Source organism: Triturus cristatus, chromosome 4_2, assembly GCF_964204655.1.
Source record: "Triturus cristatus chromosome 4_2, aTriCri1.1, whole genome shotgun sequence".
Classification (NCBI taxonomy): domain Eukaryota; kingdom Metazoa; phylum Chordata; class Amphibia; order Caudata; family Salamandridae; genus Triturus; species Triturus cristatus.
In genome coordinates this window covers 954,502,953-954,575,041 of record NC_140586.1, presented here as the reverse complement: position 1 = coordinate 954,575,041, position 72,089 = coordinate 954,502,953, and the positions used below count along the sequence as shown (strand labels likewise).

General features: G+C 47.7%; 1 long non-coding RNA gene across 1 annotated transcript; it reads left to right on the top strand.

Moving 5' to 3' along the window:
• Positions 1-28,087: 28,087 nt before the first annotated feature.
• On the top strand, positions 28,088-66,809 carry LOC146839084 (uncharacterized). Its single transcript, XR_014960777.1, has 2 exons — positions 28,088-28,205; positions 66,278-66,809. It is a non-coding gene; the product is annotated as an uncharacterized LOC146839084 (long non-coding RNA).
• The last annotated feature ends 5,280 nt before the right edge of the window (positions 66,810-72,089 follow it).

Here is a 72,089-nt window from a genome sequence, read left to right as displayed (position 1 = left end):
CTTCTCATAAAATGGTGTTAAACACAAGTGATATCGGGCCTATTTGAACAGCCAGTGAATGTAATGTTTTATGTTTTGTTTTTTGCACACTGACATCCCTGAGTGCACGCACAAATAGCTAAAAAGACTGTACATTTGAAGGAACCTTTTGCACAAAATGTATGTTATTGTGGTAGGCGGGTGGTTTGGTAGGGCAAATGATCTTAACAGTAGGGGAGATGTGGACACGACTATGGCTTAGCAATCCTTGCTGCTGACTCGCCGAGCTGTAATCCACCCGTGTAACCTTTTCATTAGAAGATTCACACACACTGAGCTTTGGAGATTCAGGAGTGATCCACCGACTGCCAGTGGCTAAGATTTTCTGGATTAAAATTGACAAAAACTAATGTCATATATTACACCCTTAGATAACAGAAGCGTTTCCGACGTCATTAATTAAATGCTGTTTGGGGCTTAGTATGTCAGTTAGGGATGGACTGAACTGGGACGCCAATGGCACAGAACTGGATGGTGCCTCGAGCCCCAACTGTGCCACATATCACTTTGAAAAATGCATTTTTGTGCATTTTTCAATGCATGCGCAAATTACCATCAACTTGAAGTTGAAGGTAATCCGCGTTTTCAAAATGCACAGTCCGCATTTAGGCTACGTGCATCGGCATTAGGGAATGACAAATTGCAAAATCCCTAAATGCATTCGCAATATAGAGAATCGTAAAAAATTGCAATGACCTAATTTGCAAATGCAAAGCCTTTCATGCTGCAGAAAAGTCCTTTTTGCCCTCACGAGGGCAAACATGCTTGATGCATGTGGCCCTTGGTCTTCTAAAGCTATAAAATGGAGGCTCGACCTGTGTGAGTTCCGACTGGCCCATCGAGAGTGTTTTAAGGAGCATCAAAGGTAATTATCCACAACATGATGTTCAGAAAAGCAGTAAAGTGCATGTGTTCATATGTGCTTGAAGTGCTAGTCCCAAAACGTGCGCACAGAAAATAACAAGAGACAAAAAAGGGGTTCCAAGTCCCCACATAGCAAGAAAGCTTTGGGGATTTGTGGCTAGGTTAACAATAAAACACTTTGAAATATAAGCTCTTTGTAAGGAAGAAAGAAAGGAAAGGAGATAGAGGCATTCAAGCAGCATGCACGGCGCTGCTCGATCCAGAGGCAATACTCCATGGGAGTTAACTTGCAAGAAAAGGTGGGGCATGTACCAACCATTAACCAATTGTAGGCTATGATCTTGGAATTACACAGACATAAACCAATCCGAACCGGTGGGATGAATCAGACCCCACAAATTACATACAACAGATCACCTGACAGCTGCGCTGTCTAGGCTCGACCTAAAAACAGAAGGAGGGATGGCAATAACTCACAGTCGAGACAAAATAGAAATCTTCACAAGAAGCACCGCCTCCTAGGGAGACAAGCATTTGCAATACAATAGGTCAATCGTTTGCAAGAGTTTGAGCCATTGGCATTGTAAATGACAATACTTTTTATTTATGTGTTGGTAAATTAAAGGCATTGTCGTACATAATGCCAGTAGCTTAAACTCTCGCAAGTGCAAGACCTATTGCATTGCAAATGCTTGTTTTTAGTATTGGAGTCCACCAGTGCCGGTATCAGTGGGTTATTGATTATCAGAATGGAGGGAGCGTAAAGGCATGGGAGCCATGCCTGACGTCTTAGGCCGGCCCATACCCATCGCACACAGTCAGTTGTGGTAACTTCTGTGCTTCTGTACGGGTGATACAGTGCAGTGGATAGCGGGGTGCGATGTACCAGGTCTCCCTCCACCGCTATGTGCGGTTGAAATTTGATGGGATATGTCCAGTAGTGGGCATATAGAGCCTGCGCACATTGTGCATATATTAATAATAGTAATAAAGTCATTTCTAAAGCACCTGGCTACACCGACTGGTGTGTCCCTGCACTGTGGAAACAGTTCTAAACGGGAGTCAAACCGAGAGGCACAGCTTATAACTGGTAAAGCCAGGTTTTTAGGCCTCTGCGGAAGATGTTCCCAGATTTTTCTGCATGCAGCAAAGGTGGCAGAGTGTTCCAATTTTTGGCTGCCGGATAGCCAAATGAATGTGCACCCATCCTTGCCCTTTTTATTTTCGGTACTTTGAGCAGATGTGTTCCTGTCGATCTCAACTGCCGAGTAGGCTTGTAGGGGGTCAGGAGATCATACAGGTAGCTAGGACCTTTCCCCTGTACACTCCGGTGACAGAAACATAAAGCTTTAAAGAGAATACTTTCACTGATTGGCAGCCAGTACAGGGAGTCCAGGGCTTTTGTCTCTGAAGTCCGTCTAGGTAGATTGAGAACTTGGCATACCGCTGCATTCTGAATGCGTTGCAACCATTGCAGGCTTCCTTTTGATGCTCCCAAATATAGGACATTCCCATAGTCCAGCTGCGAGGTCACCAGAGTGTGGACTAGAGTTTTGCTTGCAGAGGCGGGAAGATTGTCCAAGGTTTTCCTTAGCATTTTATGGCTGTCAAAACATATAATGGCATATCTGGGGCGTTTAATCCACCCTGCTGTAGGGGCAGGTTGAGGACTTCTCAAGCTATTATGGGCTGTTTCGCAGACCTCGCAAGTTGTTACTAATAGTGATCTTAGGCGCTTTAGGAATTTGGAGGATAGAGTCAGGATGACAAATTGATACAGGAATTTTGGCAGAACCACCATCTTGGCTATTGCCAACAGTCCCGAGAGGGAGAGCGGTAGACGGTTTCATATTGGGTGATTGCCCTACCGTAGTTTGCTGTCCAGAGGTCTCCGCTGACGCGGCTAAGCCATACCCCCAGATATTTGACTGGTTCCGTCACCCATGTTAGTGAGTATTCCGATTCAATTTGTGGGGTGTTTTCCGTGAGGGAGAAGATAATGGACTTAGTCCAGTTAATTTTGACGCCCCACAATTCCCCGATGTGTATGACCGCCCAGATAACCACATCAAGGTTGATATGGGGTTCTAGAACGTAAAGGGCGATGTCATCTGCATACACTGAGACCAGCACTCTGCGGAGTCTGAAGTTAAGCCCTCTGTGTGCGTGGTGTTGTCGTAGTCGGGCTGCTAGTGGTTCCATTGCCATGGCAAACAGAATTGGAGAATGAGGACATCACTGTCGAATACCTCTTGGAATGGGGAATGGGGCTGATGTCATTCCGTTAAGGTGTGAGGGTGCCATCGGGGACTGATATAGCAAAGTTGTAAGGCGGATGAATTGGGGGTAAAATCCTAATCGCCTGAGGAGACCAAACAGGGAAGGCCATTCCAGTGAATCAAACGCCTTTGTGGCGCCTAGGAGGGCAGCGCCTGCCACTAATGTGGGCTCCACACATTGCATGACTGTGAACTGTGTTCTGAGATTATGTGCTGTCGAACGGTCTGGGACAAAGTTTGATTGGTCGGGGAGAATTGTGTCTGGTAAAACGGGCCATATTCGATTGGAAATCAGTTTAGCTAGGATTTTGTTATCAATGTTAATCACTGAGAAGGGGTGATAAGAGTCACATACATGTGGTGATCTCCTGGGTTTCGGTATGGAAATGATCACTGCTTCTCTTAAGGAGGGTGGCAGCATTTGGGCCTCTAATGATGCTTGGTACATAACTACCATATGGGGGACTAGCAGGGTGGCGTATTCTTTATAACAAGAGGCAGTTAGGCCGTCTAGACCAGGGGCTTTGTCGTTCTGGAGACTGCGGTTGACTTGCAGGACTTCCTCTTCAGTGAAGGGTGAGTCCAAGTACTGTCACCTCACATCGTCAAGCCACAGCAGTTCAATGGTATCAAAGTATTCTATTAGCATTTCCTCGGGTATCTCTTCCGTAGTATGGTAGAGATTAGAGTAGAAGGAGGTCATCATGTCGAGTATGGCCTGTGGGGAAGTCTGGTTTGTTGATTGCTCATCCTGGAGTTCCGTAATATAGTGTTGTGCTCTAGGCCTGCGCTGCATATCCCCCAGGGTTTTGCGAGCACCTTCGCCTTCCCCTTACTGTCTCGCTTGGGATTCACGGGTTGAATAGTGAAGTTAGCGGTTTGCTTCTTCCTCGTATTCGGTGAGTTTCTCTCGTATTGATGCTAGTGTAGCAGGGGATCTCATGTCACAGAGTAGCATTTCGAGTTCCCGCAGATCTTTATCCATCAAGTCTGGAATGGATTGCTTTTAGCACCCCAGTCTGCTTTGTGATACAAGCCCCTCTTACTACAGCCTTGAAGGCCCCCCTTAGTACCTGGGGGGAGCTGACTGAGCCCTCATTGACTGCTAAATATTCTGTGATGGCCTGGTGTATTTCAGCCTAGAATACCTGATCACGCAGTGCGCCGTTGCGGGTGGCGCCATGTTAAGGCGCAGGTGGTGGTCAAGGGAAGGGTGAGCTCTAGAAGCACTGGAACATGGTCAGACAGTGTCCGATGGTGGTGTGTCACGGCTGTTACTGTTGACCATGTAGTCACGTCTCTGGTGGTCAGCCAGTAGTCTATGCGCAGCCGGGCTTTGTGTGCCAATGTCACGCATGTACCCTCCCCATGGGTCCCGTTCTTATATCTACATACATCATTTATGTTGAAATCTTGCATTAAAGCTTTGAGTTAAACCACTGCTTTAGGGTGGGGCCGCTGAGCAGCTCCCGATCTGTCTAGTTCAGATCTAGGACTACATTAAAATCTATCCCGCAGGTTATAGCTCCGTGGCCCATTTTCACTATTTGGTGCCACAGCTCAGTGTAAAAGTCTGGGTTATCTATGTTAGGGCCATATACGCAAACCAGTATGAGAGATTGCTGTTGGAGTTGTCCTGCCGCTATAACATACCGCCCCTCAGTATCTTTTTTAATCTGACTGAGCATCCATGAGATACCTTTCCTTATAAGTATTGCAGTGCCCCTGGCATAGTTGGAATTCAGGGAGTGGTGTACCTCTGCACACCAGCGCACCTCTAGGCGAGTGGAGGTGAGTGGGGTCAGGTGTATTTCCTGAAGGAAGCGGATATCTGTGTGGTGTCTATTGAGGTATGTGTGGACAAGGCGAGCTTTCCTGGGGTTGTTGAGCCATCTAACATTCCACGTTAGGAGCCTAAGTCCTCTGGGTGCCATTGGTATGTTATGTGTATCTGGGTGCTGGTATGTAGGATCATCTTCTTGGTGTGTCGTCTACTCGGTTGGGGTAGTTGTGAGCTCAGTCTGGTGTCTACTGTGTTACAGTAGGGCAGAAGTATGGGATCTGTCCTATAGACTTTCTGTTTTAGTGTCTTACCTATGTGTATTTGACAGGGGCCTCCTCTACAACTTAGACAAAATCTAACACTCTCAAAACAGTAGAATAATGATGAAACCCCCTCCCTCCCTCTCTCCCTCCCCCTCCAATCCCTGAACTTGGTTGAGTAATCCATCCCCACCCCCTCCCCGGTCTGACTAGAAGAGCGTGGGACTCATTCCTGGGGGTGAAGAAGAGCCTCGTGTACACACCAGCCTCCCTCCAGCTTCGTGGGTGAAACAGTGGCTCATGCCTTGTGGAGGGCTCCATCGGCGGTAGATCACATAAACTAGGCTAAGGAACCCTGAAGTGGGCTCTGCACATGTCTTTCCCTCCAGTTACAGTGCCGCTTTGTACTGTGGTGATTGTTTGAAGTGGATCAGAGAGGTTTGAGTTTAAAGTTCAGTCATTTTCGTCCAGATTCCCATGATCTTGATCCCTTGGAGAGTGTCTGGACAACTTTGCAATCAGCAAATCAGCAAATTTGAGTGCTGCTTTGGCGTCAGTGAACTGATGAGCTTTGCCATCATGTGTTATGCGTTGTTTGGCTGGGTAGAGAGGAGCAGGATTTATCTCAGCTTTTTGGAGTAATTTTTTAGCTGGTAAAAATTCCTTACGGGCAGTCTGAACTATAATCGTGAAGTCCGGGTAAAAGGAGATCTTATTTCCTTGGTATTGTAGGTTGCCGCGTTCACTTGAAAGTCCACTTTGTTTGGTCATTCTCTACATCAGAGACTCTAGTTTCAAGGTGCTCTAGTCTATTATTGTATTTATCTACCTGTTCCTTCATTCTGTTGAGGTGACTGGCCATGAGGTCTAGTTTGGCGTGTATGTTGCATAGACTGGACTTAACTTCCGCCAAGATTTCTTTGATGTCAACATCTTGGGCATCTTCCTCCTGAGGGTTGTCTTGGATGGTCGCGGGTTGTGGTGTGTCCACTTGGTCTGTCTTCTTTTCCCTTTCGAAAGGGAGTTTGGTCTGTCTAGTGCCAGATTTGCCCATGTTGTTGAAGATTCTAGTTATTGCTTTCACTTTCCAGCCGCAGTAGGTATCACCTCTTCTGTATGAAGATCAGCAGGGGGCTCCCACGGACACTCACAGTGCACGTTTCGCAGGTTGAGTTTTGTGTGCTAGCGCCGTTGTTCTGAATGATCTCTGTCTCATCCGGGGGCTGTCCCGGAGTCCCACAGGGCCTGCGCTCCCAGGGAGGGGGGCCACAGAAAAGTGTATTCTCTCTGCCCTGGGCTCTTGGTGCAATGGTGAGTCAGCTTTTCCTCAAGTGCAGCCCCATCAGGGTGAGCTGCCGGACTGCCGTTCCCTCCAAGAGATGTCGTGTCGTAGAAGGAGTTATAAGGGGCCTTGCCCGTCCCGCCTTGGCTTCTGCTTCGGCCAGTCTCTGTTTGTTGCGAGACCCAACCTCGTCAGGCCTGTTGCTCATCCTCAGCTTCAAAGCCCCCTCTTGTGCACTTTCTGTGTTGGGCCGGCTTATATGTTAGTATAGCATGTCGTCTCTCCCCGGCATCAGTGGGTTCTCAGTAGAATGAGGTGGGAAGCCGCAGCATCTATCTGCAACACTGAGGGGCATATTCTCAAGGAGCTATCGCAGAGTTAATGGCACTTTATTGCAGGCAAAGTAGTGATACATTTATCTCCCCATTCACAAGCCGGTGTTAACAGCCCACAGCACCAGTTCAACCGCGATAGCAGCCGCAAAAAACATCGCCACAGATGACTCCCGCAACTATCGCTAATGAGATGCAGAGTAGGTATTCCCGTGCCAAAAGCAGCGACAACAGCACTCCACAACATTCACAATGACCAGACAGAACTGCAATAAGAACACAACACAGGCGATAGCACCAGGAAAATAACACCTGCTCTGACCTGGTGCAAAGTCGGACCACAGCCTGCACCACAAAAGAGAGCACATCCCACAGCCACATCAGAAGGGCAACAGATGCCATGGAGCCACTGGTCATGCGGCCCGGACACCCAAGAGGGCCACAACACCCACCGCCACCACCCCAGGACCCCAACCCCTACCCAGAACACCCCCGCTCCCCGAACACCACAGAGGCAGCGCAGACAAAGACAGCAGACCCTCAGGAAACCCACCAGCCTCACAGACCCAACACCTGACAATGTCATTGCCCACTATAGGCCCAAAAGGACACTACGCATCTTGACCAACAAGGCCAAACAGGCCGACTGAACCAGCACAGCAGACAAACAACATCCCACCCCACACAAAGCTGCTGGCTGTGCTGCACCTGTTGGCCCCGGGTACCCCCCAACAAACACCTGCCAGAGTTGGAGGAGTCACACAGCCAGCCACATCCAAGTCCCTCACACCTGTCCTGGACATCACTACAGCCTGGTACCCCAGTCCCTATATGTCCAACACAATGCGCAGTATTCGATGGACACCAAGCAGGGACCATATGCCATAGATGGATGCACACACGTCTTGGGGGCAATCCACAGCACACATGTCATACCTGTACCCCCTGCCGACACAGCACACAATCACTGCAACAGAAAGCACACGTCTCACATCAATGTGCAGGCAACAACTGAACACCATGGAACCTCCACCAATGTCGCCTCCAAATACCCATCCAGAGTGTATGATTCCTCAATCCTCCGACAGTCCATCAGCAAACAGCATTCCCAGGATGGCACCAAGGGAAATGCACAGCCCCTTGGCAATTTCCAAATGAACACCCCACTCACCTTAACGCCACAACCATGCAACTCACAACCCTGGCACTGCACACGTCACAAATTCACAACCAACATGCAAAACAACATGCCCACCCACCAGACACAACAGAACAACTCACAATGGTAACCTGGGCAAGCCGTGCACATGAGCCATCCGTGTCTCAAACACGCCCCTTGTCCCCATGGACCGACATCATCCAGTAGCAGGACAGCTACGCCTTACACATGGCCGTATCTGTATTAATTGACACAACCCCTGTCTGCTGGATCAGAAAGCCATTCACTGTGCTGTAATTATGAATAAATTAGGAAAAAGCTATCGCACAATGAAAAGACCGGAACATCCACTTGCCACTGCTCTCAAAATAAGTGTGGCAAGATGTTTTTACTAATTGGCTTTTTTCAAAAAATTGCGGCCGAACTACAAGTCCCATAATCCCCTGAAGCACTGACTTGTGATTCGCCATCGTCCAAGAACTACAAAATGGCGATGGCAGTAGCGCTCAAACACCGGTCCTCGTGCACGGTGTAGCTGGGACCCAAGGGCGCTTTGAAAGAAGAAGAATAAAAAGGTATTTCGTCCTCGCAGGAGACTGGGAGCGCGCGTGCGATTTTCCGACTTAACAGTCCGGAATGCAATTGCCCACTGAATATGTTTCTGTTTCTGATGCAGTGTTCGGCCGAATAAATACCGAGTCGCTGCTCTCGATTCCACCGAGACAGAACTAGCCGTTTTCCGCCCAGGCTGAGTGAGGAACCACGGACGTTGATATGAGAGATCTCTGAAAACTACCTGTAAGTTTGTCCCACGAATCTGCCGTTACATCAGCCATTAGATTAGACGTAGGCTGCTCTTCTGCCTTTTTTCTACTCTAAAACACTGTTTTCTCTATTCTGTCGCCTATAGATGCGTTCTATCGAAGGCTAACCATCATCCGTTTTAACTTGTGGATGTGCCACTGCAAAGTGTAGGTAAAATTCCGTTTTGAAAATTAGCAACCTTCTTTTAAATAAACTCCCACTGGAAGGGCTAATGGTCTAATTCAGTTCTGTATATGTTTCTGTTCCCCAGAATATTTTGGTCCTGATGAGAATCCCCGGTGAAGGGATTCGAAACGCGTAGACCTCTCTCTGACTCGTCTTCGCCTTCAACATAACAAAAAACTCTTTAAAATAGGTTTTCCGAATAGTACAAGTGTTATTCATTGATATCTTGCTTTTTGTATATAAATGTAAATTTCTAATTGAATGTTGTCTATTGTCTGATCGCTTGAGGTATGCTAGCTGTGTGGACATGTTTACGTGTTTATGTAATGTAAATAATTGAAATGTATTTTTGTATGTGTTTCCTTTGATTTTGTGTGTATATTACTGAATCATTTAAAATACAACCGTGCAAAATAATAAAAAATTGCTTAAAATATTTTTGATTAAAATCAACCATAAAATGGACAAAATGGATTTGTTTAAGTCAGTTCATTTGTTTAAATTTGTCTGAAAGTGTAGTGCAGCATTGGCACCTTCCTTTGTTCTATTCATGAGCCATCAATGGCATGGCACCTCAACCACACACTAGCCGAATGTGGAGAGAGGTGGCAACCAGGCATGTGTGAAGGAGACAGGAGAACCATGATTGGGAAAGTACACAATGCCAAGTGTGGCGGAGATGTGCCGGACAAACCATAGTATGCAGAACACACCCATATCCATGGCGACATACACCTCTGGTGTATGTAGTGTGGTGTACAGTGGACGCAACCATGTCATCCCGGCTAGTGGGGGAGTACGCGGAAATGTTGCCTTTTATGTCCCCCCCGTAAGCGTGCGCAGAGTGGGATGACCCGGCGTACACCAGGCCAGCGTAGGGGTGTGAATAAAAAGCACGTAGCCCTGGGTGTGGTCCTCTTCCGGAAACCCCAATGTCTCTGCCAGGGTGGAGCCGCTCAACACTCCACGAGGCCGATGCCGTCCACATGAGCGGAGTTGCCTGCGATCTTGTGCAGCTGCCGTACCCCGGCCCGCTGGACCCCGAACCCATCAGGACCGCCCTTGCGCAGCCAGGCCACACTGATTACCTCCCGACACCGGAGTGTGTTACGTAGGGCCCACCACGTGCAGGTGCAAGCTCCAAGCCCGAGGGCAGCAACCCTGGCAGCCACTCAGACCATCGCTGGCCCCCCGATGCTGGCCCACATTACTCCATCCTCATTCACATACTACACCGGCGTCATCTTCGTCCCAGTAGGTACCATATGTGAAACTGTGACCTGAGGCCTGAATGGCAGTGACCCCAAAGCTGGGTCAGCGGCCATAGCACCAGACCCCCCGATTAGTGAGGCATAGTTCCATATGGGCATCATGCGACACGTGGTGCCACTAACCCTGTTCAATGCCAGCCGGCGACACGTGGTGCTACTAACCCTGTTCAACGCAGCCCGGTGACACGTGGATGAGGGTCCAGGACTACCCTGCAGACCAGTAGGTCCCACATCCAGCACCTAGCTGCGAATCACGAATGGCAGAGTCCACACCAGTGGTCACACGGAGAGGAGTAAGAGGAAGATGCGGCTCAGTCTGGACGAAAGCCGGGTCACAGTCAGGGAGGTGACCGAACACTATCAACAACTGACCTGGTGCAATCAACCCTGTTCATCGCAAGTCCGTGTCCCGTGGTGCCGCTGAACCATAAACTATGCCGGCCTTTGGGGCCATCCAACCTATGCTGTAGACACTTAGTGAATGGCCCGTGTTGACCACTGCCACAGGCCTACACTGCTGTCCATTAGGTGACACATGTGGAACTGTGTCTTGGGTAAGATGTGGAGGACTCCACACCATTGGACACGCTGCATCGCAGGAGCCATCCCCTAACAGCACTGGTGCCACTAACTCTGTGCGCAATGAGTCATGGGCACCATCTGGTTGGACCTTGGTGGCGTCAGAGCCCATGGCCTGGTGGTTTTTTGCATCTTCTTCTGGCTGGACTGGACTTGGTGTCCGACATGTGTCTGTTCCATTCATCTCCACCATGGTGACTGTATCAGCGTGGGCCTGCCCTCTGCATCCAGCCCTGGGGGTACACCTTTCACTGTCCATCGATACACTCCGCGCCAAGGCCCCTTGTCATCCCGTGAACCTGCTCTGCACCTGTGACCCTGCCCCAGTGCACCACAAATCAGCGACCCGTGGCAGCAGGCCCATGCAGGATGCAGTGCATCCGTGGCTACTAACTCTGTGCAGCACAAATCATGGGGCCTTTATGGTTGAATGGTTGTGTCCTTTATGATGTACACTGTTGTTGTTTTTTGACTGCACCAGGCAGCTCTTGCCGGCTGGTGTGCACACACCCCACACACATCCAACACAGGTGTCACTAGGTAAGTGTGCCTGATAATAAATGTGGCTGTACGCACGTGCCCGTAGCCATTTTCTCCATCTGAGCAAGTGTGCCCGTGTGTTCATTGTGTCAGCATGATGGGCACGGGCCATGCAACTTCACAGTGTGCTGTCTTCTGCAGATGTTGCCATGTCACCTCAGCACTGGCAGTGACCCTTGACATGTAGCCCCACACCTGCCCCCCTGCATGCACAGGCTGCATGTGCTGGTTCGGCGGGGGGGCAGGGCGTGGTCCGGACATGTGCCGGTACATGAAGTATGGTAAGTGTGTCTTTGCTTTGGGGTATTGTCGCCACTAGGGCCAAACTACACGATAATGCAATGTGGCATATACTAGGAGGGCGGGACCGCAGGGTTCGGGGACATGTAGGAGCGCGAGGATGCTTGGGTTCTTGGCACATGCATGCCAGGTGTCATGTGTATCAGTCATGCGGATGCATTAGTCTGTTGCCTGGCCTCATTCGCAGCGTAATCCCAGCCAGCCATGGGCTGAACACCTGTGCCCGCCCTGTTCGGATCATTGGCCTACACCCAAGTGGTCGCACACCTTCGAAGGCAAGCGTTATTGTTGGTATGGTGCTGGACATGCGCGGACAGACATTAAAATGGTGTCCCGTAGGAGTGCACGTGATGCAACCGTGCGGCGCACACAAGTGTGGGTGCCCGTGGCAGGGAGGAGCAGCTGTGTGGCAACGTGACACACAGTGAGTCCGCTCATGTGCATCGTGCTGGGCATGTCATCCATGAATCCCACGGTCGCAGACGTCCCACCACACCCACGACCGGCCTCTGTACATCTCCTGTATGCATGCAGCTGGTGAAGTTACTGTAGGGTTGAAAGGACCTTTGTCTGTACTATCAGGCGGTAGCACATCTGCAGCTCTGAGCAGGAACTTGCATGTGCCCAGCACCCCCTGACACATACGATAGTATTTGTTTGCGACTCACACACTACGCACTGCCCGACGTGAGACCAACGTGTACACATCTCACACGCAGTAGTCCTTGCTCGTAGTTGGCGTGCGTGAAATGACCTTCACACGTACTCCCACCCCATCCAAGGCCTGCACCCGTTGCACACAGACACTGTTCATTGCACCGAGCTGTGCCATTTCATCCACAGGACTGTCACAGGGCAAGCCAGTGCCGCTTCAAGCAGAGCCATTGACGCAATGGCAGACCATCCCGGACACATGCTCGACTCAAGTCACATGGAGCTGTACCGTGCACGTCTGCCGCATGTACTGGGGGCACTGCCATTGGCAGTGCTACGGATCAGTTACCTGCTGAGCTTCCGCCTTGCGCATGTCACCTGCGTGCAGCCTGTGCTGCATTGTCGCTCGTGCATATTCGAGTGGCCCATGGATGTCTGCCTCTCCAACGTAACGGTAGCTGACCTGGATTACTAAGTGTGTATGCGCCCCCTGTTGGCCCACGACCAGGAGTGTCACCAGGATGACCGCTTATGGCATGCATGGATGTTTGGCATGCAGGCTGAAAACTGGACCTGGGAGATTGCACCAGTCATAGTGTGCAGTGAGCACATTGAGCTACTACCCGATTGGGCTTTGGAGCACATTGGTTCCAGTGGTTGGACTCAGCACATCTGTCCGGGTTAGCTGATGGATTACATCGGCGATATGTCAGATGTGCTGGATGACGATCGCTCATTGGAGATGTTGGCCTACGCAGCTGCAGTTGCGTTCATGGACGAGTGACAAGGTACCTGCAGCCACAACTGGATGAGAGCCATTGCACGTGTCCCTACACATTGTTGCATGTTGTGGGTATGGTCACATGTCCCAAGAGGACAGTTGACATGGCTGCATTGGCCAGGACTCATGTTTCAGGCGCGGACAACCATTGCGGGTTGGCACTGACTTGTGTTGGTGAGGGACTCCCCCCGAGGTGGACATAGGCGCTTTCCTACGTTCCTCATTCAGACATGCTGCTGCTGTTGTCTGCATATCGTGGCACTTCTCTTGGCCATACTGACTCACACTTGTTGATAAAGTTTCCGCACTTTCACTTGTCTCCAACTGTGCCACGGACTCTCTGGCTCCCTGCCATACGTGCATTGCTACCCCATTAGGACTGTGTGTTTGTACTTGGGCATTATCATCTCCCTGTTTCGTGCTTTGCCAGTTGCGTATGGCCGTTTACCGGCCACAGGCCGGTGCACTTGTGTCCTGTGTTTGTTTGTGCACAAGTTGGTGTTTGTACCACATTGTGTTCGATGTTGGGGTGCTCTGCTTCTTATGTGTGTGTGCTGCATTGTGTGTGAGATGTTCCTTCCGCTCTGATTTGGCTCACCCTTCTCCCTTTCAGGCGGTGTTGTCTTCACTTCTGTACTTGTTCAGTGGTGTGATACTGCCGTGTTGTGTGACTTGTGCTTCTGGTTGGTGTTGTTACTCTTGGGCATGGTTTGTCTGCAGTTGTGCTGTGCTTAGGTTTGCATGTGTGCCATTGTGCACATCTCCCCCCTTCCCCCAGTCCCTGCTGGTTCCTCTCCCTGTTGCTGTTGTGTCTGTTGTTTGGTGCAGTTTCTGGTCCCCGAGTCCTGCCACCGTCTCCAGACTGATGTGCTGGATACCATTTCCTCCATGTCATCCAGGTCCTGTTGTGGCACTGGACTCCCTCCTCCAGTGTGCATTTCTGACTTCTTGTTATTGGCATGTTTCTGCTTGTTTGTGCCTTTCGCATCATTTCTGCAGTTCTGGTTTTCGGCCATTGTCCTCCTCCGCTCATAGGCTGCATTCATCTTGTCCAAGATGGCCTGCCATGTACAATGTTTTGCTGCCAATGGGTTTGGTGGGGTTGTCTGCTGGCTCAGGTTGCCTCCATTGTGTTTGGCTGTTGTTTTCTGTTTGGTCTGTCTTACTTGTGCAGGCTTTTCTTGTGCTTATTCCCGCCTGTCGTGTGTTTCGCGGTCCTGGCGGTGCTTATCCCTGCTTTCCTCATCGCGAATGGGCTCATCGCACGTTTTCTGGCATTGTAGTTTGTGTTTTTATCTCCGTCTGGGTGGTTGTATCGCTGACATTGTCCACGTTTCGGCAGACTATCGCATGCTACCACCGTGTTGTGAATTCCATGTTAACACGGGGTTATTTTCCCTCGATGGGTTGCGATGTGTAAAGTTGCGTTACCAATTTTAGGTTATGTTTATCACACGTTCTTGTGAATATACCTCCGAATTTTAGTCCTTGGTGTAATGCATTCTCGGCACAGCTCTTAGCATGGTTCGTTTCTGCTCAGAATTGTCCCAGACTGCCGCAAATCCGGTACATTGGAGAGAAGGGGTCCCAAGCGGGATGTCCGCGCAACCCCTGGCCCCCACCGCAGCGATATGTTGGGCGCACCTCACCTAGCCCCTCAGTGGATCGTCGTTTATTGAGTGCTCTCGGTTCATCGCCCACCGTGGGTGTTTGCCGTGCTGTATCACTGTGTGGCCAGTGTTTGTCATTGTGGGTCGATGTCCACGCCAATATTTCTAGTCTCCCTTTTTGCCTGGTGCTGTGCTGGTTTTTGACTAGTCTGACTGGGATCCTGCTAATCAGGACCCCAGTCTATCTGTTTTTTCCTTAAAACTGTTATGATATGTACTAGGTACACTCCAGATTGGATACTGGGGTACCCTTGTCAGTCCCTTGTATATAGTACACCAGGGCATGGGTACCCCAGAGGCCTCTTATGGGCTGAAGCATGTATTATGCCACCCATGAGAGGCCATACAAAATGGAACCACAGGTCTGCCATTGCAGCCTGTGTAAGATTTTACGAAAGATATAGGTTTACTATATCTATATCAGTCACCCCTATAGCAGGCCTTGACAATACTGAAAGCAGGGTGCTGGGTTTTACATGAGAGGGTGCCCCTGCATGAGCAGAGCACCCATGCAGCGTACGGAGACCCTTCTCCCTGGCTGTTGGTGACACAACCAGACATATACGTAGAGGTGCATTATATGCTCGCGTAAAATGCTATCTCAAAAACGGCTGCAACAAAACATGTTGTGTTTGGTATCAAACACCTTGGAATCATACCTCCTCACCAGTAACCGGTGTGGGAGGTATGATTCCACCCTTCTGAAGCGAGCTTCGTGGGGTCCCTGGTCTTCCCGGTACCAGCCTTCTCGACCCAGACAGCACACAATGGGTGCTGCCGACCAGAGGCACATTTCTGCCCTCCTGCTGCTGAGCCAAGCTCGAGCAGAGGAAGGCAGAATAATAGGTATTCTGTCACAGGGAGGTGTGACCCCCTCCCAGACAGGATTTGGTATTGGGGCTTAGTGGGTTCACTTCCAGTGTCTGAAAGACTGCACGAGGGGCACACTTGGTGTCCCTTTGCATAGTCCAGCTCAAACCAGTTCTGGGAGCCGATGTCTCCCACTTTGGCTCGAAACTGGAAAAAGGACAGAGGAGTATCCTCCCCACTGTTCAGACCCTCCCCAGGGAGGATCCCCTGAATCTGTCCAACCCTCTCCTGTGGGTACAAAGGGGCTTACCTGGCTGTAGGGCCCTAGATTCGACGTGGACATGATTCTGAACCAGAAACCACTGAACTGCGACCGTCGGGACACTTGGACTTCGCTGGACTTTGTTTGGGCCCGACTTCATCTACCACTCAGTCTGCTGCATTGTCTGTGCCTGTGCACCATACAGGATCTGTGCAGGACCTGTGGAGCATCAAGGACAACTGAAGACATATCCCTTGGAGGGAAGGAGTCACTCCCCTGCATCCACAAGCACCACATCCCAAAGTACCAGTCTGCTTTTCCTTAGCTGCTATGGACTCCAAAGATCTCAGGAACACAGGAGGTAGGTCCCTACATCTCTCAAGGCCCAAACTGCCCTCTCACCAAGTTTTAGGTCAGAATCCCTTGTGGGGGCTGCGAAACCTGAACCCCTGTGCACTGCATACTTTTGCAAGTGCATATGCTTGTTGGCTGTTGCCAGACAATTGCATTGGGCTACTGATAGCCTCAATCTCTTGGCATATTTCTTACTAAGATCGATGTCCTCCTCACACTGAGTGCTCCATGGACTGTCATCTTGCAAATCCACCTGAGGTTCTCTCGCGACTCCTGTGCCTCTGGCCTGTGAGTCCACTTGAGGGTCAACTTTGTTTTCCATTGGCTTCCCTAGTTGCTCCAGGCTTGCCCTGGCTCCCCTTCCTGTGGTGATTCTCTTGAACTTTGCTGGTCCAAACCGTTACTCTTCTTGACCTTCTGCGTTGGTTGCCATTGCTAAGGCTTGTTGGTACCCACGCAGGACACCGACCCCCAAGCATTTGACATCCTTTATGGGACAGCTTGCATTCGGCTCCTGGTTGTCTTCAACACCTATGGGTCCCTGTAGCTGCAGAGTCAAAAACACCTTCAACGCACCTGAAGCACCCGACAACGGTGGGCATTCGTCTACCGAGCCCCTGGTCACTCCCAGTGACCCAGTGTAGGAGAGTAGGATCTGCACGTATGTTGCCCCGCTTTTTTTCTGATGTTAACTCTGGTTTCTGGCTATAGTCTGGCTGGGTCCCTGCTAATCAGGGCCCCAGCCTCTCTGTTCTCTCTAAACAACTTGGAGTGCATATTAGATGCACTAGTGATTGGATACTGTGGTACCTTATGAGCCCCTAGTATATGGCACCTTATGTACCAAGGGCATAGGTACTTCACAGGCCTACCAGGGCCTGAAGCATGTATTATGCCACCCCTGAGAAGCAGACTAAATCTGACACCACAGGCCTGCTACTGCAGCCTGGGTGAGGTAGTGTTAGCACTCCTCACTGAGATATAGGTTTCCCATATCTCACCTTACACACACATATAAACCAATTAGTCACCCCTAAGGCAGGCCCTATCAATCCTGAGGGCAGGGTGCTTGGTTTACATGTGAGGGAGTGGCTCTGCCTGAGCAGGGCCCCTCTGCAGTTCTCAGACTCCATTCTCTGGGGCTGTTTGTGAATGCGGTCAAACCATATACTCTTAAGTGCATTATAACCTCGGGTAAATGCTAACTCTGGGATGACTGCATCAAAACATGTCGTGTTCAGTGTCAAATGCTTTGGAATCATAACCCCACACCAGTAACAGGTGTGGGAGTATGATCCCACCCTTCTAGAGGGGAAGACATGTACCCACTGTGGAAACACGGTAGAATCCTGAAAGAGCCCTGGCATCACAAAATGCCCTACCAACCTAACAATGGAAGGTCAGGGCCTAAGTTATGGTGAGGAATAAGCAGCAGAAATCTTAAGGACACCTTCTATTCTTATGGCCGACAGTGATGGCGCGACAGGGAGCTATACAGAGGACTGGCAATCCCTATCAGCCATGAAGAGGGAATGGGTCAAAATCACCTTACATGGTGCCCTAATGACTGAGTACCTCAGGGCTAACATCTCACCTAATGGCCTCGTAGTAAAAAAAATTTCCAGAATTTTTTGGGAAGATGGACAATTCAAGGTCGAATGGTCACAGATATCTTGGAAATGTACTAGGGACCTATTGATATCGATCATCAATACCGCCAAGAGACTGGCTGATGAATTACTGACAAGAATCCAAATAGCCGAAAGCAGGCTCAAGAGCGTTGCATCAGGCCCTAGCTTTAAGACCAAATTGACAGAGCTCAATAACGAAATTGCGGAGCATACAGAATACCTCATGAAGCAGAAAGTTACTAAGCTTCAGAAGGACATAAAAACGTTTTGACAAAGAAAAGGTGTATCCTTATCTGAAAGCTGATTTTGTACCATCTGGAACAGGTTACTTATCAGACACGAGTTCAAACTCCACCAGAAGAGGGTCATCAAGTAACAGTGAATCTAGTGGGGACAATTGGCGACCCAACCAATCGAGGAGAGGAGGGAGACAGGGATATAACACCTACCCCCCTCCACCCCAATACCAGGGACCTGTCTTCTGGCAATATCCTCTTTTCTCACAGTGCCCGCCCCAATTTGCACCCCCAGGCATGAGCCAGCCTTTTTTAGGCAGAGGTTGGGGCAGAGGGCGCGGGCGAAGAAGAGGAAATCAGCAAGAAAAACGGGTCCAGTGGGAGGATCCACAACAGCGGGTATCCGAAACCCGGAGTCACACGAACAACAAAAAAAGACCTTAGTTGTCAATTTGTCACCGAGAATCCTCAATAAAACAGAGGAAGAGATACTAGAGAAAGGCCTGGGATTCGTTCCCACACCCTTTGTGGACCACTTCAAACAAACACGTGAACTACACCAGTTCTTTCGGAAAATTCGCCTCAAAGCTTTCTTTGATGGCAAGGATTACCAACGGGATGACGACTCAGGGTTGCATAACCCTTCAACCTTTACTCCCAACAATGGGATGATACCCAATGAAGTCATCACCTATGAACAAGCTGTACTAAAAGAGGTCAACACCCTTACTACCCCAAGACCCTTCTACAACATGTCCAAGGAAGAGATGGTTGCCATTGAATCATTAGCTAATGACTCTACTATCACAGTCAAACAGGCTGATAAAGGGGGAGCAACAGTAATAATGGCTACTACCGACTATGACACCGAGTGCCTCAGGTAATTGAACAACAGGAAGTATTACACTCCTATCGCCAGAAATCCCACAAAACGCCTGACCAATACCATCACAGGCATTGTTGAATCAGCCGAAAATCAGGGATGGCTAAGCAAAAAGGAGGCCTTGTTCCTTAATAAAAAAGATCCGCGAAACCCCCTATTGTTACATTCTTCCTAAAAGAAGTGACCCCAGTACCAGGGAGACCCATTGTCTCGGGTATAGGCTCAGTTTTGGAACCTTTATCACAGTTTTGCGATCATTTCCTACAACCGTTGTTAAAACTTGTACCTTCATACTTACAGCACACCACGGATGTATTACGCTTACTTCAGGAATTCCCACAGGCTCATTGTAGGAGAGTGGCATCGACTGCATAGTTGCCCCCAACTTTTTGCTGATGTTTTGACTGTTTTATGACTCTAGCCAGGCTGTGGCCCTGCTATCCAGGACCCCAGCCTATCTGCTTCCTCTCTAAACCAATGTGAGTACCCTAGGTACATACCAATTGGATACTGAGGACACCCTATCAGCCCCTTGTAGATGGTACCCTAGGTACCCAGGGCATGGGTCCCTCAGAGGTCTACCAGGGGCTGCAGCACCTATTGTGCCACCCCTGGGACAGCCATACAAACTGACACCACCAGACCACTACTGTAGTCTGGGTAAGGTGGTGCTTGCACCCCTTACAGGGATATAGGTACCCTGTATCCCACTGAATTATAACACATATATCCTCATAGGTCACCCCTAAAGCAGGCCTTGCTAATCCTACAAGGCAGGGTGCTGAGATATGTGTGAGGGGGAGCCCCTACCTGAGTAGGGCCCCTCTGCAACTCTCGTAAAAACTACTGCGAGGTTGTTTGTAGTGCAGCCATACCATATACTCTTAACCCCATTATAAGTAATCGCGATAGCATGATAACTTGAGAGTGGCTGCACAGAACCATGTTGTGTTTGGTGTCAAACATGTTGGAATCATACCCCCAATCCAGCCATGGGAGTGAGGGCATGATTCCCCCCTGCTAGAGGGGTGATATGGTAAATGCGGCAGATTTTAGACACCAATTTAAAAGAGCACACGTAATACAAAATGGATGCTACCCGCCACCCACACGACTCTGGCTGCCTGTTGCTGGGCAGAACTCCAGCCACGGCAGCTGGACAATATGGATCTTGTTGCAGGGAGGTGTCCCCACCTCCCCAGACAGACTATGTGGATTGGAACTGGGTGGGTGCACCATAGGATGCCTTTCAGACTTGCACGTAGGCTTCTCCAGTGCCTACTTCTGCATACACCGCCTGGAACCGGTTCAGGGGCATCCTGTCCCCTGCCCTGGTGGGAAACACACAAAGGGGAGAGGGTGTAGCCACCCTTTCCCACCTGAACTCTCATTGGTGGGCTCTGATGTAGACACTCCCCTATACCTCTGGCTAAAGGTGGGTGCAGGGTCCCCAGAGCCTCAGATTAATCTTGGACTTCACAGACTTGAACCTTCGACTTGCTGCCACACAGCTGAATGAAGAAATCTCCCTTGGGGTAAAGGAGTTACCCCCCTGCTTGGCAGGCACCTGAAACACTGCAAGTGACCCAGTCGGAACTCCGCTGCTCCTACGGACATCGAAGACTCCTACTCACACTGAGGTGGGTTTCCAAGCATCCCAGAGGTCAGTGAGTGTGCACAGCAAAGCTGAGCACCGTGGACCCCGTGGGTGCCGAGATCCCCAATACCCCAGGATACCAGCCACCTCTTGCACAGCACACGAACCCGACAAGTGGGGAAGTTGTGCTTTGGCCCATTATTGAGCCAACCTCTCAGCATCATCTGTGCCAAAGAACGACGCCCTAGCCTGCTCTGGCGACCCGTGGGCGCATCTTTACACACACCAAATTGCTGCCTCCCACGGTCCCTTGTCTCTCGACTGGTGGGCCCTGGCAGAGGTCAATCTTCACTTTCAAGAGTTCCCCTGGCTGCTCCAGGCCTGCTCTTCAGTCTCCTTGCTGGAGACCTCGCTCAGACCTCGTGGGTCTGCACCAGTAGCTGCTTCTTGATTCCTGCGGTTGCCAAGGCTTAGTGGATCCAATCCGGACACTAACACCGCAGCGACCCTCATCCTTTGTGGGACAGTCACCCTCCAGAAGCTGGCCTTCCTTGATGCCTCCTGGAGCCCGTGGCTGCTGATCCAAGCTACCCATCTTCCACCTGGAAGCACCCGACATTGAAGGGCTCTTTCTCCTGAGCTCCCTGGTCACTGTGCCGTGACCCATACTCTGTCCCCTCTGCTTTCAGGCCCTTCCCTTCAAGATCTATATCTTCAATCTGCACGACATCGACGACGCTTCTTGCTAGCAGCAGTTCTTCACGTTTTCCCATTGAAAACCAGACATCAGCCCAACATCGAAAACGACCTATACACCCGGCTTCCCTGGGGCAGGTAACAGGGGTACCTCGGTACACTCGTGGGTGTGGGCCCTCCAAGAGCTTAACTTTAAACTCGTGAACTTGAACTCCTGCTAGAAGTGTTTAGATTCTTGTAAATTCCAACCGCGACATTCTCCATAGGGTTTAATAGAGATCCCGACAGTATACCACTGCAAGCGTCTCCCGTGGGTCCCCTTCCTCATTACCTTGGGTGGTTTCGTAAGGAGGCCAGCAACCCTAGGTGCCCTAGGCACTGTCTGTAGAATTGTCATGGTTCTTAAACCACTTTTTTAATATATGGTTTGGTCCCCCCCCGGGGCCCTGTGATTCCAGTGCTATTTATTGTAACTATCAATGCTTGTTTGAATTGTATCTTTACCTCCAGCCTCATAAAGAGACTAGTGGGATTGTTCTTAGAATAAATACATATATTTTATATATATACCTGTGTGGACTACTCTTTCATTTCGTCATTCAAGAGGTTATCTATGGTAAAACAATAAGCTTAACACTTCTTCAAGACTTAGCCTGAAGGCTGCTCTCCACAGCTACCACTAGGATAGCTTTCTTTAAAGGTTGTCTTTTAACCTATCACCTTAAGAGTGAAATTGGACTGGTGCAAGGTGTCCCCTATAACTAGAGGACAGCATATGCCAGGCCAACTTCTCACACTCATGACATTGACTTCCTCATCACCCCTGATGTAGAAGCCCTTTACACTAACATCCCACAGAGGACAACTCTTGAGGTGATCGAGGAAGACCTAAATTGAGCCACCTGGGAGTCATTGACACCTCCGAGCTTTATCATGGAATGTGCAACACTGGCATTGACCGAGAATTTTTTCGAATTCAAGGGTCAACTTTACCATCAGACCCAAGGTACTTCCATGTGGAGTACCTTCGCTCCTAGTGTGGCCTGCCTCTATATGGCAGCCTTCGAGAGACAATATATCCACCACGATTCCAACCCATACCGCGATAACATCATGGAATGGAAGCGGTTTATTGATGATATTCTCATCTTTTGGAAAGGGAACTCAGAAACCCACAGGGATTTCTTGAAGTGGATTAATAATCTTAATCCATATCTGAATTTTACCATCACTGTCTCACCCACACACACATCCTTTCTTGACCTCACTATTAAAATCGAAGGAGGTCATTTAACTACCACAATGTACAGAAAAAGCACTGACCGCAATAGCCTCCTCCATTTTAACAGCCACCATCCTAAGTCACTTAAAGAAAACCTACCCTTTGGACAATTCCTTAGGATAAGAAGGAACTGTAGCACGGTCAATGACTACAAATCCGAATCTGAGACTCTTGCTATGAATTTGACCGCAAGAAACTACCCACCTAAAAGCGTTGCACTTGCAAAGAAGCGAGCACGCAATAATAACAGAGAGGGCCTTTTGGAACCCAGAAACCAGAGTATGTCTGAGACTGAGACGCTTACTTGCGTCACAACATTCACACCTATGTCAAACAGACTCAACAAAGTGCTAAAGAAACACTGGGGTATATTGAACACTGGGTCCTTACACCTAGAACAACCACGTTTTGCGTTTAAATGCTCTAAAAACTTAAAAGACATGCTAATCCACACAAGACCTAAACCTAAAGATACCATGAGACAGAGTACACTATGGCAGTTACCAGCAGTCACTGGACACTACCCTTGTGGTTCCTGTACGGCTTCAGTACATAAAACCATCACACTGAACCAGACATTTATCTGGGAAATGAGAAGTCACACAAATTGCAACACAGCCAACTGTATTTATTTACTTACATGCTCTTGTGATCTCTACTATGTGGGCATGACTACGCGCCCCATTAAATTGCGTATTTCGCGACATCGCAGCAGCTTTTGCTGCCGCAAAAACAGTACTAAAATGTGCGCAAATTTTCTAGAAAAAACACACTCTCCGGACTCTCTGAAATGGGTGATCCTGGAGACTACACAGAATCCTTCCAAAACCAGCCTGTTTACGAAAGAACAGAGATGGATACACCGTCTATCCACATATGATATGTTATGTTATGTTATGTTATGTTATGTTATGTTAACCGGATTTGTGGAGCGCGCAGCTGCCCCAGCAAAGGGGCGTCCCGGCGTTATAATAGACAAGAGACCGGTCAACAATACCAGGGAACACGACCATAAACAGCTCTAGAATTGCAAAGGAAAAAGGAAGGTTTTAATAGCCTTCCTAAAAACTAAAAGTTCATCAATGGCACGAATATGGACAGGGAGAGAATTCCATAGCCTAGCAGCAAGCACTCTAAAAGAGCGACCACCGGCCCTAGCCCTCTTAAAGCGCGGGACTGTGACCAAGTGTTGCCCTGAAGATCTTAGAGACCGCGAAGGTGCATACGGCAAGACAAAATGCTCCAGGATCTGTGGAGAAGAGTGCTTCAAAATTTTGAATAAAAGACAAAGAGATTTAAACTGAATCCTCTGAGCAACAGGGAGCCAATGGAGTTTATGAATACTTTTTTTTGCCGAGCAAAATCTCGGCAAGCCAACCAGAACCCTGGCGGCAGCGTTTTGAACGCGTTGAAGTCTAGAGAGTTCGGCCACATTAACTCCCAGCAAAAGAGAACTCGCGTAATCCAGCCTAGACAAAATTGTGGCCTGTACAATAAGCTGTCTGGTTGGAGCATCAAAAAATTTGAAAGTAGGTCTGAGTCTACGAAGAGTCCCAAAGCACATGGCAGCAGTTTTCTTAGTATGAGAAGTAAAACTAAGTTTTGAGTCCAACCAGACCCCTAGGTTTTTGACCTCGGAGGCTGGAAGAGGAGTTGGACCAAGTTCAGACGGCCACCAATGCGCACCCCAGAGATGACTCTGCCTGCCCACAATGAGAACCTCGGTTTCTTTGGCATTCAATTGTAGGCAGTTGTCTGTCATCCAACGGGCCACTGAGCTAATTCCCTCACGAAACTTAGCTGCCTCAAGGTCAGAAGCCCCACTTATTGCAACCGCCAGCTGCGTGTCGTCGGCGTAGGACACCATAGTCAGGTTCCAGCGCTTGGCGACAGCAGCCAGCGGCTGCACATAGAGATTGAAAAGTGTGGGGCTAAGAGCCGACCCCTGCGGAACACCGTGAGCAATAGGATAGGGTTTAGATTGAAAAGGAGGAGTAACAACCCTGAAGGTACGACCAGATAGAAACGATCGAAACCATTCCAGTGCCATGTTATCGACACCAGCCTCAACCAATCGCTTTAGTAGAATAGCATGGGAGACGGTGTCGAACGCGGCACTGAGATCCAAAAGCACCAGTGCCGCTGTTTGACCGGAGTCAACCAGAGTTCGTAGGTGTTCGACCATAGAAAGCAGCGCAGTCTCAGTGCTATGGCCAGGTCGAAAGCCATTCTGTGAGGGATCTAAAATATTAGCAGAATGGAGATGATTGGATAAGATAGCATTGACGTGGGCCTCGGTCAGTTTTTTCACCCACGGAAGAAGGGATATGGGACGATAGTTCTCTAATTTTAATGGGTCCAGGGCAGGTTTTTTTAAAATAGGCATCACCTGGGCTTGTTTCCAGCTGGCAGGGACAAAGCCTGACGTCAAAGATAGATTGACCAGGTCACAAAGGGGAGGGAGACAAAATAGCGCAGATTCTCTAAATTGGGCAGGACGAAGAGGATCTATTGGCGAGCCTGATTTAACTCTCGCCGAAATTCTATTAAAATCCTCCATCGAAAGCTCTGGGAGAGAGCACAAAGACATAGTAGTCTTTGGGGCAAATTCCAACTTTTCTAGAGGTACAGGTGAGCCCGGAAAAGAACGGTAGACAGCCGCCACCTTTTCCACAAAAAAGGTGGCCAAATCTTCACAATGTGAGACAGAGCAGATCTCAGCGACTGGGGCTCTACTGGCTGTAAGATCCTTAAGCACCTTAATTATTAGTTTGGTAGGGTTGGTGCTGATGTTAAATTCGCGAGAGTAATAGGCGGCCCGAGCTTGGCATACCGCTCTATGATATTTCCTAGTCTTAGCAAGATACAACTTTTTCCCCGCAGGCAGATATGACTTACGCCATGCTCTTTCAGCTTGTTTACATGATTTTCTTAAGAGCCGCAGCGAGTCATCATACCATGGGCTAGGTTCAGCACGACGACGTTTACTCTCTTCAATTGGGATCAAACAGTCTAAGGCTCCAGTCAGCCAGCTGCAGAAAAGATCATAGCCCGACTCTACATCAGAAAAAGGGCCCAGAGGGTGTAGACCAAGAAGCCGATGAAAGTCGGCAAGCTTCAATTTTTTCCATGGGCGTCTGAAAAGCACAGGTGTAGTTGCTCTATGAGGAGAGTCCTCAATTGTAAGATGCAGCTCTATGAGATAGTGATCAGTCCAGGCCATAGGCCTGGGAGATAACACTTTAATCGAGGTTAGGTTGGAAAAAATAGGGTCCAAAATATGCCCACCAACATGAGTGCAATGATCAACCAGCTGAAATAGCTGGAGAGCCTCTAAATCGGCAATGGTGTTACTGACCGCAGGAGAGAGGGGGATATCAAAATGGAGATTTAAGTCGCCAATGATGCTAAAATTGGCAGCCTCTAAAGCTAATGCACTCACAACTTCAGGAAGAGCTGACCTAAAGGCAGCATCCGAGCCCGGAGGTCGATAGATAAGTAAACCAGAGAAACTAAAATGAGGACTGACAGAAACACTGAAATGAGCACTTTCGCAGCCTGCTATATCCAAGGCTTTCCATATACATGAATATCGGGATTTTACGGCGGCCGCAATGCCGCCACCTCTCGAGTTACGATTATGAGTAAACATCGCATACTCAGAGGGGAGAGCCAAATTGATCGCTGCCAAAGCTTCCTCATGCAACCATGTTTCTGACATGAAGAGAATATCAGGAGCTTCCTCCACAAGTAGATGAAAGACATCTAACTGATGTTTCACCAGCGACCTCACATTAAGGTGGCACACCTTGAAATCATAAGGAAACTGAATGTTTACCAGCTGCGGAACACAACTATCAAGACATCCTAAGGAAGCTGGCCTATAAGCGGAAATGGAGGTGGGGGGTGAAAGTTTAAAAGCGCACTCAGGGCACTGAAAAGGGCCGGATAGAGGGTGAATCAATGGATGAGTACAGGGCAAAAGGACACGAAGATCGAACAGCTTAGTCCTAGAATACATTCGTAGTTACAATAACCACAGCGGCACGAAGGTCAATGAGCTACAATGCCCTACCTAAGCCCTGACTCAGCGCGGACGGGCGCAGACGGGCAGGACTCTGGCACGACTCCGGCACAGAGAAGGCGCCCCCGTTGCGCGTCACCGCTGTGCGCTTGAAGGACTGGCTTAAATAGGGTGGGCGCGAGTGAGCAGATTGCTATACCGCTCAAGATGGCGGCCAGAAAGCGTCACCACCACTGCCCAATCCAATATGGCGGCCGATTCTCCCCAAGTACCTAACCCCCAGGACAGGACCCGCTAAAACAGCGGTGCGGTAACAATTATAGTGCAAGTAAAGGGGCAGATCCCCAAAGATAAAAGCAAGGGAAAAACGAAATAAAATGAAAAAGAAATACAAAACGAGGCAATTTAAAACAGTAATTAGGCAGAGCGGACCTTCAGTAAAGCGCTAGCACGCGAGTTCTAAACGCGCTAGTATGCACGAGTCCTTGTCTAGGCTTGCCCCCTTGAGAAACCGCCTTAAATAGGGTGGGCGCGAGTGAGCAGATTGCTATACCACTCAAGATGGCGGCCAGAAAGCGTCACCACCACTGCCCAATCAAATATGGAGGCCGATTCTCCCCAACTACCTAACCCCCAGGACAGGACCCGCTAAAACAGCGGTGCGGTAACAATTATAGTGCAAGTAAAGGGGCAGATCCCCAAAGATAAAAGCAAGGGAAAAACAAAATAAAATGAAAAAGATATACAAAACGAGGCAATTTAAAACAGTAATTAGGCAGAGCGCACCTTCAGTAAAGCGCTAGCACGGGAGTTCTAAACGCGCTAGTATGCACGAGTCCTTGTCTAGGACAAGTTTTGATAGAGGCCGTAATGATGATATTCCCTGGAGCAGTATCCAGATCTAGAAAAAATGAGAATCCTTATGGTAACCTTAAATAAATCACAGAGCCTCTTTTGACATTAATGGAAGGTATACGAGCACCACTCCGTCTGGGTCTTGCCCTTGTGATTTCAATCAACACCGTACCGTTACCTATAACCTTACACCTGACTCATGGATATCTGACTCCAAATCTCTTCTTTAACTAACTTTCAACAAAAAGTCCCTATCTTTATACTCCATCTCTGGTCTTTTGACTTTCGTGGTATTTCTATTGTGATTAGCCTCTACTTGATGACTACTGCCATAATACCATCCTGACTTAACAGATCACATTCACGTATTACTAAGATCTTTCACCAGTGTAGTAACATTATTGTTGTCTAAAACCCGGGGTGGTACCGCAACATATTACGTTTTTCACTTAGAAAAGCTGTTATGACCATTAACCAGCACCGACCTATACACCATTTTTCCTCCAACCTTCTTTACATTTACACTGGACTACTTTGACTTAGAACCACGATGAGACCCATTATATCGAAATTAACTAGTGGTTCACTAGCAGAGATACCACTCTAAGATGGCCGCCATATTAACCACACTATTATTGAGGTCTTAGTTTAAATGAAAACCCCCTTCTCCACCCACATCCGTAGGCACGTGATAAGCGCCGTCAATTTAAACCCGAGCATGGTTCATAACACTCACCTCCCGGGACCCGGTGGACAGGGCAGGTCGTCATTCCTGCATTACGCGCCATAACTGTAAGTAAAACACAATGCTGCGCTACTGCCACAGCTTTGTTTATTAATTTGACACTGTGTAGAGTTCTTCCGTAACCGCTTGTTCCTGCGATGATCGGGGCAGGTATCGGCTCTGACCCCGGCAACACTTCAACACATTTATAAAGAAACTAAGGGTGACGGATGACCAGCTGATATAGCAAACGTTTACGAGCAGCGTCCGCACAGAACAGAGCAACCTTTTGCTCTTTCTTGATTTCCTTTTCAAACATATGCCACGTTTTAACGCTTACTACCGCACAAATAATCTCAAACACCTATAAACATCACTCCTCTGGAAATAATTGGCAAGCAATTGCATCGTCACCTTACGCTAGCAGTCAGGTTATCATAATCTGACCAGAACATGTTCCCCAAATATGTGTACTTCGGGAAAGCAGCCACAACAGCCTCTACCTTGATTTCCCATATATGTTACACACCCCTTACAGAGAGCAAAGCCAACTCTATTTTATGGCTCGAACTAGTCCTACGCCCCATACTATCCCATTGTGTGAACCTTCCCACAACATTGTTCTAGTCCTCGGCCGACACACCAACGAGCAACTGAGGGCTATACAGGGCATTTAACAGGACTATCTGCACGTAGAACAACAAACAAAGAGAAATCATGTATTTGACATTTTAGTACAGCTACCATTATACCTTAGATGGGAATCATCTCTCTGTCTAGTCCTACAATTATAGGAACCATGCGCTGTGCTTATCCCACCGGGTACTGTTGAAGCCTGGTGTTTTACTGAAAAGGGTGAGTACCTTATTCAATTTCTGTTGCATCGCGGTTTTCCATAGGGGCTGAGAGTCACACTAGCTCACTGTGGAGACCCACCATCTACTTCCTAAATAGAAATGTTTTAATCCCTCAACGTAATTACGCTCACTTCACGTGTGTTTTAGATTAGAAATCAGAGTCACAGATTGTGTTTATGCTTAGATTGTACCACTTCAACCTGAACGACATGTATATATTTTGTTTCCCAAACAACAGGTAAAGCAAGGTACTTTAAACAATATGACACCACTACCGTGAGTAGAAAACCTACCACCTCTCTTTTTAGGTGTAGATAGTTATTACTTTTCTAGGTCCTGAAGAATCGCGAGGATATTATTCCAATAGGAGACCAAGTGACCATGGGCTCCTGTGAAGTGAACCCTCACGAGGCGTCTTCGCGATTCCTTGCCCGTTGGCTTGTGGGTCCCCTGAAGACTTTTCTACAGAACCAAAGGGCTCCCCTGGTCTGCCCTGACTTACCCTTGCTGGGTGAGCCCTCAGACCTTGTTGGTCTGCACCGCTGACTATCTTCACTTTCCACAAGACTTGCTGTTGCCAAGGTTTGTTGGCTCCAATCCGGTTGCCGACACCTCAGTAAGCTGCAGAAATTGCGGGACACTCTGAATCCAGCTCCTGGTTGTCGTTGACGCCTCCTGGACCTCGTGGCTGAAGAGTCAAGACACCTGTGATCACCTGAAATCACCCGACGACTGTGGGCATCCATCTTCCTGGACCCGGGTCACTGGCAAGTGACTTTGAACACTGTCTCCTCTGCTTTTAGGTCTTCTTTCTTCAGAATCCACCCTTGGATTCCACCCGACACTTCCCCTGTCTTCACAAGCAGCAAGTCTTCTTTGGCTCCCATTGAAAATGACGCCGCGACCCGACACCAAAAGACAACTATGCACCCGGCTTACCTGGGTGAGGTAACTCGTGCACTCCGGTGCTCCTGTGTGTGTTGGCTCTAGAACTACTTACCCTGTAAGTGACTTGCTTGTAGACTCTCTCGAAGTACCCTAAAACTTTAAAATTCCAACCGCGACTTGCTCCATTGAAGTCTATTGGGATCCACGGCTGTGTTCTCACACTGCATGCGTCTGCTGTGGGTCCTTTACTTACCTGCCTTGGGTGGATTAGTGAGGCCCCAGCGCTTCTGAAGGCTCTAGGCCTTCTCCCTTCTCAAGTCGTCTTCTTATACCTCTTTTTTAGTATATTGTCTTGTGCGCCCCTAGGGCCCCAGCCATATAAGTGCTTAATTTGTTGAGAAACATTGATTTGTGCATATGTTCCTGACTTCTAATCTCATAAAGAGATTAGTAGAGTGTGTCTAGAAATAAATACATATATATTTTATATATATACCTGTGTGGTGTCCTTTCATTTGGTAATTCAAGAGATTATAAGGTAAAACAAGCTGCTTTACATTCCTCTGAGACTTAGCCTGAAGGCTGCTCTCCACAGCTATCACTAGGATAGCTTTCTTTAAAAGGTTGTCTTAAACCTATCTACCATAAGAGTCAAATTGGACTGGTGCAAGGTGGCCACTTTAACTAGTGACCAGCATATGCCAGGCCAACTTCTCACATTGGTGGGCAGCGTGTGGGATTACAGCTTGTCATTGTTTTACCAGAAAATCTCTATTTGAATTACTAACTGAAAACCACTAAAGGAACTCAAGGTACATATAAAGTCAAGCTTAGTATCAACAAGTTCTACTGAACTTAGAGCTGTGAGTGAAGGGATAGCACACCCTTGCTACAGCTCAAGCTAGGATCAGTAGGCCACAAACTAGTGTAGGTAGTACATCACTGCAAAACACTAGAATGTCCTCAAGGGCTGGAGCCAGTGGGTCCACCCAACCTCAGTATAAGGACATGACTTTCTTTGACTTGAAAGCCATGTGTGCTGCAAGGCACCTGAGGATAGGACAGAGTCCTTCCAGACTACACCTGATAGATCTGTTGACCACAGATGATCTTAGATTAGCTCTAGGAGCAAAGGGGTCTGAATCAGGGGGTGGGTCAGCTATAGTCTCTGGGTCAGATGATCTGTGTTGAAGGGCCAGACCCACAAGGGTCTGAAAAGGACAGAGGAATTCTCCTTAAGAGAACTGACAGAGTGGAGGAGAGGCCTAGGTCTCTTTCTAGGGAATCTGACCACTCCTATCACTCTGGCAGAGAATCTGTCCAGCAGAGGAACTTATACCTTCCTAGAAGGGAGACCTCCTCTGACAGAATGTACAAACTGCTGCAGTATGAGGAAGCAAGAGTTGCCCTCAAGGCCAAGCAGTTGGCATTAGACAAAGAAGCCTCTGAGCTCCAGAGAGCTTCTAGAAGAGAGGGTTTAGAAACCCCTGGTGGCAACAACAGTGTCCCTAGAGTCAGAGATTACATAGCACACCATAGGAACCTGTCCAAGGTTGTTCCTCCATACCAGAGTGGGGATGATATCCACAAGTGGGTAACTGCTATGGAGAGGGCCTGTAGAGTACAACAGGCCCCCCAGAAACAGTGGGCAGCAATCTTGTGGCTCTCCTTTTCTGATAAAGGAAGAGACTAGCTCCTCAATGTTAGAGAAGAGGATGCTGATGATTATGAAGTCCTGAGGAGAGCATTAATAGATGGGTTTGGCTTAACCACTGAGCAGTACAGGTTCAAGTTCAGAGACACCCAGAAAGCACAGACTCAGGACTGGACAGACTTTGTAGATTATGCAACCAAGGCTCTGGAGGGCTGGCTGGCTGGTTGGTAGTAGAGTTACTGATTTTAAGGGATTGTGTAATCTTATGATGAGAGAACAGATCCTTAATAATTGCCAAAACCAGTTGTTGCATCAATACTTGGTGGACTTTGATCTGACCTCTCCCCAAGAATTGGGAAAGAAGGCAGACAAATGGATCAGAACCAGGGTGAGGCAGAAAACCCAGAACCAAGGGGGTGACACTAAGAAACAGGATCCTAAAGGCTCTGAGAAAGGTGGGGATAAGTCAAAAGACCAGAAGTCTTCACCTTTCTGGACATCAGGCACCAGGCATACACCGCGAGGACCGCTAGACCACCAGGGATACCCACGGGACGCTGACGCTGTTTGTTCCCCCTCGCCGCCACTCACCAACGCTGGCCGCAGTGGGGGGGAACTACAGCTCCCGGCAGCCTTAGTATCGCCCAGGACCTCCTTCCGGCCAGTTCCGCGCCTGGAGGCGCTACAAAAACAGAGGCTCCCCCCGCGTCGCGGGACGCGCGCGGGCGGCGCCGGGCTGAGCCCGGGCAGAGGGCGGGCCGTCTGTGGCCGTCAGGGGCAGGAAGTGGCAGGGCTGGGCCACCCCTCTTGTGTCTTCAGGCCGTAAAGGTAATCACCCTAAACATGGGCAAACGTACGACTAAGACCATATCCGCAGACACTGTTGTCCCTATTGAGCTGCCTACATCGATCGACACATTGTTGGCCAATGCCCTTACTATGGTCACCAACGAGATTGCCGACACCGAACGTAGACTGTCCTTCGGATTTCCTACCATCACCTCGCCATGTTCCCAATCTCCAAATGGTTTATCTAATCTGGGTCTCCCCCCTCTCCCCTACAGTAACGGTTATCAAACCAACAGCTCAAGTTGATACCCTAACCCCTATAATTGACATAACTAATTTGGCGACTACTCCTGCAACTGATCATTTAGTGGAGCCTGAACTAGATAAAATGCCACGCTCCAACAAAGTAACAAGGGAGAAATGTAAGAGAGGCCCAGTGAAATGTATTATAAATAAAAGGAAACAACTAAGTCGTTGCAGAAACCAACCTACTCCACAGAGCATGTGGAATAAAGATAAAGAGAAAGATTGCGAAATAGTTACATCAGGCGCCATAGAGGATTTATCATCTTCGCCGTTACCATCGGATGAAGGAACCGAAAGACCTACTGCTTTTATCTGTAGTTCAGAGGTTCAAGTCCTGGACAAAGGCAACCGTGGGGCCTCTACGCCACACAATGAGAGCACCCAGACTGAGTTTCTCGATCGAAGTATCCAACCCAAACTCAATGGCAATTTGATAGAAACTATCGTTGACACTATTTTTAAACAAGTTGAAATTCAAATAGCTAAACAATTTAATACTGTTTTTAAGAGACTGGATAAAATTGAAAACCTTGTAAAAAAAGAGGAAACTAAAAGGAAAGGCATTATTAGTTTAGATGCCGTTCGGGGTGAGAAAATTATGAATAAATTAGAATCACTATGTAATAGCCTGAGGGTGGGGGATCTGGCCGCTGCAGTGGACCCTGGACATAGTAACACCAAAGGTCCAATTGTTGCTAAAATTGTTTCATCTAACAGCTCCTTGGCCAATACGCCGCCTGTACAGACCACAGACCCAAATTATGATCCTTCTGGAGGGGCCGGAACAGTAACGACTAGAACCATAAGTTCGGATGCAAAGGCCATTATTACCCCGCTAGCTACCTCAACAGACAGGGTAGGCAATATTTTGGATAACGCATGCATTAGTGGAGGTGCACCAGTAAGAAACAGAACCACTAACAACTTAGGGCCGTCACTCCACTTACCTCCAGAAGCCTGCCCATATGTTTTAGTGTTAGCAGGTGTGCCAGCCCTCAAAGAAGGCCAAAGCGAGTCATGGGTACAATTACATAATAAATGTATCGACTGGCTGACTAAACACAAAGGGGCAAGATGGGATATCTCAAATGAGATTATATCAACTCGTCGGGTAAGTTGGGTGGGCCCTCAATATAAAAACATTAGTGGGGATTGCATAGTGATCAATTTTAGACATCCTAACTCGGTAAGATTCTTCATGGATACACATAACAACCATGCCAGTTTATCCACTGCAATAACCCTCCACCCACTGGGCTATTTTTATAGGCCCCCCCATAGGCTATTCCAAACGGTCCCTAATACCATTCCTTTATCCAATAGATTTTCTGCCCTATCCGATCTAGGAAGCTTAGATTGACCACCATTAATATTTCCCATTACACCGGATAAGGACATTAGCATAGTGCCTCTGGAAACGGCAAATCCTACATGTATCTATAAACCCTGTCCAGATAGATTAGTACCATCACATGTAGTATGCCCAGATCCCCCCATTGCCCCTCCTTCTTCCACCACTATACCATCGAATGATTCCTTAAGTATCATCAGTTGGAATATTGCTGGGCTTCCAGGCAAGATGAAAATCAAAGAATGGGTTACCTGGATAAGTAATTTTGATGTGGTAATGTTGCAAGAAACTTGGTGCACACGCGCTCAATTACTGGAGGGTTTCTTCTGTCATAATCTCATTGTACCATCTCCTGCTTTGGGACGACCAAGCGGCGGTCTATCTATCTGGGCAAAAATCTCTAAGGACGTGAAAATTGAACCTTTAAATGTGGTCAGTAAACATCTGATAGCCGCGAAATATGTTGCAAGGTTAAAGATCTGTTTTATAAATTTTTATAATAATGATTTCGTTAACCATCCTAATCCCACTTTTTTAGAACTGTTTAATTTTATTGATGAAGTTACGAATGGAGAAAAGTTTGGCCAATTCGATGGCATTTGTGTTGGCGGAGATTTTAATGCCCACATTTATTCTATATCTCCGCCCTGTAGATGAGGTTCTGAATTACTGGACCTATTACATAGTAGGGATCTAGACGATGTTATGGGCTATAGTGGAACCTCCGAGGGAAAGGTACCGGCTTCTACTTATATTGGCCGTGGTAGCTCAACCACGATTGATTATATGTTTACCTCCTCCCTCCTTAGTGAAGTCCTACTTAAATCCGAGGTTGTTAGCAGTTCATATAGTGATCATTTGCCAATAGTAATCCATCTTAAATCTACTAAAAAACCTGCAGGTCCATATGAGGTTGGAGCCCAAAACATTACTGCATCCACAGATAGGCTTAGGATTGTTTGGAGAGGGATTGACAATCAAGAGATCCTAACTAATGTGATCAGGAACAATCCTTTGTTGATCTCTAACTGCTTAACACTTGGTGGCTCCGATATAATTAAGTCCTTCTGTGATCTATGCACAGTTATAAAAAGGGCAATCTCCAGACCATTAAAAGAACAGAATATAAATAATCAAAGATGGTTTGACAACAATTGTTCGAGGGCTAATAGAGAACTCAGAAAGGCCTTGGAAGCCAAACCCCGAGACGTGTCCCTTATCAGATCACTACGTTCCAAATACAAATATGCATTAAAAGTTAGAACTGAGGAGCTTTTAATAAGCCATTGGGACAATCTTGCTAAAACTGCTGCCCTAAAAGATTCAACTGGGTTCTGGAGAGACGTAAAGAACTTGAGAGCCCTGGGAAGTAATATTACCCCGATAAACTGCAACATTACAGGAGACTCATGGGTTATCCATTTCTCAAAGCTTTATGCTGCAGTTGAAGACCCTATTGAGGATAATTTCCCCGACAGTACCATAGTCATAACACTAGAGGAGGTGGAGGAAGCTATTGCCAATATTGCTGGCAATAAGGCTCCTGGTCCGGATGGCTTGTCCATCGACCAGATAAAATCTAATACAAGTTTTTGGGCCCCCTTACTCTGTAACCTTTTTAATAATTTGAGTAAGAAATCCATCCCCTCGACATGGTCTAGTAGTACTATTGTACCCATTTTTAAAAAGGGAAATAGGTTGGACCCGGGGTGTTATCGACCAATATCTCTGATCGATAACACCCTGAAGGTCCTTGGTAGGGTTCTATTTGATAAAATTAGTACCTGGGCAGACGAAAACTCTATTATCCACCGTTGCCAGCTAGGCTTTAGGAGCAAGCTTGGCACGGTGGAACAATGTCTGAACCTTAACCTTATAATGGCCATATACACGAGAGCCAAACAATCCCCTTTGTATTTTGGTTTTATGGACTTAAGCTCAGCATTTGATTTTGTCAACCGCTCCCGCTTATGGTCCATTCTTTTAAATTATGGTTTAGACGAACCCTTAGTCCATTTTTTGGCCAACCTCCATCGCAATTTGAAAGCTAGAGTTCGAATAAACAATGAAGGTGAGGTCTCAAACGAGATTTTAATTGGCAAGGGGGTGAGACAGGGCTGCGTCTTGGCCCCTTTGCTTTTTATACTATACATCAATGAATTAACTCATTCTTTATGTAACTTGACAAAAGATGTACCAATTATCAACAAGAAACCCATCCCGGCGTTACTCTACGCGGATGATGCGGTCCTTATGGGCCGCACCCCGAATGCCTTGCGTATTTTAATATCGGGATTTGTTAATTATATGTCTGATTTAGGTTTGTGCACAAATTTTAGCAAATCCTTTATAATGACCTGCGGCCCTAAAAATTATAAAATCTCAAAGATTGCGATAGGTCAAAACATTCTAAGAAGCACTTGCACTTTCCCTTACCTGGGTCTGCTATTTTCCAATAGCGGCTCATGGCAACCTCACGTTGCGATGGGGAGAAATAAACTCTCCAAATCGATTAATTCTGTTACCTCTCTCCGTCAACCACGTCAGGCTGATGTGGTTTCCAGTTTATTACAAATCTATCGGACTCAATGTCTTCCAACTGGAACATACGGCGCACCGACCATTGTATGTCACAATGAACTAAAACTGCATTATGTTGAGGACTTTATTAGAGCTAGACCTGCATTATTTTGGTTAAGGATTTGGCAAAACCCGGCAGCTTCCCTGTCCCGTGAGATTATTATAGATTGTCTGAAAAGTGAGAACGCTGGTTTAATCCCATGGTTAAATGCGGTAGAAAGGAGCCTTGTGAGTGTCAACTATGGTCATCTTTTTACACACCCCGACCAGATTGACGGCTCCCACAAAAACCTGGTGAGAAGGGCACTTTATCAGTATTTTCACAACGAGAGAGAAAGAACAGACTCCTTGAAACAATCTACAATTAATGATTTATCAATCCGGGAACCATTCATCGAATTCCCGTTGTCACCCCAGCCCTATCTATGTAAAAAATTGGGCAGGTGGAATAGGATTCTATTATTTAGATTCAGAGACCGAAGCATTGTAAATCTTATTTGCTTTCCACTGGGCTACACTAAAAACCAGGAAAAAATTATATTGTCCCTGTGAGCATGGAGGAACCCAGAGCATGCTCCATTTTATTTTCGGTTGTGGTTTTTACATGAGATTTACAAGGCATTACCTAATCCCTTACTGTAGGAAATATGATTTGACTGACCACAACTATGCTTATAGACATTTTTTAATGTTGGGATCAGATGAATTAATTTTTAGAGTTAGTAGCTTTCTTAACGCTATTGTACGCTCACGCAGGTCTCTGAAAATTGACTAACTTTGTCTAGACATGTTTTTGCACTTTAAAGCACGATTAGCACATCTCAATGTACTGTATTTGTCTTGTCCTCATAAAAACCTATAGCTATCCCTTTTGCATACCTCCTATATATTGTATGTATGATGGTTTTTTGCACAGTTTAGCAAGAAGGTCAATTGCGTTTTCATTGATGTTTTTATAAATTATATTTTATATGTAATAAGCTGTGGCCCTAAATTGTAGTATCAAATGTGTATTTTAAATTTTGTTTTTGTGCTTTTATGGATGGTTTTCTGAAATCCGAATAAAGTCTATTTGAATTGAATTGAACTGAGAAGTCTTCACAAGGGCCCCAAAAATCTGCATCTGGTGGGGAGTCACAGTCCAACAAAGGAAAAGGCCAAAAGAAGCCCTGGTGCAAATTCTGTAAACAGAAAGGACACTGGACTTCTGACTGTAACAAGTCCAAAGACCAAACCACCACCACTCCTGCCCCTAAGGCAACTGCTCCCCCTAGTACAGCTACTGGTGGAGGTGGTAATCAGAATAAGGGTGTAGTAGGGTTGACCCTGGGTTCTGAAGTGGACTCTGGCCTGGTCAGAGTACCCACTCAGGCATTGCTGATTTGTTATGGAGACATTGATATGTCCTTCCTAGTGAGCCCCAGTAATCTGGCTAAAATACATACAGCAGCCTGTAATAAATGGCAAACAGGCTTTGGCATTTAGGGACACAGGTGCTAGTGTCACCATTGTGGCAGAGGATCTTGTGGACCCTGGACAGATCATCCTGGGTGAAATGTACCAGGTTACCAAAGCAAGCAATGTCAGGACCAACCATAGTCTGGCAGTTGTGAATTTCTCCTGGGGAGGGGTAACTGGCCTTAAGAAGGTTGTAGTCAGTGCAGACCTCCCTGTTGAATGTCTATTGGGCAATGATCTCGAGACTTCAGCCAGGTCTGAAGTAGAGTTATTGTTTCATGCTGAGATTTTGGGCATACCTGCAGAGGTATTTGCTGTGACCAGGTCACAGGCCAAAAGGCATAACACTGAACCAGCTCTGGATCCTGAAAGTATGGACCAGGTGCTACCCAAGAGGAGGAGCAGTTGGGTTAAGGCAGTGCCTTCCCCTCTGTCTCAGATCTCAGATTCCCCTCCTGAGGGAGGAGAAGCAGATCCTGAAGAAGGAACTGCCCCAGAGGGACTTGAGCCTGATCAGGTTGAGTTATTGGGGGCAGGGGGACCTTCCAGGGAAGATCTGAGTAAGGAGCAACAGTGCTGCCCCTCTCTTGAACCCCTCAGACAGCAGGCTGCTGCTGAGGCTGCTGGGAGTGCTAGTGGGTCCCATAAAGTTTATTGGGATGAGGGACTCCTATATTCTGAGGCTAGAGATCCTACCCCTGGAGCCACCAGGAGGTTGGTAATACCACAGACGTTTAGGGGGTTCCTCTTGACCCTAGCACATGATATCCCTTTGGTCGGACACTTGGGCCAAAACAAGACCTGGGACAGGCTTGTTCCACATTTTCATTGACCACATATGTCAGAGGACACAAAGGAGTTTTGTTGCTCCTGTGTCACTTGCCAAGCCAGTGGCAAGTCAGGTGGCACATCAAAGGCCCCACTGATACCACTACCTGTGTTGGGGGTCCCTTTGAAAGGGTAGGGATTGACATTGTTGGTCCCCTTGACCCACCAACAGCATCTGGGCACAGGTTTATCCTGTTGGTAGTGAATCATGCCACCAGGTACCCAGAAGCAATACCCCCGAGGACCACCACAGCCCCTGTGGTGGCAAGAGCCCTCATTGGAGTTTTCTCCAGAGTGGTTTTCCCAAAGGAGGTCATATCTGACAGAGCAAGCAAATTCATGTCAGGGTATCTAAAAGCAATGTGGAAGGAGAGTGGTGTAAACTATAAATTCACTACTCCCTATCACCCACAATGCAATGGGTTAGTTGAAAGGTTCAACAATTCCCTTAAGGGAATGATTAAAGGCATCCCAGAAAAGCTTAGACGAAAATGGGACCTTTTACTTCCCTGCCTTCTGTTTGCATACAGAGAGGTTCCACAGAAGGGGTTTGGCTACAGCCCTTTTGAACTTCTGTTTGGGCATCCTGTAAGAGGTCCATTATGTTTTGGTGAAGGAGGGCTGGGAGTTACCTCTCAAACCTCCTAAACAGGATGTGATGGATTATGTACTTGGTCTCCGCTCCAGGATGGCTGAATACATGAAGAAGGCAACCAAAAACCTGGAGGCCAGCCAAGAACTACAAAAAACTTGGCATGACCAAAAGGCTGTGCTGACTGTATACCAGCCAGGACAGAAAGTGTGGGTGTTGGAGCCTGTGGCCCCAGCACTTCTCCAAGACAAGTGGAGTGGCCCCCATACAATTGTTGAGGAAAAGGGAGAAGTCACCTACTTGGTGAATCTTGGAACTCCCAGGAGCCCCCTTAGGGTGCTCCATGTCAACAGATTGAACCCATATTTTGACAAGGCTGACATAGGCTTGCTCATGGCAACTGATGAGGAACAGGAGGAGGAGAGTGAACCTCTCCCTGACCTGCTCTCACAGAACCCCGATGATGGGTCAGTAGATGGTGTTGCTTTGGCAAGCAGCCTCACTGATCATCAGCAAACTGAATACAGACACGTTTTGCAACAGTTTAGACATATGTTTAGCCTGACCCCTAGTCAGACTTCCTGGTGCACCCATGAGGTGGACACTGGAGACAGTCTGCCTGTCAAGAGTAAAATCTACAGGCAGCCTGACCATGTCAGGGATTGTATCAGGACTGAAGTCCAGAAAATGTTGGAGTTAGGTGTAATTGAGCCTTCAGATAGCCCTTGGGCTAGTCCAGTAGTCCTAGTGCCCAAACCTCATACCCAGGGTGGTAAGAAAGAAATGAGGTTTTGTGTAGACTACAGAGGCCTCAATGCAGTCACCAGGACTGATGCCTATTCCATACCAAGGGCAGATGAACTAATTGATACTTTGGCCTCAGCCAAGTATCTTAGTACATTTGACCTAACAGCTGGCTACTGGCAAATCAAGTTAGCTGAGGATGCCAAGGCCAAAACAGCATTTTCAACCCCTAGTGGGCACTATCACTTTGTGGTGATGCCCTTTGGCTTGAAAAATGCCCTTTTCAGAGGTTGGTGAACAAAGTTCTGACAGGTATGGAAACTTATTGCTCAGCTTATCTAGATGATATTGCTGTCTTTAGTTCCTCCTGGCAGGATCACCTGGTCCACCTCAGAAATGTTTTGGAGGCCCTGCAAAAAGCAGGCCTCACTATCAAGTCCACTAAGTGCCAGATAGGGCAGAGTCAGGTTGTGTACCTGGGCCACCTTGTAGGTGGAGGCCAGGTTCAACGATTGCAGAGCAAAATCCAAACCATAGCTCCAACCACCCAGACACAGGTGAGAGCCTATTTAGGCCTGACTGGGTACTATAGGAGGTTTGTTAAGGGATATGGATCAATAGTGACACCCTTGAATGATCTTACCTCAAAGAAAATGCCAAAAAAGGTTCAGTGGACAGCTAGCTGTCAGAAGGCATTTGAAGACCTAAAGCAGGCCATGTGCACTGCCCCCATCTTACAGAGTCCAGACTACACCAAAACGCTCATTGTCCAAACAGATGCTTCTGAGCTGGGTGTGGGAGCTGTACTGTCTCAACTGAATGATGAAGGTCAAGACCAGCCAGTAGCTTTTATAAGCAGAAGGCTGACCCCTAGAGAGAAACATTGGTCAGCTATAGAGCGGGAGGCCTTTGCTGTGGTGTGGGCCCTGAAGAAGCTGAGGCCATACTTGTTTGGCACTCACTTCATAGTTCAGACTGACCACAAGCCCCTCCTATGGCTCAAACAGATGAAAGGTGAAAACCCAAAACTTTTAAGGTGGTCCATTTCCCTACAGGGGATGGACTATACAGTGGAACATAGACCTGGGACCCAACATGCCAATGCAGATGGACTCTCAAGGTATTACCACTTAGAACACGAAGACTCAACTGGTCAAGGTTAGTTTAGTGTCTCTGCGTTTGGGAGGGGGTTGTGTAGGAGAGTAGTATCTGCACTTATGTTGCCCCCACTTTTTTTCTAATGTTAACACTGGTTTCTGGCTATAGTCTGGCTGGGTCCCTGCTAATCAGGGCCACAGTCTCTCTGTTCTCTCTAAACAACTTAGAGTGCATATTAGATGCACTAGTGATTGAATACTGTGGTACCTTATGAGCCCCTAGTATATGGTACCTTAGGTACCAAGGGCATAGGTACTTCACAGGCCTACCAGGGGCCAAAGCATGTATTATGCCACCCCTGGGAAGCAGACTAAATCTGAAACCACAGGCCTGCTACTGCAGCCTGGGTGAGGTAGTGTTAGCACTCCTCACTGAGATATAGGTTTCCCATATCTCACCTTACACACACATATAAACCTATCAGTCACCCCTAAGGCAGGCCCTATCAATCCTGAGGGCAGGGTGCTTGGTTTACATGTGAGGGGGTGCCTCTGCCTGAGCAGGGCCCCTGTGCAGCTCTCAGAGTCTATTCTCTGTGGCTGTTTGTGGATGCGGTTAAACCATATACTCTTAAGTGCATTATAACCTCGCTGTAAATGCTAACTCTGGGATGGCTGCATCAAAACATGTCGTGTTTAGTGTCAAACGCTTCGGAATCATACCCCCACACCAGTAACTGGTGTGGGAGTATGATCCCACCCTTCTAGAGGGGTAGACATGTACCTACTGTAGAAACACAAAGAACCCTGGCATCACAAAATGGATGCCACCAGCACATACACTGGGCTGCCCTCCTGCTGCTGACTGAAACCCGCAGTGGAGGAGGCCCAACAATAGGCATCCTGTCACAGGGAGGTGTCACCACCTTTCAGACAGGATTTAGTGTATTGGGGCTGGGTGGGTGCACTCCGAGAGTGCTTTGAAGTCCTGCACTGGGGGAGCAGTAGGCTCCTCTGTGCATATGCCAGCTCAAACCGATTCAGGGGCTACCGGCCCCTGCTCCGGCATGAAACTGAACAAAGGGAAGTGGGTGTAACCACCCACTCCCCTGACCCTCCCATAGGAGTGGTCATAGAGCTAGTCCCTCCCTTTCCTTAAGTATAAGTTAGGGAACCCTTGCCATTGCAAATTAGATATTCCTGGACGACGCTCTGAAGAAGAATCCTGGACCTTCAACGTTCCACTACCTCTGGAAGACTGAAGAATCTACCTTGGAGTCAAGGAGGGACTCCCCTGCTTGGCAGACACCAAAACTTTGAATCGACGGTCGCAAACTTTCCCGCTCCCGCAGGAGTCCGAAGTCCCTGCAGCCTCAGAAGTGGATTTCCTGACTTCTCGATGGCCATTGTGAGTCCCCAGCAGAGCTGAGGCAAGTGGACCCCACGAGTGACGAGGAACAGTAATACCCGGGTATCGTGCACTATTTTCGAGTGCAATCCCTTCACGACGTTCTACGAACTTGTGCATTAGACCACGTGTGGTCCAAGCCTCCAGCAGGATTTCCACTGAAAATCAGAGGCCTACCTCATCCCGAGTGACCGTGGGCTCTTGTGAAGTGAACCCTCACGAGGCGTTTTTGCGATCCCTTGCCCGTTGGCTTGTGGGTCCCCTGAAGACTTTTCTACAGAACCAAAGAGCTCCCCTGATTGCTCCAGGCCTGCCCTGACTTACCTTTGCTGGGTGAGTCCCTTAGACCTTGTTGGTCTGCACCGCTGACTTTCTTCACTTTCCATGAGACTTGCTGTTGCCAAGGTTTGTTGGCTGCAATCCGGTTGCCGATACCTTAGTAAGCTGCAGACATCGTGGGATACTCTGATTCCAGCTCCTGGTTGTCGTCGACACCTCCTGGACCTCGTGGCTGAAGAGTCAAGACACCAATTATCACCTGAAATCACCCGACGACTGTGGGCATCCATCTTCCTGGGCCCAGGTCACTCGCAAGTAACTTTGAACACTGTCTCCTCTGCTTTCAGGTCTTCTTTCTTCTGAATCCATCCTTGGATTCCATCGGACACTTCTCCTGTCTTCACAAGCAGCAAGTCTTCTTTGGCTCCCATTGAAAACGACGCCGCGACCCGACACCAAAAGACACCTATGCAGCCGGCTTCCCTGGGTGAGGTAAATCGTGCACTCCAGTGCTCCTGTGTGTGTTGGCTCTAGAACTACTTACCCTGTAAGTGTCTTGCATGTAGACTCTCCCGAAGTACCATAAAACTTTAAAATTCCAACCGCGACTTGCTCCATTGAAGTCTATTGGGATCCGCAGCTGTGTTCTCACACTGCATGTGTCTCCCGTGGGTCCTTTACTTACCTGCCTTGGGTGGATTAGTGAGGCCCCAGCGTTTCTAAAGGCTCCCGGCCTTCTCCCTTATCAAGTCGTTCTTCTTATACCTCTTTTTTAGTATATGGTTTGGTACGGCCCTAGGGCCCCAGCCATATAAGTGCCTAATTTGTTGAGAAACATTGATTTGTGCATATGTTCCTGACTTCTAATCTCATAAATAGATTAGTAGAGTGTGTCTAGAAATAAATACATATATATTTTATATATATACCTGTGTGGTGTCCTTTCATTTGGTAGTTCAAGAGATTATAAGGTAAAACAAGCTGCTTTACATTCCTCTGAGACTTAGCCTGAAGGCTGCTCTCCACAGCTACCACTAGGATAGCTTTCTTTAAAAGGCTGTCTTAAACCTATCTACCATAAGAGTCGAATTGGACTGGTGCAAGGTGGCCACTACAACTAGTGACCAGCATATGCCAGGCCAACTTCTCACACCCAGACTCTGTCCCCTCTGCTTTCAGGGACTCTTCATCCCTAATACACATTTGGATTCCACCGGACATTCTTCATCCTTCCAGCAGTGACTCCTCTTTGAAGTCTCCCATTGAGATCGACGGCGGATTCTGACGCCACTTCAGACCTATGCACCCGGCTTCCCTAGGATAGGTAACTCTGGTACTACGGTATCCACGGATGGGGTGGCTCTCCAACTTCCTAACTTCCACTGGGTTTCTTCGAAGCACACTGGGAAGGGTCCTTAAACTTTAGAAATTCAACCGCAACTTCCCAATAGAATTGTACGGAGCACGCAGTTGTGGTCCCACACTGCACCCGTCCTCCTTTGGGGTTCCTACTTACTCACCTTGGGTGGTTCCTTGGGGTCCCAGCGATTCTACTTACTCTAGACCTTGTCTTGACTCGAGTTGTGGTTTTTATACCACTATTTTAGTGCTTTGGTCCCTCTCTGGGCCCACTGTCTTTTATTGCTACTTACTATCGTTTCTGTGCTACAGTATTGTTTGCTTTGTGAATATCTTCGTGTAGAAGATATCGTGTCGTACTAGAGAGTGTTATATAAATAAATACATATTTTTATAACTACTGTGTGGTTCACCTTTCATTTAATTAATACAAGAAGATTGCATTCTGATAAAACAAGCTGCTTAACATTCCTTCAAGACTAAGCCTGAAGGCTGCTCTCCACGGCTACCACTTGGACAGCTTTCTAAGGTTATCTTTGACCTCTTAAATCAGCATAAGGGCTGTTTGGACTGGTGCGAGGTGCCCACTTTAATTAGTGGACAGCATATACCAGGTCAACTACTCACAGGGAGGCTACTGTATTCACTACAATTGATTTGGCCAGCGCATACCATAAGATCCTACTGGGTCCGGACTCTGGGCATTGCACAGTTTTTATAACAACTGAATGCAGGATCCAGTATAGAAGAACGCCTTTTCGGTCGGCAGGTGCATCTGCTGATTTTCAGAGGGGGATTTCCAAAGTATTATCCGGCATAACAGGTGGGAAGGTGTTTCAGGATTACATTTTGATATTTGGAAAGGGCAAAAAAGAACATGATGGGACATTGAAGGAGGTTTTACATGCTCTAATGAAAAATAGTCTGACTGTGAAGGAAGAGAAATGTGATTTTGGAAAACGGCCGGTGGAATACTTGGGGCACATTATAACTATGTAAGCCGTACGTCCAAAAATCAGTCATGTTGAAGCTATTGTGAATGCTCCTGAGCCCAAGCCTAAAGAATAATTAATGTCTTTTTGGGGGCAAACAGAGTTTTATTCACGATTTGCGGAAAATGATGTCTCGAAAGTGGAAAATGTATGAGCGTTATTAAAGAAAAAGGCAACATTTGGTTGTTGGCAAGAACACAAGGAGGAGTTTGTAGCAATCAAGAAGGAGGTTGTAAATGCACCATGTTTGAAGTCATTTGTAATGGGGGTGGATTTACTATACCTGTGGATGCCAGTGGTTGCGGAGTAGGAGCTGTTCTATCACAAAAGAAGGACGGTAATGAGTGGGTGGTTGCAGATGCATCTCGCACCCTGACACAAGTCAACAGAAATTATTCAGTGATAGAGAAAGAATTACTCGCTCCAACATGGGCTGTAGAGTGTTTCAGGATGTATGTTCGGGGCAAGAAATTCTAAATCTGTGCAGACCAGTGGTGGCTGGTGACATTTGAAAGTGGTGGGGCGTAAAACAATTGTGAAACTTCACCGTTGCGAGCGAGCGTAGCCCGAACCACCTAAGGGGGGATTGGGGGTTCCCCCCCAAAGAAAAGTTTGTAAAAAGAGTGGACAAATGGTGCATTTTCAAGCAAATTTGAGAAAGCACTGGGAAACAGTATAATTTATTTTGGAACTTAATTCCTTGTTTCCAGCACAATAATTTGATGAACTGATATATTCTTGTGATGGTTCTACTTTTGGCCTGCAGAAGAATGTTGTCAGTTTTCGATTCGAGTAGCAATTTAAATGCCTGTGTTCAATAAATTATTTTGCTTGTTAGTGTTTACTAACCAATAAAGTTATTAGACTTGTTTTTTACTATGTTTTGCAAAAGGTTGCACATTTCTTAGCAGTGGAATTATGGAATTCAGTGAGCTCTTTTAAAGTAGTTAGTGCCATATGTATAGGTATAGTCACTCACTTCATGGTGCTGAAGGGCCTCTTGCTGCTCTGAGCGGGCGCTCTATCTAATTATTGATGAACGGGGGGGGGGGTGCAGACACACAGCAAGGGCAACCTCGCAGACCCCATTAGCGGCACTGTTCTGGAATTTAAAACCAACATGGAGTGCCAAATCTAGAACTTTAAACTTCAACTCGAGTCCGACTCAAATCCCACGGTTACGTTTGTGAACGTAGCAAGTTGCAACCCATTAAAATGATACTTTCGCCCAAATACGCACGCACGCACAAAAGAGACACACACATACACTACGAACCTCACAAATAAACACAACACTCATAAAGACACACTGACACGCTTTTCGCATCAGACCGACTTGTCTGACAGCCTTCTCCCACCCCATGTAAAGACAAAAAGAGCAGGTTTTAGCTCACATTCTTCCCCAATTGCTTCTAATTTAAATCCTTCAACAATACCTGCTTTAAAAAAATCGTTGGGAGTTGATAATGATTAAAAATGAAAATTACCGGATGACGGATCCCCCTGGTTGAATACAGTATTTTCGTGCAATACATTTAGTTAACACAACATTTCTCTACATGGCTTGTGCGGGTGATTCGGGGTTAGCGCATGGACAGGTTTGCAAACAAAGCATTTTTCCCTAAACAAAATCTCACGTCGTCCTTGTGTACACACATGTACACTCACATCATCAATACTGTTTACATCAAAGGACGGAACACCCTGGCACTGGCAGGCCGTGCTGCTCGCTTTTAGCACTTTGTGTGCTTTACATTAAAGTCATATTCCTCATTCAATAAATACAATGTAAAGCCACTAAGTCACCCGCTCTCACTTGCAGGGCAGAGGGCACCGACACGTACTGAACTGCAAGTGCAACAGCACGGATATACAACTTTGATGTGTTACAATGGCACAATTACATTTAGACCGACAATTGTGGCAGAGTTCTGTTAACCTAAAAAAGACATCACACTCAGCGGGTGTCGGTGAACTTACTTGATAGTTTATTCTTCCCACACCTCATGAACATATTAATTTCTCAGCACCAACAGCTCCAAGGCGTGATTCATGATCACGAATCCATACTGTGTAACACAGCAAGGCATGGCTTCCTTCACACCTGCGATCAGAGACACTGCACTGATCTGATCTCACACACACTGCTAATACCATTAGATGTAGACACACAGCAGAGACCACACCTCGCTCTCACACACCAACTGCCACCCTCAGGCCTACAGCAGAGATCAGGCCTCTCGCACACTAACGGTAACGTAACGCTCGCTCACACTCACAGGCCTGATCTCCGCTGTACCACAGTCCACAGCATACCCCCAGCCTCTCGCACATGGCCGCACATCTGCTACTACTGCGCAGATCAGGCCTCGCGCTCTCACACCGTACTGTTTGTATGTACCACACACTACCTGTGCTTGCATTTGCATTGCAACTAGTAGTGTGATGTGCAAGGGCTGCTGGGCTGGAGATGCAGTACTGCGGCGGGGATATGGAGTAGAGGCTAGAGGACTGACCTGCTAAGGCCGGGCAATGGGGGGCAGTTGATCCGATCCAAGAAATGATCGCTGTCTCGGTGAATGATGAATTGAATCGCGTCACGGACGGTGTCTCACAGAGAGTCTAGTTAGTAGTCTTGACTCTCTCCACGCGCTAGTCTCGACTACCGAGAGTGAGAGGAATTTGCCCAGCAACGGCACAATGGCCAATCACTGCATGGCTCAATAATAAACCATGACACTGATTGGCCATTGCTACGTTAGGCACTGGGCAGGCCCTCCCACCCCTGCGGATTGCAATGCAGTGCCAACTCCAACTCTAAGTAAGTTATACCCCTCGGCTGCAGCAGCCAATCCGGACGCAGATGCTGCTGTCGTAGGATGGGCATGAGCAGGCAAACTCGCCGCTCATTTTGCTCCTACTGGGATCTGCTGTTTTGGGCACCTCCCCCAGTCACCTTGTGCTTGCGGCAGCAAAGCCACTATGTGCATGCTGGGTTCCTGGCCGAGGAAAGGCAGCCGGCCAAACCCAACACGCGCACGCCATGTGACCACACGGTGCACATTGTGAGAGGCCGCGCCCCATTGAAAATCAATGCTGCCTGCCTCCTGCCTAACGGACATGGAGTCCGAGTTGTTGTCACGTGACGTGACCCCGCGGCCGCGAGTGATGCGAGCGCGCCACTTTAAATTATTAATACAATTTCAACTTTGAAAGTTGAAATTGTATTAATAATTTAAAGCGGCGCGCTCGAAAATGTACACAAATAATTAAGTGGGGCAACGCCCCACCGCCCCAATGCAAAAACCACCACTGAGATTTGGCACTCCATGTTGGTTTTAAATTCCAGAACAGTGCCGCTAATGGGGTCTGCGAGGTTGCCCTTGCTGTGTGTCTGCACCCCCCCCCCGTTCATCAATAATTAGATAGAGCGCCCGCTCAGAGAAGCAAGAGGCCCTTCAGCACCATGAAGTGAGTGACTATACCTATACATATGGCACTAACTACTTTAAAAGAGCTCACTGAATTCCATAATTCCACTGCTAAGAAATGTGCAACCTTTTGCAAAACATAGTAAAAAACAAGTCTAATAACTTTATTGGTTAGTAAACACTAACAAGCAAAATAATTTATTGAACACAGGCATTTAAATTGCTACTCGAATCGAAAACTGACAACATTCTTCTGCAGGCCAAAAGTAGAACCATCACAAGAATATATCAGTTCATCAAATTATTGTGCTGGAAACAAGGAATTAAGTTCCAAAATAAATTATACTGTTTCCCAGTGCTTTCTCAAATTTGCTTGAAAATGCACCATTTGTCCACTCTTTTTACAAACTTTTCTTTGGGGGGGAACCCCCAATCCCCCCTTAGGTGGTTCGGGCTACGCTCGCTCGCAACGGTGAAGTTTCACAATTGTTTTACGCCCACCACTTTCAAATGTCACCAGCCACCACTGCCAAATCTAGAACTTTAAACTTCAACTCGAGTCCGACTCAAATCCCACGGTTACGTTTGTGAACGTAGCAAGTTGCAACCCATTAAAATGATACTTTCGCCCAAATACGCACGCACGCACAAAAGAGACACACACATACACTACGAACCTCACAAATAAACACAACACTCATAAAGACACACTGACACGCTTTTCGCATCAGACCGACTTGTCTGACAGCCTTCTCCCACCCCATGTAAAGACAAAAAGAGCAGGTTTTAGCTCACATTCTTCCCCAATTGCTTCTAATTTAAATCCTTCAACAATACCTGCTTTAAAAAAATCGTTGGGAGTTGATAATGATTAAAAATGAAAATTACCGGATGACGGATCCCCCTGGTTGAATACAGTATTTTCGTGCAATACATTTAGTTAACACAACATTTCTCTACATGGCTTGTGCGGGTGATTCGGGGTTAGCGCATGGACAGGTTTGCAAACAAAGCATTTTTCCCTAAACAAAATCTCACGTCGTCCTTGTGTACACACATGTACACTCACATCATCAATACTGTTTACATCAAAGGACGGAACACCCTGGCACTGGCAGGCCGTGCTGCTCGCTTTTAGCACTTTGTGTGCTTTACATTAAAGTCATATTCCTCATTCAATAAATACAATGTAAAGCCACTAAGTCACCCGCTCTCACTTGCAGGGCAGAGGGCACCGACACGTACTGAACTGCAAGTGCAACAGCACGGATATACAACTTTGATGTGTTACAATGGCACAATTACATTTAGACCGACAATTGTGGCAGAGTTCTGTTAACCTAAAAAAGACATCACACTCAGCGGGTGTCGGTGAACTTACTTGATAGTTTATTCTTCCCACACCTCATGAACATATTAATTTCTCAGCACCAACAGCTCCAAGGCGTGATTCATGATCACGAATCCATACTGTGTAACACAGCAAGGCATGGCTTCCTTCACACCTGCGATCAGAGACACTGCACTGATCTGATCTCACACACACTGCTAATACCATTAGATGTAGACACACAGCAGAGACCACACCTCGCTCTCACACACCAACTGCCACCCTCAGGCCTACAGCAGAGATCAGGCCTCTCGCACACTAACGGTAACGTAACGCTCGCTCACACTCACAGGCCTGATCTCCGCTGTACCACAGTCCACAGCATACCCCCAGCCTCTCGCACATGGCCGCACATCTGCTACTACTGCGCAGATCAGGCCTCGCGCTCTCACACCGTACTGTTTGTATGTACCACACACTACCTGTGCTTGCATTTGCATTGCAACTAGTAGTGTGATGTGCAAGGGCTGCTGGGCTGGAGATGCAGTACTGCGGCGGGGATATGGAGTAGAGGCTAGAGGACTGACCTGCTAAGGCCGGGCAATGGGGGGCAGTTGATCCGATCCAAGAAATGATCGCTGTCTCGATGAATGATGAATTGAATCGCGTCACGGACGGTGTCTCACAGAGAGTCTAGTTAGTAGTCTTGACTCTCTCCACGCGCTAGTCTCGACTACCGAGAGTGAGAGGAATTTGCCCAGCAACGGCACAATGGCCAATCACTGCATGGCTCAATAATAAACCATGACACTGATTGGCCATTGCTACGTTAGGCACTGGGCAGGCCCTCCCACCCCTGCGGATTGCAATGCAGTGCCAACTCCAACTCTAAGTAAGTTATACCCCTCGGCTGCAGCAGCCAATCCGGACGCAGATGCTGCTGTCGTAGGATGGGCATGAGCAGGCAAACTCGCCGCTCATTTTGCTCCTACTGGGATCTGCTGTTTTGGGCACCTCCCCCAGTCACCTTGTGCTTGCGGCAGCAAAGCCACTATGTGCATGCTGGGTTCCTGGCCGAGGAAAGGCAGCCGGCCAAACCCAACACGCGCACGCCATGTGACCACACGGTGCACATTGTGAGAGGCCGCGCCCCATTGAAAATCAATGCTGCCTGCCTCCTGCCTAACGGACATGGAGTCCGAGTTGTTGTCACGTGACGTGACACCGCGGCCGCGAGTGATGCGAGCGCGCCACTTTAAATTATTAATACAATTTCAACTTTGAAAGTTGAAATTGTATTAATAATTTAAAGCGGCGCGCTCGAAAATGTACACAAATAATTAAGTGGGGCAACGCCCCACCGCCCCAATGCAAAAACCGCCACTGGTGCAGACCATAACCCTTTAGTGAATATTTCAAAACCAGGAGGTGGGAAAAATATAACACCACAGTTAGCACCATTGGCTTCAAAGATGCAAATGTATTATTATGATATTGTATGTGTTCCAGACAAAAGTAATTGTGTTGCTGATGGGTTCTCACGGTTACCAGTGGAATCGTGCAACGCACAGGCAATGGATGAGAGTGGACGTGATGTGGCTCACACATATGAAGATGTGATGTGTCTTAGGAATAGAGATGTGGCGAATGGGTTAGAGTTGTCTGAGGTGAAATGGATAGAGGAAATAGAAAAAGATGTGGTGATGTTGGGTGTAAAAAAAATTAATTGTAAATGGGTGGCCATTGGCGAGGCAATTGCATGCGAATATAACACATTTTGGAAGGTAAAGGAGGAATTATCCTTTTGTAATGGTATTGTCCTAAGAGGAGATAGGTTTGGACCTCCTAATGGGAAGCACAAGAACATTTATCAAGTTAGGACATGAAGGCCATTGGAGGATGTCAAGCATGAGGTGGAAAGTTTAAGAATAAATTTGGTGGCCAGGTTTGGATGGTATGGAGGATCGTTGGGTGAGGGAATGTAATTCATGCAAGTCAAGTGACAAAGTGATTAAACCAGTGGTGGTCCCTTTGCAAACAGTAGATTTATCTGATGGGCCATGGCGGAAAGTACCAATTGATATTATGGGGCCATTTGCCACGTTACCATCCAAGGAGGCATATGCCATTGTTCTCTTTGGGCATTACTCTAAGTGGCCGGAAGTTCATATGGTTGGTAGTGTGACCACGGAGGTGGTTATTGATTTTTTGGAGGATGTTTTTTCCAGGGACGGTGTACCAGAGTCGTTGGTGTCTGATTATGGGGTGGAGCTTACATCACGTAAGTTGCCGTCGTTTTTGTAAAAGTGTGGTGTTAATCATGTAAGGGCGTCATTGGATTATCCCAAAAGTAATGGCCATGTTGAGCGGTTCAATGGAATTGTCAAAGAGGCAATACAATTGGCACTTAAGTTTGGGTTATCATGGAAGAAAGCTCTTCAAAGTATGTTGTTATCAAACACGATTACACCTCATCCAGTAACAGGTAAAAGGCCGTTTGGGATGTTAAGAGGAAGGAAGCCTTCTTCAAAACTTGTACCTTGGTGGTTGAGGATTAAGAAGGAAGAGAAAGGGAAGTCCAAGGCTGAGCGTCTGATGAAGAGGAATGTGGAACGGACCCTGCCAGCAGGTAGGTCGCCCCCCCAGCCGCCACACGGTCCTCCTGTGACGCTGCCCCACTAGTGCTGTCGCCGCTGCATGCTGCCTGAGTAAGTCCTTCTGTGCCCCCTGCTCACAGTTGTCTGCCTTCGTTCTCTGTGCCCTTGTGCCCCCTCTCCCCCGTTTTTGCATTTCTGTGCCCCCTGCTCACAGTTGCCCCCTGTTTCCGCTTTGTCTCCCATTGGTGTGCCTCTCTGCCCCCCTCCCCCGTTTTCCCTCCGTGCCACCTTTCCCGCCGCTGCATCCCTGCGGCCCCGCCCCCCGCTGTCCCATTCGCCACCCCGCTCCCGCCTCCCAGCTGCTCCTCCCTCCCACAGCCCCTCATATGGAGGCCGCGCGGCGCTGAAGGGAGCGACCTTTGACCCTCCCAGCAGGTAGGTCGCCCCCCAGCCGCCACACGGTCCTCCTGTGACGCTGCCCCACTAGTGCTGTTGCCGCTGCATGCTGCCTGAGTAAGTTCTTCTGTGCCCCCTGCTCACAGTTGTCTGCCTTCGTTCTCTGTGCCCTTGTACCCCCTCTCCCCGTTTTTGCATTTCTGTGCCCCCTGCTCACAGTTGTCTGCTTTTGTTTTTCTGTGCCCTTGTGCTCCCTCTCCCCCGTTTTTGCATTTCTGTGCCCCCTGCTCACAGTTGTCTGCCTTCGTTTTTCTGTGCCCTTGTACCCCCTCTCCCCCGTTTTTTGCATTTCTGTGCCCCCTGTTTCCGCTTTGTCTCCTATTGGTGTGCCTCTCTGCCCCCCTCCCCCGTTTTCCCTCCATGCCACCTTTCCCGCCACTGCGTCCCTGCGGCCCCGCACCCCGCTGTCCCATTCGCCACCCCGCTCCCGCCTCACAGCTGCTCCTCCCTCCCACAGCCCCTCATATGGAAGCCGCGCAGCCACCGCGCAGCGGACGCGCGCAGCGGGCGCGCCGCTGGCGCGCCTAAGGCAAGCTCGTCTGCGCCCGTCCGCGCCTGGACCACACACAGCGCCAGAACCCCTGGCCCCCGCCGCACCCAAAGTACCCGACTGAGATACGACTCCGCCGCACTCAACACCGGACGACCACCCGTCTGCTACCAAGTCACCCCGAAGCGAACCCACGGACCATTCACCTGCCAAGCCTGCAAATTCACCTGCCTTCGAACCTGCCCCCCGCCTACCAAACCCAACAGCAACAAAAACAACAACCACCTCAAGTGCATCCTCCTCAACACCCGCTCCGTCAAACTCTGGGACCTCCTCGACACAACAGCTCCAGACGTCGCCTTCCTCACGGAAACCTGGATGAACGCTTCCTCGGCCCCCGACATCGCCATAGCCATCCCGGACGGATACAAAATCATCGGGAAGGACCGCGTCAACCAAACCGGAGGAGGAATCGCCATCGTCTGCAGGAACACCATCAACATCACGACCTACATCGAAGACACACTCTCCGCCGCCGAACACCTACACTTCCAGATTCACACCGACCCAAGACCACCCTAAGAGGAACGCTCATCTACAGACCCCCGGGCCCGCGCAAACAATTCAGCGAAACCATTGTCGACTTCATCAGCCCGCACGCCCTAGCCTTACCAGAATACATCCTCCTAGGGGACCTGAACTTCCACCTGGAGAAAAACAGCGACAACAACACCTTCACCCTGCTCGACAACCTCGCCAACTTCGGACTCAAACAACTGGTGAACATCCCCACCCACCTCGCCGGCCACACGCTCGGCGCCATCTTCTCCGCCAGCAACCACGTCTCCTTCAGCCACTCCACCGGACCGACCACAGATGCATCCACTTCACCTTCAATAAGAATACATCCCACCACAGCACGCAACAGATCCCCCGCAGATGCTGGAGCAAAATCACCACAGACCAGCTCCTCTCATCTCTAAGCCAGAACCCGCCAGCCGATACCGCTGACACCAACGAAGCAGTCCACAACCTCGCACAGTGGATCACCAACTGCACAGACGACCTCGCCCCACTGAAGAACCCCCCAAGCAAGACCGGTTACAGGAAAGCCTCATGGTTCACAGACGCCCTCAAAGATTCAAAGAAATCCTGCCGAACTCTCGAAAAAACCTGGCGCCACGAACGGACAACAGAAAACTTGACAGCCCTCAAGAACGCCACACGCAAACACCACCAGCTGATCCGCACCACCAAAAGATCATCTTTCAAAAAACGGCTAGACAACAACACCCACAACAGCAAGGAACTCTTCAGCATCGTCAAAGAGCTCTCCAACCCCAGCGCCAGCAACAACAACATCATACCGACACAAGACCTCTGCAACTCCCTCGCCACGTTCTTCCACTGCAAGATCGCAGATATACACGACAGCTTCGGACCCCAGACTCCGCCTCCAGTCACCGAACCAACGACCCCGACCACCACCCTCCACGCCTGGACCCCCATCAGCACTGAAGACACCACTCACGTCATGAACAATATCCACTCCGGCTCCCCCTCGGATCCATGCCCTCACCATATCTTCAACAAAGCCGACATCATCATCGCACCCCACCTCCGGAACGTCATTAACAACTCCTTCACGTCAGCCACCTTCCCTGAGAGCTGGAAACACGCAGAGACAAACAACTCGCTCGACCCGTCCCAGTCCAGATTTCGAGCCAACCACAGCACCGGGACCGCCCTCATCGCAGCCACCGGCGACATAAGGACCATGATGGACAATGGAGAAACAACCGCTCTCGTCCTCCTGGACCATATGCCATCGCACCCTAATAACCCACCTCTTCAACACTGGGATCCAAGGAAAGGCCCTGGACTGGATCAACTCGTTCCTCTCAGACAGAACCCAGAGAGTCCGCCTCCCTCCCTTCCGCTCAGCGGCCACCGAGATCATCTGCGGCGTACCCCAAGGCTCCTCGCTCAGCCCAACCCTTTTCAATATCTACATGAGCCACCTCGCCGCCATCGCACGCAAACACAACATCAACGTCATCTCCTACGCCGACGACACCCAGCTGATACTCTCTCTCACCAAAGACCCAGCCACCGCCAAAACCAACCACCAAGAAGGAATGAAAGACGTCGCAGAATGGATGAAGCTCAGCCGCCTGAAGCTGAACTCAGACAAGACGGAGGTCCTCATCCTCGGACAATCCCCTTCCGCCTGGGACGACTCCTGGTGGCCCGCAGCGGTGGGCTCCGCGCCGACACCCTCGGACCACGCCCGCAACCTGGGATTCATCCTGGACTCCTCCCTCACGATGACCAAGCAAGTCAACGCCGTCTCGTCCTCTTGCTTCAACACCCTGCGCATGCTCCGAAAGTTCTTCAGGTGGATCCCCACCGAAACCAGAAAGACCGTCACCCAGGCCCTCGTCACCAGCCGACGGGACTACGGAAACGCCCTATACGCTGGAATCACCACCAAACTCCAGAAACAACTACAACGCATACAGAACACCTCCACACGACTCATCCTCGACATCCCTCGCCACAACCACATATCCGCCCACCAGAGAAACCTGCACTGGCTCCCCATCAGCAAGAGGATCACGTTCAGGTCTCCTCACCCACGCACACAAGGCACTCCACAACAGGGGCCCCGAATACCTCAACAACCGCCTCTCACTATACACTCCCACCCGCCAGCTCCGCTCCGCCAGCCTCGCCCTCGCCACCGTCCCACGGATTTGCAGAACCACCACCGGAGGAAGATCGTTCTCCTACCTGGCAGCCAAAACATGGAACTCCCTCCCTGCACACCTACGACTGACCGAGGACCATCTCACCTTCAGGAAACACCTCAAGACCTGGCTATTCGAGCAGTAGCAGCCCCCTCCTCCCCCCTCACAGCACCTTGAGACCCTCACGGGTGAGTAGCGCGCTCTATAAATGGATTGATGGATTGATTGATTGAGTCAAACTCAGGTCTTTAACATAATCAATATTATTAATATTATTATTATTTGAAGCTTGTAAAGCGCACAGCTACCCCCAACAGGCGTTTCTCGGCTCTAAGATAGGCGGCAGATGCGGGTACTCATAGAGGGCTAAGAGTTGGAAAACAGCCAGGTCTTCAAGTGGCATCGGAAAATAGATTCAGATTCAGCCATCCGCAAGGACATTGGCAGGTTGTTCCAGGCTTTGGCCGTGATCACTGCGAAAGATCTGCCACCCATTCTGGAGCGGCGAAAATGGGGAGTCACCAAAAGGCGTAGATGGTTTGATCTGAGTGAGCGATTAGACCGAGCATGCTTAAGTCGGGCTCTAAGGTAGGACGGTCCCTGACCCTGCATTGCTCTAAAAGCCAAAACCAGTGACTTAAACTGAATGCGCCTGGTCACTGAAAGCCAGTGAAGTTTCTTCAGGTGGGGAGAAATCGAATGGCGATATGGGATGTTATCGATCAACCTGGCAGCCGCGTTCTGAACAATCTGTATGCGTTTGATCAGGTAGGCAGGAGCCCCAGCGTACAGACTGTTTGCATAGTCCAGATGTGAGGTGATCAGGGCGTGAACAATGGTCCGGCGAGATTCCCGAGGGAGAAAAGGGAGAATTTTGCGAATCATGTGCAATTTACCGAAACACGCTGAGGAAACCTGGTTGATTTGAGATTTACAGGATAACTCGTTGTTAAACCGGAATACAAGATTCCTGGCTGAGTCCACAGGTTTCGGAGGGGGGTTCAACTTCAATGGCCACCATTATAGAGGTGGAGGAAGGTTTTTCGATGAAAAAACAGCACCTCGGTTTTATCAGAGTTGAGCCTAAGCGTGTTTGATGCCATCCAGGTGTTGCACAAGCAGTGTCTAAAATTAGAGAAAGCTGCTTCAGAGTGATCCTTAAATGAGAACACCTATTGTGTGTGGTCAGCACAGGAAATCACTCTGACACCACAAGATTCTACCACTGAGGCCAGAGGAGAGAGATATACATTAAACAATAGCGGGCTCAGTGCGGAGCCCTGAGGGACTCCACAGTTCAGTGGTTTCTCCTCGGACACAAATGGCTGAAGGGAGACCTGTTGAGTGCGGCCATCTAGAAAGGATCTGATCCAGGATAGAGGGGTACCCTGAATCCCGAAACTGTATAGTCTCTCAAGCAAAATATCATGAGAGACCATATCGAATGCCGCGGACAGGTCGAGAAGCACCAGCATCGCTGCTTCATCTGCGTCCAAACATTCACAAATGGTTTCATAAACCTCCAGCAGCGCAGTCTCTGTGCTATATTCGGATCTAAACCCGGATTGTGAGTAGTGTAAATGATAGCATGTCTCAAGATAGCTCGATAATTGCTCCTGAACTACTTTTTCCAGGACTTTGGCTGGTTTAGGTAGCAGGGAAATGGGTCAGTAATTTTTAAAAACAGAAGGATCCGCATCCAGTTTTTTCAAAATAGGTATTAGCATGGCCTGTTTCCAGGTCGAAGGGAAAAAAGGAAAGCCCCAGTTTGCAGGGAAGTGTTCCAAATCAAGCTCAGAGGAGAGATAATGAGGGGGGCTAAAGAGCTAAATAATAATGCCGGGCAGGGGTCCTTTGTGGAGCTTGATTTACAGGTGCGCAATTTTTGGAGTGCTAAATCAGTGGAGATCGGGTGAAAGGTGGTGAATGGCTCACTATTGGTTACCACTGAGTTTTGAACTGGGCAATCCAGAGTAGGGCCGAACGTAGAGTAAATGTCTAAAATGTTATCTTGAAAGAAGTCCGATAGTCCATTACAGAGTTCCTGAGTAGGGGGAATCATGCTAGATAATGCGAACGGTTTAGTAAAATCTTTCACTATTTTAAAAAAGGTTTTTGAAGAATTACCGTCAGAGTTCACTTTCTTGACAAAATACTCTCTCATTACTGAGCGCTTAACTTTGTGAAAATTCTTAATCGCGGCTCTGTAAATTGATTTAGCCTCTGTTTCATAGGATAGTCTCCAATTCAGTTCGAGTTTCTTGCACCGACTTTTTTCAGTGCGCAGAGCAGGGGTAAACCATGGGGCAGATGTTTTTTTTTTAAGAGAAGAAAATAGGTTGCTCAGGGGCGACCGTATCAAGGGAAGACGAGAGCCAATCATTAAAGTTAGATACATCTAGTTCCAAATCCCCCCCCAACTGCAGATGGGTGCGAGAAAGGGCGGGGGCCAAAGTGTTACAAGTGATTTTAAACCATTTCCTAAAGAGGAATTAGTTGATTGAGAGAGTAGCCACACTAAAAGGGATTAGAAAAATGGTATGACCATGTAAGAGGCTATAGGCGGAGCCGTGGACAGATTAGGGTTGTTCGTAAACATTAAATCTAGAGTATGACCAGCCCGATGGGTAGGGCCTCTAACCCGCTGGGTTAGATTAAGGCCTTCCAGGGATTCTAGGAGCTGGCCAGCTTTAGTGCACTGAGTATCATCCACATGTAAGATAAAATCACCACGGATTATAAAATGTGTATGTTTAAGCGACAGATCAGCCCCAATATTATAAAAATCTGTAAAATGTTGAGGCGGGAGCTAGGGGGTCTGTAAATAAGAATTACAGCCATGGCTATATTCGATACAGCAGAGATGCTGAAATACATAGCTTCTAAGGGGCTGATGTTAGGGATTTTCCAGGAAGAAATATCCCAGCCGGAACGCAGGATCACTGCAATCCCACCCCCACCTCGTTGTTAGGCCTATTTATTCCCACAAAACGATATTCGGGGGGGATGCCAAGATTGAGGTCGGGATTAGAAAAGTCCCTAACCCACGTTTCCCAGGCATGAGTTGCAAGGGAAAGCCAAATGTCATCCGAATGGCAGGGTAGCGATCTACAATTGAGTAAACAGGCTTTAATGGGGGTGGAAGACCAATTTGCTCCTTTGCGGGTCCAAAGCGCATTGGGTGTATTCTGGGAGGGGCTACGGGATCTAGCTTAAAAGTGAATAGGCAAGCGGCACAATTAAATTGAGACGGGGGCCCAGAAAACTCACATAAGGTCGGGGCACTACAGCACTTATCTCTCACTTCAAGCAGTTGCGACCTGGACCAAAGGATTCGGGCACCAGAAGGGCACCCAGCAGCATGGCTGGCGCTGGCCGCGGAATAGGTGCGCATAGGCGCAGACGGGCTTGCTTTTGGTGCGACTTAGGCGCGCCCAGTGCGCGCGCCTGCTGCACGCCTCCGTTGCACGACGGAAATTATAGGTTTAAGTAGTAAGAGGGTGCTAGTGCGCTAACCCGCTTGTTCCGCCCCCAGAGGCAGCCGGAAGTAGAGAAGCCGGCAGCCCTCTATACCCTCCACTACAAACAGACAAGCCCGCCGTGGACCGGTGTAAGAGGAAAAGAGCGGCTGAGGTAGGGGCCCTACGTACAAGATAACCAAAAGTGCAATGTACCAGCAATTGATTTAAAAACAGTTAAAAACACAAATATCAGTTTCAATTTCAAAATTAAAATGCAAATAGCGTGAGTGCCTTACATCTACGCGCGTCGGGTAATAAGAAGATGTCGAATATTTTGGTTCGTGAGTATGTGCGAGTGAGGAAACCAGGCGTAGTGGAAAAGGGGGCCCCTCGAGGGTCTTATCCATTGAGGATCGTAAAGGTGTTGGAAGGTGCAGTGAAACCTGAAGATGGGAGAGTGCGGAATTTATGCCATGTGAGTGAGTGCAAGGAGGTTAGCGGGCATAATGATCAGGAGTGTGGTATGCATGACACTGTAAGTGGATACTTGATGGGTGATGAGGTGTGTTCAAGGGGTGAAGCAAACGCAAGGGTGAGTGAGATGTGTAGGAGTTGTGGGGTGGAAAATGGTGGAGGTCAGAGTGATCCAGATGTGAGAGTACTTCGAAGTGCAAGAGAGAGTAAATTGCCTGGTCCTATTAAAGAGTTTGTAATGGAATAATATTATATATATTTATTTACAGTGTGCATATTTATTTCCGGGTAGTTGGTGTTCTAAGGGGCAAATGAGCATGTGTAATTTATCTATTGTTGTTTTGTCGTCTTTGTTCTTTGTATTGAGGGGAAGGTGTGGGACATTGGAATGTTGTGAGTGGATGGTTGGTGAGGGACATGATCGGGTATCAGAATAGGAACATTGGGGGCAGCAGTTGAGCAGGAATAGCTGTTGTGCTGGGGCTTGCTGGTATCGCTCTCTATGTATGAGGAACCAGGAATCGTGCACTCTGGTGCTCCTGTGTGTGTTGGCCCTCAAATTACATACCTTGTAAGTGGCTTGCTTGTAGACTCTCCCGAAGTACCCTAAAACTTTAAAAATTACCACCGCGACTTGATCCATTAAAATCAATAGGGAACCCGCGGTTGTGTTCTCACACTGCACGCGTCTCCCGTGGATCCTTTACTTACCTGCCTTGGGTGGATTAGTGAGGCCCCAGCGATTCTAAAGGCCCCAGGCCTTGTCCCCTTGCAAGTTGACATTACTATACCTCTTTTTTAGTATATGGTCTGGTACGCCCCTAGGGCCCCAGCCATATTTGTGCTTAACTTATTATGAAACGTTGATATTTGCATATGTTCCTGACTTCTAATCTCATAAAGAGATTAGTAGAGTGTGTCTAGTAATAAATACATATATATTTCATATATATACCTATGTGGTGTCCTTTCATTTAGTAATTCAAGAGATTATACGGTAAAACAAGCTGCTTTACATTCCTCTAAAGACTTAGCCTGAAGGCTGCTCTCCACAGCTAGCACTAGGATAGCTTTCTTTAAAAGGTTGTCTTAAACCTATCTACCATACGAGTCGAATTGTACTAGTGCAAGGTGGCCACTTTAACCACTGACCAGCATATACCAGGCCAACTTCTCACACAGACAAGCTGTAAACAACACATTATTCTATTACTAAATGCACGGGTAACCAGCAAACACTGCAGAGCACATACCTTGTCCTTGGTGCCAGGAGATGCATGGACAGAATGTAAAGGTATGGGCGTATCACTCACAGGGTTTTTACGGTGTTTGCTTACACACATCAATACAGCTATGGGGGACTTAAGACTTGAATGATGTATTCGGCAATATGGTGGTATAATAATAAATATGCCTTGCTTGGGCATAATGGTATAATCTCCTAGTTGCACTTGCTATGCTATACCATAAAATTTTCTTTTTAGGATAGTGCGCGGCCATGAATGATCAGACCAATGAGATCCTCTTCTGAGCAGCTGTAGTGCCTGCCTGCCCTCCGTTACTGAGAAGTGCAGTCTCGCAGTCTGTCTCCAGTTATTGCCCTACCATTTCTGGTGCTTTCTAGCAGTTTTACAATCTTCTTAGAGTTTCTCGTTGCTGAAATGGGTGTAACTTCTGATCTTTATTTGTTTTTCCTCGTCTTCATTGCTTGATTTTGCTCTTGAGTAAGTGTCACTCATAGCCGTTGAAATGTCACTCGTAATTATACTGAATTTATTAAAATTGTACTCATAGCGATCTGAAACCCTCAGCAGGTAGGCTTCATTTGGGCGTGGGTGAAGGCCGGTGATTTCTGGATTTAATGTTCTGCTGGGGCAACTTAAAATAAAGCTGCTGCCTGTAGGTGTCTGACTCTGGTCAATCAGAGTGTGCGAGGTCACAGAGAGGCGGTGCATAGGCGGGAATGAACAACACGCAACCTGCTGCCTCCAGGATCCACATGGATGACTGTCTGCCTGGAATATTTAATGACAGAGACACCTGCCCTCTGATTGGTCGATTGATTCTCCACAGGGCACCGGAGTTCCTTTAATAGGAGGCACTGCAGTGTGTAAACATTACAACAAGTGAGAAAGCATGCTCTACTAGCACAGTACATGCCGGTGCGATCGCTCAGTGCTGCGCAGCTGAGCTTCTCGAGCACGGCTCCTGCAGTGTTCCCCGAGCGCTATAATTGCGTAACTAATGCATTTTAGTCTATTGATGCGGACAGCAGCACTAAAATGTGTTAGTCTAACTCCTGAAGCGTGGTACTTGGCAGGGCTAGATGCATTTCCCCATTGACTTGCATTGAAGAAGCCGCCATGTCAGGCGGGAGACAGCCTTTTTGGTTTCAAAAATCGGGATTGTCCTTTTCTGAATCGGGTCTATCGGCACGTATGTACACGAGTATATTGTGGAAGTATCGTAACCCGACGAAACCTTTGGTCATCCTTCATACATGCCAATAGACCCCATTCAGACGGGAGGCTACCGATTTTTCAAACCAAAAATGGCTTTATTTTAGCTGTCTCCCGCCTGAACTTGCATTTTCTACTATAGAAGTCAATGGGGGATTTTCATTCTCCCGATTTTTTATTTTAAATCTCCCACGTCCCTGCCCTAAAATGTTGGCCTGTATCATTATTACTCGATTTTGAGACTCGTCTCCGCCTAGATGCAGAGCACAAGTCATCATGCGGCTGCTGCAGGAGCCTTCCTGGTCACTAGAGGGCGGTGTGCGCAGCTGCAAATATCTGCATACCCAGAAGCCACTGCGACAAACACCCGCTTCATCACTGCACATGAAACAGGCATTTGTTTAATTCTGAAAGAAGCACCTGTGAATGTGCACACGAAGGCGTTCAGAACACTGCATGGCATGTCAACCTTGTAAAGTCGCTCTAACAGTAGTAAGAAGTATTTTTATGAGGCTTATGCGGACAGCTATCTTTCCTATGGAATTTCTGTTTTATGCTTCCGTGGTTTACGCGCACTCCGAGGGGCCGTGAGAAGCGGACTATCCTAACTAATTTTTGAAGAGTTTCTCTTTAGAAGCTCCATTTACGTTTAGAAAAGTCAGCGTTGTAGATAACTGAGCAGGGTTCTGGACCACATAATTAACGTGTGCAGCCAAGGGGCTAACATACGTGTGTTTACTCATGAGTTCAGTAAACATACGGAGGAGAATGTTTAGAGCTGTCATGATGGCAGTTGGGCCTCGTTCGGGGCCTCCTCGGCTGCTTTCACCGGTGAGGAGAGGAGGATCCCGCTGCTTCCCTCAGGAAGGCGCCATAGCAGCGCTTGTAACTCTGGATGATGGGCGACGTCACAAGGTCACGTGAAGGAGCGGGAGGTGCAACGCTCTTTCTTGTCGCTAGAGGTCAGTATGCTCCAGAGGAACAGTCAGAGCGTCACCAGCAATCTGCATACCCACAATCCTGTGCGCACCTAATAATGCTGCTTTAGTTTCATACTAAATGCAGGGCTCTTTATGGCATTTAAAATGATAAAGAGCAGACATTTAAAAACTGTGGGGCATATTAACAATGAACAGGGATAATTAACGCTAAGGGCGCTTAGCGTTTTTTTTTTTTGATGCCTGCTATTGCAGGATAATATCGCCTGGTTATACCGTTATTAACAACGCTTTATAACCGCCTAGGCGATAAAAAATCCAGCGATAGCGGCATTTTGGGAGGTTATCGCTGATAATGCAGCGATAAAACTACAAGGATAGGGATATCCTTGTTGATAGGCCATGGTGGACTTCGCCATGTAATCCACCTCCCATTGGATTCCATGGCTAAGTCTGAAAATTAGCAGACGTAAAAAAGCAGCGTTAACTGTGGTTAGCGCTGCTTTTTTTGTCTCTAACGGGATTAGCGTGAAGCTTGATAATAGGAGTTAAGCGACATTTCTCCTATTATTTTGCTCTGGAACGCCCACTTTGCATCTCATTAGAGATGCAAAGGAATGCGTAGTGAAAAATAGTGCTAACATGCGATTTTGCACGTTAGCACCCTGTTGTTGATAGGGCGATATTTTTATCTCCGCTTCTTTGGCTTTTAAAGCCAAAAAAGCGGAGATAAAGCCCTTGTTAATATGCCCCGTTGTGGCCAGAGTACTCAGTCCGCTAGTAGGAAGACACAAAATGTAATTAGGCCTACTACTTTTCTACGGGAAATTCCGGGTAATTAGCGTCTTATGCGAAAAAGCTTAGATCAGCAATGGCAAATCGCTTGTTGGTCAGTTGACTAAGGTCGAGTGTAGGTATGTTTGTCACTGAATTCTGTCAATCCAGGGCAGGCTAAAAACCCAGACCCTCCAAGGCGCTGGGCCTGCATCACCCGGACAGTCCAGCTCGGACTCTCAGCAATTAGACCCCAAGGCTGGGCCTTCGATCTCTGGCCCGACCGGAGCAAGGCTGCGTCAAAGGGGATAGGAGCTGGGGCGAAGGCTGCTTCAGGACACTGCTGTTCCTGTACATAGCGTGTTATGAAAAACAATTGGCCTTCAAACATATATAAGCCAAAAAACAATGAGTATAGACCAGAATCAGTACTATATTGAGTTTAAGATGTCCAGCTGGACATTTGAATTTAATAATTTCAAAAGCGATTGTTTGCGATAAATCAGAACGTAATTGAGTGGGACACAGTCCTGTATCCTTCAAGAACAAAACACACAGACAATCACAAATAAACACACATTTTCCACGCAAAACAAACAAAGCTTTTTGCCAATGCAAATAGTGGGGGCAAGCTTTTAGAAGTAAATAGTAATGCACTTGCTTTAACAGATGAGTTTAACGTGCATGCTGTTTAAAGAGTCGGCGACTTTTCGATCTATAACTAGATACATAGATCTTCATCAGGACAAGAGTGTTTAGCAAGCCTGAAAATATGCTGCCTGAATGGCTAACGCGGTGGAAGAAGCATCAAGGGGTTAAGGAGGTAATTTGTACATGCTAAATGTATTGGAGATGGTTAGAACCCATTCCTGAAGTTAACGGATGACCAAATCCGAGTAAATTACGGCGCCAGGGGTAAAATGGAATCAGGAGGGCGTTCGTGGGTTTAAGTGCGGCGGCTGCTTGCCGATCAAGGAAGGGCAGTTACTTGCCGATCACAAAAATTTGCCGGTAGTTCCGGTGAGCCGTCAGGAGCAGAATCGCTGGAGTGTACATAGCTGCAGGAACTCTGGGTTTTGGAGCCCTTTTATCCGTGATTTTCCATCACCTGCTGCCGCTAAGAGGGAGGGGGAGACCACCCTGGCCGTGAGCCAGGCAGGGTCATCGCTGCTTATCCGTTCCGAGGAATTCTCGTGAGCCCATTCGGGGCTGGTATCCATCCAGGGGCCCCTAAGGCAGGAACCAGGCAGAGTGCACAGCAAATCCCTACGGCTGGCCTCCGGTACCTTCGGCCACGGTGCATCCCGCACGCTGAACAGAGGCTCCAGAACCGCCAGACGCACGTGAACAGAGACGTCACCTCCTGCACCCAAACCCTGACAGGTGTCCCTTGATGGAGCAGGGGAAATAACATTATTTTATACCCCCTTGAGGATAATTACCTCATAACCGTAGTAATACTAATTACATGAATTTTCTATAACTAATCAATCAATTGCACCTAGAATTAGACATTATCCATGGGGAAAACTAATTGACTATACAAAATGACTAATTTACTTATTTGTGTAAGATTGTTTACATAGTTCATAACGTTTGCGTATTATTTAGAGTAAATTCTGTGTATTTACGCTATGTAGATGTTGTGTTGTGGCAAAAAAAACAATTGGTAAGTAAAAAGGCTTTATATGTGCTATATCGGCTAGGTAACAACTAACGTGGGTCATTAGAATGGTGGGTGGTAAACAGAAGTGCTTATTTTCTATGTCTAAAGCTTCTGTGTTTGTTTTTATGATAGTTTCATTCGGGCCTAGTAGGCCTTGTGATCAAAATGGCTGCTGGAGAGAAGGCGCGAGTGCGGCGTGCTAAAGATGGCCTTCGCGCATGGGCAGAATTTGTTATCGAGTCACGTGATAGCAGCCAAAGCACAGAGTGAGAGATGTCAAGGTCGGCCTGGCCTGGAAACAAGAGTGAAAGTTACTGAGCTACCATGAGCGCATGGGAAACAAGCAAAGATCTGAGTCCCTAGGACTAATTCTAATTGCAATACAGTGTTGCAGAATGGAAACTGTGGAAATTTTGCCTGGTAAACTAAAACATTATAAGACATTAATGAATGGACAATGCAATTGGAACCAAAACAGGAATGATGTGTGTAGTAATGTTATTGTTACCTTTTTGGACCTGGCTGCGTCCAGTACCCTGATTGTCTCATTTAGAATGTTCACGCTGTGTCGTTCCAGCGATGTCAGTTGGTCTCCGGCTGGCGTTGGTGAAAAATGCACATTGTCGCTCTGAGTAACTGCTGATAATAAACTCCTGTTTCTGTACTCCTTGATGTCGATGTTATTACTACATTTCTTGGCGACGGAAGGCCAGCCATATGTAGTGACATCGGAGCGGCAGTGAGTGTGGACGGTAGGCACGATCGTCTGCCATCACCAGTCAAACGTGGGAAGTGTCTACCGGTGGGGAGTGCATATTACGAGGCACTCACCATGATGTATTCCTATTTTGAGGAGGAATAATCGGGACTTTGAAGAAACACAGGCGCCAAAGTATTACAGTAAGCAAAGTTTATTACTACAGCTGCAGTGTAATCTATGCGGATAATCAGAAATATGAAATGACAGCGCAGTGCCTGGAGATATTTTTTCTGTGAGGAAGTTATATGTTCGATCTTGAAGCCAACTTTGACTGAGGGAGCGCAGAAATTATTTGCGAAGTGAATCGCTTTATTACATTGACTGGAAGACTCTTTGTTGATATAATCTACTTTGTAAGGAAAATTCTTTAACAAATTTTAAATAATTGTGACTGAGCCCAGAAATCCCTGTGGCAGCGCATTGTCGCAGCTGTGAACTGGAACTGTGTTAGGAACAGTAGACTGCGGAAAGTGTCTGGGTTCACTCAGCTGTCAGATATCAGATGGTTATCGTTGAGCAGAAAGTTAGGAATCTGTTGAACGAAAGTCAGGAGGAGTGTGTCATCAAGTGGACAAAGTGTGCATAACTTTAGAATTAATTAGAAGCAAATAGGTGAATTGTTTGTTAACATGGCAGGTTCTTCAATAGTGATTCTGCCAGCATTCATGAGCCAACCAGGACAACCTTCAATGCCTTATGAGGAATGGATCGATCTGTTTGAAAACTACATAATAGCACTAGACGGCGTAGAGTTTTCTACAGAGAGAAAGAAAGCCCTTCTCCTGGGTACCATAGGCAAGGAAGCACATCGTATCTTTAAATATTTGCCACAAATGTTGGGTAATAATAATCAACCCTTAGAAGATGTGTATAAGGAAGCAAAACAACGCCTGGAGAAGCGGTTCGCTAAGGAGGAGAACGTCGTGCTCTCAAGGTATATGTTCTATACCTGGCCACAGAAGCAAGAGAAGACTATGGAGGAGTTTGTGTCTGCATTGAGGGAATTGTCCATAAAATGCAACTTTGGGCAAATGACAGATGAACTCATTCGCGACCAATTCATTGTGCAGTGCCACAGAAGAAAGGCACAAGAAAGGTTATGGGCAGCTAAAAACCCTACATTAAAAGAGGTGCTGTCTATTGCGAAAGTGGTAGAGGAGTCTGATAGATGTATGTTGGTTATGAGTAAGACGAATGCCATAACAGAAGAAGTTGCAGTCGTGGGGCTGGAGGATCAGACAGTAAAAACACCGACAAATTAAACTTACGAGAAATTACAAAAAAGTAAGAAGCAAAAAGGTTGTACTAGATGTGGCAGTTTGGTGCACACAAACGACTCAAAGTGGTGTTTCACAAGCAGACAAGACTGCATGAAATGCGGACTTAGGGGGCACTATACTAGGATGTGCAAGATGAGAGAACGAACAAGGGTTGCTGTTGCTGAAGACTCAATCTCAGATGGAGATGAGAGGAACGTGTTCTGATGGTCCCATATGGCAACGGCAGCGAAGGAAAAAAGAAACGCCCTAAAGCTGAATTTGACAGAGGAAAACAAGTCGACCTGATGGTGGACTGTGGGTCTTTGTATACCATCGTGCCAAAATGGATGTGGAAAAAGGAGTGGCCAGAGGTTCACCTTGTACCCAGAGACATAGATCCTAGAGGATACCAAGGAGAAAGGATCGATGTTCTTGGTTACTTTATCGCACCTATTATGTTTAAGTCACGATGTACAGTGGTCAAAATCTATGTTGCAGAGGATGGTTCCCCTATTTTGGGGTGGGGATATCAATTTGACTTGCATATAAATATTGACCCACACTCAGAGGGGCAAGTACTTAGTTTGTCAGATATGTCTACAGATGATGTCTTGAGAGACATGGAAGGTGTTTTCACAAAGGGTCTGGGTGAACTTAAGGGTTACACTCACAAAATTGTTTTGAAGAAAGATACCACCCCTGTCAAGCACAAACTTAGAAGGGTGCCTGTTGTAGTGAGGTAGGAAGTAAAACAATTGCTAGATCAAATGCTAAAAGATAGTGCAATAGAACCGGTGGAAGCCACCGAATGGATCTCACCAGTGGTTATCAGCAAAAAAAACGATGGAAAGTTGAGATTATGTGTGGATTTGCGCAGTCTTAACCAGCATATCGTAACTGACACCTTTCCCCTTCCTAACATTAATGAATTGTTACTATTGGTGGGAGGTGGTAAGTTCTTTTCAAAACTTGATTTGAAGAGTGTTTATCACCAGATCAAACTTGATGAGGAGAGTGAGAATCTTACGTCTTTTATCACCATGGAGGTTACCTTTCGGTTCAGGAGACTACCATTTGTGCTGTCTTCTGCAGCTAGCGTCTTTCAACGCATCATGACTGAAGTGTTGAAGGGCATCAAAAAAGTAACATTTTTTCAAGACGACATCCTGGTGTTTGGGGAGCCAATTGATGAATACAACAAATGTCTTAAAGAGGTCTTGGGCAGGTTGAGGGAGACTGGTCTAACCCTAAGAAAAGAAAAATGTACATTTTTGGTGGAAGAAATAGAGTACCTGGGACATACTATCTCTGGCAACGGAGTTCGCCCTAAAGTTGACCTTATTGAAGCCATACGTGACGCACCTGTTCCTCATGACAAAGACAAATTGAGATCCTTTATGGGCTTAATTGAGTATTATGCTAAGTTTGTAGATTCTTTTGCCACTAAGACTGAGGCCCTGAGAGCGTTGTTGAAGAAGGGGTGTTCCTTTAATTGGGGAGAGGAGCAGCAGGTTGCTTTCAAGCAAATTAAAAAAAACATTTGTGAAGTGGGTGTCTTGGCACCGTTTAACACCAAACCAACTACTTTTCTCACTGTAGATACCAGTGCATGTGGGCTGGGGGCTGTCTTCTCACAGAGCTTTAAGGGGCGGGAGAGAACAGTTGCATTCGCATCACGAACCCTGTCAGAGTGCGAGTGTAACTATTCTGTTATAGAGCGGGAAGCTCTGGCTGCCGCATGGTCTGTGGGACATTTCAGGACTTTCTTGTGGGAAATTGAATTCTGCATCCGCACGGACCACAAGCCTTTGGCAAAGGTGCTGAGCCCAGGGGGACTGGAAAGGAGTCCGCAAGGTTGGCCAGATTGGCATCACGCCTACAGGAGTACAGGTACAAGGTGACTCACATACCCGGTTGGAAAAACGCACAAGCTGACTGTCTGTCCCATTTGTCATTGTGCAAGGGTGGAGGTGTGGCTGAAAGCAATGTTTGGGAGCAGGAGGGAGCTGTGGCTTCGTTAACTGACGTGGCTGAATGTGTTGGAGGAGTGGTAACTGTGGATGAGTGGAAGGAGGGAATGGAACAAGAGTCTACTCTGAAGGAGGTTGTACGCATGTTGATCGAGGGTTGTAGAAGGGAAAGTACAGTGGGGCCCAATATGAGGCATTCTGTCAAAATATTGGACGAATTTAGCTTGAGTAAGTCCAAAGCCCTAATGAGGGATGACAAATTTGTACCACCTTGTGCTGTCAGACGTAAAATAATAGCATTGGCTCATGAGGGCCATCTGGGCCAAACCTTAACCAAGAAGCGAGTGAGAGAAACTTTTTGGTGGCCCGGTATGGATGAGGAAATCATTGAATGGGTAGTCAATTGTGAGGTGTTTATCCAAAGCGAAAAGAGGCTCAAGACGGGTTTCAAGACCAACATTGGCCACATTGAATATCCAGGAAATTCATGGTGTACCGTTTGTTTAGACTTCATTGGATCAATGCAGGGGGTGGATGAAAAGCTTAAGAATGTGTTGGATATGGTAGATGTGCACTCTCAGTGGCTCATCGTGCATTTCATGTCCGAAGTCACCACTCAGAGTACCGTAGAGAAACTCACTCTGAACCTCCAAGAGGAGGGTTTTCCCCGTGTCCTGGTCACGTATAATGGGACCCAACTGGTATCGAAAGAAATGCGAGATTTTCTCGACATCTGCGGCATTAAACACCATCGCACTAGTTTGTACAACCCTCAGGCTAATGGTATGGTTGAGCATGCCAATCGCCTGGTTAAAGGTACCATTTCCGTGGCAGTCCAGAACCAGAAGAATGTGAGAAACATGTTCCAATGAAATGGTGTGGGCACATCGTACGACTGTGCACAGTGTGACTGGAGTTTCACCTTTTGAGAAGATGCTTGGGCGGAAACCTGGAACAAACTAGTACCTGCTTGGCTTTTTTCACCAACTTCTCCCGTGGGGAGCGACAAAGAGCACAACACTAGATCATCTGGTATTTGTAACGGTGACTTAGTAAAAATCAGACATGACAGGACAGTCAGGGGAATGTCCAAGTTTTGGGGGCCATTCAAGGTAAAACAAGTTTTCAAGAACTATGTTGTTGTAGAGAATGGTAACAAGTAGAACAAACATAAGGTTGCTTTGTTTCGCAAAGGAAGGGAATTTGCACACAATGTTGAGGAAAAAAATAAATAAATCCAAACAAATGTGCCAATGACTTTTGGCTTTTGAGTGATGTCGGAATTGAAGCCAATGGAGGTTGTGGTGGGGGTGAACAAAGACGTGGGCGTCTCTCTTGCGATGCCCACAACTTTTATCTGCCACTTCTTCTCCATCTGCAGGGCATGAGTTCTCACGCTCCTGCCGTGACCGCAGACCGCCTAGTTATTTGGCAGACTATGTACTTACATGATTTTCATTAATATTTTAATCCTGTTATCACTTGCCTTTACTTTTCTCCTCTTATTGTATGAAGGGAGGGGGGGGTGTAGTGATGTTATTGTTACCTTTTTGGACCTGGCTGCGTCCAGACCCCTGATTCTCCCGTTTAGAATGTTCATGCCGCGTCGTTCCAGCGATGTCAGTTGGTCTTCGGCTTGCGATGGTGGAACACGCTCATTGTCTCTCTGAGGAACTGTTTGCTGATAATAAACTCCTGTTCCTGTACTCCTTGGTGTTGATGTCATTACTACAATGTGACTGTCTCCACCCCTTACATGGACCAATCAGAACTGTTGAAGACCCCAAAATGTATACAATTATGAATGAAGCAAGATCATGGAAACCTATAAATATTAGTGTAGTTTAGGTCAGGGGTGGCTCATTCTTCTTTCGCTCGTTGACCGATTGAGGCAAGTTTGATCTCCCTCATTATATCCTGATGCTGAGAGAGACTGTCATTTTATGGACTTCGAA